This window comes from Henckelia pumila, chromosome 3 (genome assembly GCF_033568475.1).
Source record: "Henckelia pumila isolate YLH828 chromosome 3, ASM3356847v2, whole genome shotgun sequence".
Lineage (NCBI taxonomy): Eukaryota > Viridiplantae > Streptophyta > Magnoliopsida > Lamiales > Gesneriaceae > Henckelia > Henckelia pumila.
Genome location: NC_133122.1, coordinates 168,208,766 through 168,280,854, shown reverse-complemented (window position 1 = coordinate 168,280,854; position 72,089 = coordinate 168,208,766). Strand labels below are relative to the sequence as shown.

The 72,089-nt window shown below is 39.7% G+C and overlaps 1 pseudogene; it reads left to right on the top strand.

The window, feature by feature from the left end:
* The first annotated feature begins 51,276 nt into the window (after positions 1 to 51,276).
* Positions 51,277 to 54,653, top strand: LOC140889923 (phenylacetaldehyde reductase-like; annotated as a pseudogene).
* Positions 54,654 to 72,089: the final 17,436 nt, after the last annotated feature.

Sequence of the window (72,089 nt, the reverse complement as noted above, 5' to 3'; positions counted from 1 at the left end):
TAGAATTTTAGATTTATGGGTTAAATAATTATGTGAAATTATTTGTGCATGTTTTAAGTTATTTTAAGCATTTAACCCATAATTAGTGATTTTCACGATTTATGGAAATTAATTGTTTTTGATCGCGTAGACGGGACCGTGGACGGACGAGATGACAACTTTCTATCCAAATTATTTTATGAGTCTTTTTAGAGCCCAAAAATATTATTTTGAGTTTTATTTCCTCAATATTTTTAGTATTTAATTTTATATAATTTTAGGAGTCCGTTTTTATTCAAAATAAGCCAAAATAGTGACTTTTAATTATTTTTAAAATTCCCTTAATTATATATTTCGGGATTTTAATTTATGTTATCAGATTTTACTTCTTAATTAGAGTTTTTAAGTTATATATTTTACATTTAAAAACCCTTATTAATATTTTAATTATCCTAAAAAAAAAACCTACTTTTAATTAAATTAAAAACCTAAACCTATCCTACCCAAACCCCTCACCCGATCACTCTCACAGCCGCCACCCCCTCTCCTTCATTTCTTCTTCGACCGATCAGCAGCCTCCAAGAAGGCTCCATAGACGTTTTTCTTCGAAGCTTCAAGGTTGTTCGTCGTCCCGTCGTCCCGGATTCGTTCTACACGCTCCTACCTCTTCTTTTAACGGTGCAAGGCATGTTTTCTTTCGTTTTTAATGTGCCATATCAGTGTTTATGTGTGTGTGTGCGTGAGAATCAGATTTCTCCAACAATTTTCAGAAAAACGAGAACAGTGCGGGTTTTATGCGTGTGTTCTTGCGTTTCTTGATCATATTCATGTTTTTCTTAACCATGATTCGTACTACTGCTGGTCAAGGGGATTTAGGATGCGTGAGGGAGGCCTAGACTCGAATGGCTCGAGTGGCTCGAGCCAAACGAGCCCAGGAAACCACCAAGTGCAGATCGACCTCCATGGATGCGCAGCTAGGGTTCGAGGGAAGAGGGGTTCGGGCTTGGTTTAGGGCGTGCATGGGGTTAGGGCTAGGGCCAGGTCAGGACCGCCCAGACGTGGGCTACGTCTGGGCGGCGGGGCTCTGGCCAGGGGCGGCCGGAGCTAGCCGACAGCAGGCCGAGAAGGCCTGCTGCTCTCGGCCGAGAGGAAGCAAAGGAGGGGGGTCACGGGTTTGGGCTAGATTCGGGTCTGGGCCGGGTCTGAGTGGTCCGGGTTGGGGTAGTGGGGTAGTGGGTCAGGTTAAGTTGGTCCGGGTCCGGGTTGGTGGGCCGGGCTCGAGTCTTTTTAATTTTAAAGTATTTTATGATTTAATTGGTTTTTGGGTCAATTAATTAGAAATAAAATGATTTGGGTTCCATTTAATTATTTTGGGTTAAATTAAATTATTTTTGGGCTTAATTAAATTAATTAAGTGAGTCCACTAATTTTTATGGGCCTTGGGGGCCCATGGAGGTTATTGGGCCAGTCTTTGGGCTTTTGGGCCCATTGGGCCAAAATAGGTTGTTATTGGGCCTGAAGTGTTTTAATGGGCTTTAATTAATTAATTGGGCTTAGAAATGTAATGTTGGGCTTAAGTATGTTAATGGGCCAGTCTCAGTGTTAATGGGCCAGATTTAAGTAAATGGGCTTGAGTGTTAGGGCCAGCAGTTCAGTACAATCCATGAGAAATTTGCATGTGTTCTGAATATATATTTAATTATTTTATGCATGGAAGTTATTTTTAATATTTATATGTTAGTATGAAATTAAATTAAATATATATGAAGGACACACATTTTATTTAAGTACATGCATTCATGAAATAATTTTTATGCATGATTTAATGTTTAAGGTTGAGCAAAAGAAAATATTTTATGTTGAAAGTTGAAGTAGTGTGACAATTTAAGGGGGACTCGTCCCCATATGTGAACTATTGAAGGGCAGTTTACTGCCAATTTAAGAGGTGATTCGTCACCGCCACGTACGTTGGTTTTCACGCTGATCAGTATTTGATGTATGATTTAAGGTTACACTATGGATACAACCATGCTATGTTAGAAAATACTTTGCTCAACAATGTAGGTATTATTTATGTTATGATATTTAAGTTAATTTAAGTTATGTGATGTCAATGATATTTTAAGCATGCTCATTCATGTATATGTTATGTATTAGTATTAAAGTGAGTTAAATTATTTTAAACCCTCGTTATGTTAGCATGTTGGGCCTCTAGGCTCACTACACTGGTATGGTGCAGGTGAGTACGTGGAGGAGGATGTAGCTCCTACCGGCGGCGAGGACGTATGAGCAGACTGGCAGTGATCCCCCGTGACCGTTGTTTGAGTCTTTATGCATGTCTCGAGTTTTTAGCATGTTACAATTTAATTATTTTCAGTGGTTGTGATTTGGGATATTTTATTTAAGAAATTTTCAGTGCATGCAAAACTTTAATTTATTTCACTTTTGTCAGTATTTTATTTAACGCATGACTCAGATATTTAAATTATGAAATGTTAAGTTTTCGATTTGTTGCATTATTTTATATTCAAGTTATTTATTTTTTTAAATCTATTTATTCTGTGCATATATGTATGGGCATGTATGTACATATTTTTATTTAGTAAAAAAAAAAAAAAATTCCGCATATTTATTTATTAATTATAGAGTTAGGGTCGTTTCAGTTGGTATCAAAGCACGGTCCTTGGAGGGGTCATTACTGCTATGCGATCTCAGAAATCCACGCTACCGGTCTGTAAGTTTTAAGTGTATATAGTATGATTTACTTTTAAGGATTTAAGTTAGCATTAATTTTAAACCACTTAGTTATGCATGGCGATTTACGTAAAGAAATATGTGGTGGTGCAGAATGCCTCCCAGACCGATGAACAGACGTGGGAGATCTCCACCTACACCTACACCTCCACCTCCACCTCCACCTCCACCTCCGCAGAACCCACTTGCAGCATTGGAGCAGGCCAATGCTACTTTGATGGCAGGAGTTACTGCTCTGTTAGAGCAGCAGGCTTCACGTCCCAGAATGTCCCATGAGGAGGACGTAGCTGAGCGGTTCCAGAAGAAGAGGCCGAAGGAGTTCCTTGGTACCACCGATCCATTGGTGGCTGAGGGGTGGATTCGTTCTTTGGAGTCCATATTTGCATATATGGGGATCACAGATGCGGACAGGGTGAACTGTGCGACGTATATGTTGAGGGGAGACACAGCTCTTTGGTGGGAGGGTGCTGCCAGGGGAGTACATCTCCCTACACTGTCTTGGGCGGAGTTCAGGCGTGTCTTCTACGCCAAGTATTTCACGGTGGATGTGAGGAGTCGCATGATCCGGGAGTTTATGAGTCTCCGGCAGGGGGACAGGTCAGTGGTGGAGTACGTGAGCCAGTTCGAGAGGGGCTGTCATTTTGTGCCTCTGATTGCAGACAGTCCACCGGAGAAGATGAGGCAGTTTGTGGAGGGACTGAGAGCGGATATTAAGCACGACGCACGTATGATGGACGTCGCTACATATGAGGCGGCAGTTAGTAGAGCACTGAGGTCAGAGGAGGGTAGGAGAGAGATGCAGCGAGAGAAGCAGGGGAAGAGACAGTTTCAGTCGAGGTATCAGCGACCATCTTCGCAGCCTCCTGCGAAGAAGCAGTTTACTGGGCCGGCTAAGGGCCCGAATCCGCAGCAGAGGCCGCAGCAGCAGAGGCCACAGCAGCAGAGGGGCGGGGCCCCTAATGCTATAGGTTTTTCTACTTGCCCGAAGTGTCAGAAGATGCATTCGGGACCTTGTCTGTTGGGAGCAGGAGTTTTTTACCACTGCAGAGAGCCAGGGCATCAGAGAGCTAACTGCCCGAGGAAGAAGAACACGGCTGGTAGAGTGTTCGTCATGCAGGCGGAGGAGGCAGACCCAGACACCTCCTTGATCACTGGTATATCTTATCCCTAGAATTTTATAATTTTCCCTTTAGTTAAGAATCTCGTTTTCTTGAGAAATTGTTGTTATTTGGGTTATCTATCTGCATGTTAGAATAAGAAGCATGTTTTACTTGTGATTAGAATTAAGGGTTATTAGTGTCTTGTTGGGGGAAAGTTTAGTAGTGGCATGAAATTGTTGGGATTCTTCTGCGTGCAGGGAGAATTCTAGTTGGAGATAACTCCACGTTTGCGTTGCTAGATTCAGGGGCTACGCATTCGTTTATCTCCTTAGAGTTCATCAGACGGATAGACATCACACCGGAGATTGCCAACAGTGGTTATGATGTCACTATGCCGTCAGAACAGATTATTACTACCTCTAGTGTCATCCGAGAGCTGGAGTTAGAGCTACAGGGACACTCCATTCGCGCAGATGTAGTGGTTTTGCCGTTAAGCGGCTTTGATTTGATATTGGGTATGGACTGGTTGACAGTCAATGGAGCTTCGATTGATTTTTGTCGGAGGTCAGTGTCAGTGAAACCGTCAGGAGGTGACCCGTTTACTTTCCATGCATCTCAGAGCAGTGATTTTCCTCAGGTGATATCTCTTATTCAGGCGAGGAAGTTGTTGAGACGGGGTTGCCAGGGGTTTCTAGCGAGTATTGTCACGGCCTCAGAACCATCTAGCAGATCATTATCAGAGATAGAGGTGGTTCGTGACTTTCCAGATGTCTTTCCGGAGGATGTTGCAGGAATTCCACCAGTGAGAGATGTGGAGTTCAGCATTGACTTAGTGCCAGACACCGTGCCTATCTCTAAGGCACCATACAGACTTGCTCCTACCGAGATGAAAGAGTTGAAGGAGCAGATACAAGAATTATTAGAGAAAGGCTTTGTTCGTCCTAGTTTTCTCCATGGGGAGCTCCGGTGTTATTTGTGAAGAAGAAGGATGGCAGTATGAGATTGTGCATCGATTACCGAGAGCTCAACAGGGTCACAGTGAAGAACAAGTATCCACTGCCGAGGATAGAGGATTTATTTGATCAGTTGCAGGGAGCTTCAATGTTCTCCAAGATCGACCTGCGATCTGGTTATCATCAGCTGCGTGTTAGAGATGCAGATGTGTCCAAGACTGCTTTTCGGACACGGTATGGGCATTACGAGTTCCTAGTGATGCCATTTGGGATGACCAATGCTCCAGCGGTTTTCATGGATATCATGAACCGCGTTTTTCAGCCGTATCTAGATCAGTTCATCATAGTCTTCATTGATGATATCTTGATCTACTCTAGGAGCATTGAGAAGCATAGACAACATCTACAGACAGCCTTGCAGACTTTGAGGGAGCATCGTTTGTATGCCAAGTTCAGCAAGTGCGAGTTTTGGCTCGAGCAGGTGGCATTTCTTGGCCACATTATTTCGAGAGATGGGATTGCAGTTGATCAGTCGAAGGTTGAGGCAGTGCAGAATTGGGGTATTTCGAAGAATGCTTCGGAGATTCGCAGTTTCTTGGGTTTGGCAGGATATTATAGGAAGTTCATCAAGGGTTTTTCCTCTATTGCAGTACCCTTGACTTCCTTAACCAAGAAGAACGCGAAGTTTATCTGGAGTTCAGACTGTCAGAGGAGCTTCGATCAGCTGAAGGAAGCACTCACTACTGCACCGGTGTTAGCGGTGACAGTACCACACGAGGAGCTAGTGGTGTACACCGACGCGTCTAAGCTAGGTTTAGGCGCAGTACTTATGCAGTGTGGCAAGGTTATTGCGTATGCGTCGAGGCAGCTGAAGATTCATGAGCAGAATTACCCGACGCATGACTTGGAGTTAGCAGCAGTGGTTTTCGCTTTGAAAATCTGGAGGCACTATCTGTATGGGGAGAAGTGCAAGATTTTCACTGATCACAAGAGCCTCAAGTACTTCTTCACTCAGAAGGAGTTGAACATGAGGCAACGGAGATGGTTGGAGTTTGTGAAGGATTATGACTGTGACATTAGCTACCATCCGGGTAAAGCTAATGTAGTAGCAGATGCTTTGAGTCGGAAGTCGTCAGTGGTATCATGTTTGACCGTACAGTTACCACTACAGAGCGAGATTCAGAGATTTGACTTGGAGTGTTATTCGAGTGGTCATGCACCGAGCTTGTCAGTGTTGACGGTGCAGCCAGTTCTGCGAGATCGGATCAGGGATGGACAGTCTACTAATGAGGAGTTGCAGCGATGGAGACAGAGAGATGAGGCCAAGGGTAATCTCCTGTATATAGTTGTGGATGGCATTGTTCAGTACCATGGTAGGATGTGGGTACCGAACGTCGATCAGTTGAGAGCTGAGATTTTAGCAGAGGCTCACACATCTCCGTACTCCATTCACCCCGGAAGTACAGAGATTTGCAGCTATTGTATTGGTGGCCCGGGATGAAGAGAGACATCGGGAGAGTGGTGTCAGAGTGCTTGACTTGTCAGCAAGTCAAGGCAGAGCATCAGCGTCCAGCAGGACTTCTTAGACCTCTTCCTATTCCGGAATGGAAATGGGAGAATATTACGATGGACTTTGTGGTTGGTTTACCGAGGAGTGCCAGAGGTTGTACAGTGATTTGGGTGATTGTGGATAGACTCACCAAGTCAGCTCATTTCTTACCGGTGAGGACTACTTACTCATTGACACAGTATGCAGAGCTTTACATCAAGGAGATTGTTAGACTGCATGGCATACCAGTGTCGATTGTGTCAGACAGAGATCCGAGATTCACATCCGCGTTTTGGAAGAGTCTGCACACAGCTTTGGGGACTAGACTTTTGTTCAGTACAGCATTCCATCCCCAGACAGATGGTCAGTCTGAGAGAGTGATCCAGGTTCTCGAGGATCTACTGAGAGCTTGTGTCATCGACTTTCAGGGCTCGTGGGAGACGAGACTGCCATTAGTGGAGTTTACCTATAACAACAGTTTTCAGTCGTCTATAGGTATGGCTCCTTATGCAGCATTGTACGGGAGGAGGTGCAGATCTCCTGTGCATTGGGATGAGGTCGGTGAGAGGATTTTACTTGGACCTGAGATTGTGCAGCAGACAGCTGATATTGTGACACAGATTCGGGATCGGATGAGGACTGCTCAGAGTCGTCAGAAGAGTTATGCAGATACTCGACGACGAGATTTGGAGTTCGCTGTAGGTGATCACGTATTCCTGAAGGTTTCACCTATGAAGGGAGTAGTGCGGTTTGGCCGGAGAGGCAAGCTTAATCCGAGATATATAGGGCCATTCGAGATATTGGAGAGAGTTGGCACGTTGGCCTACCGTTTAGCTCTACCACCAGGGCTAGCGGCAGTGCACAACGTTTTCCATGTATCCATGCTTCGGAGATATGTCTCCAACCCGTCGCATGTGTTGGATTTTGAGCCTCTTCAGTTGACACCGGAGTTAGCATTTGAGGAGAGGCCTATACGGATCTTGGCTAGGGAGGAGCGGAGGCTTAGGACGCGTGTCATACCGATGGTCAGAGTCCAGTGGCTAAATCACTCGGAGGAGGAAGCTACTTGGGAGACCGAGGCAGATATGAGGACTCGCTACCCGGAGTTGTTCGGGTAAGTACTTTAATTTCGAGGACGAAATCCAATTTAAGGGGGGGAGAATTGTAACACCCGGTATTTTAAATACGTAAATTCGCATGCATAATTAGGAATTTTATTTATTTAGAATTTTAGATTTATGGGTTAAATAATTATGTGAAATTATTTGTGCATGTTTTAAGTTATTTTAAGCATTTAACCCATAATTAGTGATTTTCACGATTTATGGAAATTAATTGTTTTTGATCGCGTAGACGGGACCGTGGACGGACGAGATGACAACTTTCTATCCAAATTATTTTATGAGTCTTTTTAGAGCCCAAAAATATTATTTTGAGTTTTATTTTCTCAATATTTTTAGTATTTAATTTTATATAATTTTAGGAGTCCGTTTTTATTCAAAATAAGCCAAAATAGTGACTTTTAATTATTTTTAAAATTCCCTTAATTATATATTTCGGGATTTTAATTTATGTTATCAGATTTTACTTCTTAATTAGAGTTTTTAAGTTATATATTTTACATTTAAAAACCCTTATTAATATTTTAATTATCCTAAAAAAAAAAAACCTACTTTTAATTAAATTAAAAACCTAAACCTATCCTACCCAAACCCCTCACCCGATCACTCTCACAGCCGCCACCCCCTCTCCTTCATTTCTTCTTCGACCGATCAGCAGCCTCCAAGAAGGCTCCATAGACGTTTTTCTTCGAAGCTTCAAGGTTGTTCGTCATCCCGTCGTCCCGGATTCGTTCTACACGCTCCTACCTCTTCTTTTAACGGTGCAAGGCATGTTTTCTTTCGTTTTTAATGTGCCATATCAGTGTTTATGTGTGTGTGTGCGTGAGCATCAGATTTCTCCAACAATTTTCAGAAAAACGAGAACAGTGCGAGTTTTATGCGTGTGTTCTTGCGTTTCTTGATCATATTCATGTTTTTCTTAACCATGATTCGTACTACTGCTGGTCAAGGGGATTTAGGATGCGTGAGGGAGGCCTAGACTCGAATGGCTCGAGTGGCTCGAGCCAAACGAGCCCAGGAAACCACCAAGTGCAGATCGGCCTCCATGGATGCACAGCTAGGGTTCGAGGAAAGAGGGGTTCGGGCTTGGTTTAGGGCGTGCATGGGGTCAGGGCTAGGGCCAGGTCGGGACCGCCCAGACGTGGGCTACGTTTGGGCGGCGGGGCTCCGGCCAGGGGCGGCCGGAGCTTCTCGGCCTGCTGCTCTCGGCCGAGAGGAAGCAAGGGAGGGGGGTCACGGGTTTGGGCTAGATTCGGGTCTGGGCCGGTTCTGAGTGGTCCGGGTCGGGTCAGTAGGGTAGTGGGTCGGGTTAAGTTGGTCCGGGTCCGGGTTGGTGGGCCGGGCTCGAGTCTTTTTAATTTTAAAGTATTTTATGATTTAATTGGTTTTTGGGCCAATTAATTAGAAATAAAATGATTTGGGTTCCATTTAATTATTTTGGGTTAAATTAAATTATTTTTGGGCTTAATTAAATTAATTAAGTGAGTCCACTAATTTTTATGGGCCTTGGGGGCCCATGGAGGTTATTGGGCCAGTCTTTGGAATGGGCCAAAATAGGTTGTTATTGTGCCAGGAGTGTTTTAATGGGCTTTAATTAATTAATTGGGCTTAGAAATGTAATGTTGGGCTTAAGTATGTTAATGGGCCAGTCTCAGTGTTAATGGGCCAGATTTAAGTAAATGGGCTTGAGTGTTAGGGTCAGCAGTTCAGTACAATCAATGAAAAATTTGCATGTGTCCTGAATATATATTTAATTATTTTATGCATGGAAGTTATTTTTAATATTTATATGTTAGTATGAAATTAAATTAAATATATATGAAGGACACACATTTTATTTAAGTACATGCATTCATGAAATAATTTTTATGCATGATTTAATGTTTAAGGTTGAGCAAAAGAAAATATTTTATGTTGGAAGTTGAAGTAGTGTGACAATTTAAGGGGGACTCGTCCCCATATGTGAACTATTGAAGGGCAGTTTACTGCCAATTTAAGAGGTGATTCGTCACCGCCACGTACGTTGGTTTCCACGCTGATCAGTATTTGATGTATGATTTAAGGTTACACTATGGATACAACCATGCGATGTTAGAAAATACTTTGCTCAACAATGTAGGTATTATTTATGTTATGATATTTAAGTTAATTTAAGTTATGTGATGTCAATGATATTTTAAGCATGCTCATTCATGTATATGTTATGTATTAGTATTAAAGTGAGTTAAATTATTTTAAACCCTTGTTATGTTAGCATGTTGGGCCTCTAGGCTCACTACACTGGTATGGTGCAGGTGAGTACGTGGAGGAGGATGTAGCTCCTACCGGCGGCGAGGACGTATGAGCAGACTGGCAGTGATCCCCCGTGACCGTTGTCTGAGTCTTTATGCATGTCTCGAGTTTTTAGCATGTTACATTTTAATTATTTTCAGTGGTTGTGATTTGGGATATTTTATTTAAGAAATTTTCAGTGCATGCAAAACTTTAATTTATTTCACTTTTGTCAGTATTTTAATTAACGCATGACTCAGATATTTAAATTATGAAATGTTAAGTTTTCGATTTGTTGCATTATTTTTTATTCAAGTTATTTATTTTTTTAAATCTATTTATTCTGTGCATATATGTATGGGCATGTATGTACATATTTTTATTTAGTAAAAAAAAAAAAAAATTCCGCATATTTATTTATTAATTATAGAGTTAGGGTCGTTTCACTCCGAAACACCATTCAGCTGAGGTGTCATAGGAGGAGTCCACTGAGAGAGAATCTCATTCTTTTTTAGATAATCCAAGAACTCGGTACTTAAGTATTCTCCACCTCGATCTGATCGAAGTGCTTTAATACTCTTACCTAGTTTGTTTTCTACTTCAGCCTTGAATTCTTTGAACTTTTCAAATGATTCAGACTTATATTTCATCAAATATAAGTACCCATACCTAGAATAATCATCAGTAAAGGTAATGAAGTAGGTGTGACCAAATTTTGTACCAATACTAAATGGTCCGCAGACATCTGTATGGATCAAATCTAATAGATTTTGACTACGCTCTGGCTTTCCTTTGAAAGGAGATTTAGTCATTTTTCCTTTGAGGCAGGACTCACAAGTAGGTAGAGAGTTAATATCAGACATATCAAACATGCCCTCTCCCACTAGCTTGTTCATCCTCCTTGAAGAAATATGACCTAGCCTAGCATGCCAAAGGTTTGCCGGGTTTTGATTATCAATTTTCCTTTTATTTGTTGTTACCGGTTTATCAACATAATTAATTGGAACGTCTTTTAATTTTAAGTTATATAGATCATTTTCAAGTTGTTCACATCTAATTAAACATTCATTCTTGTAAATATTGCAAATCCCATTCACAAAATTGCAAGAAAAACCATCTCTATCAAACATAGAAACAGAAATAATGTTTTTAATCAAGTCTGGAACAAATAAAACATCTCTCAAAAGTAACTTAAAATCGTTCTGCAAAATTAAATAAACGTCTCCCACAGCTTTGGCTTCAACTCTAGAACCATTTCTGAGCCTCAGCTGGGTCTCACCCATCCTAAGCTTGCGACTTCTTGTCATCACCTACAAATCATTGCAAATGTGAGATCCACATCCGGTATCCAATACCCAAGAAGTAGTATTAAGTGAAACATTTATTTCAATATAAAACATACCCTTCGCAGTTCGCAACTGCTCAAGATATTCCTTGCAGTTACGTTTCCAATGACCGGGTTTCTTGCAGTGATGGAAAACATCCTTGGATTTTTCCACGTTTGAAGCCTTTGTCTTGTTCTTCTTCTCGGGTCCGGTTTTCTTGGATGGGGCAGAACGTTTCTTACCCTTTGTACTTGGCCCCTTCTTAGCAGAAGAAGAGGATCCCACCAAGAGAACCGGTTTATCCTTCTTTAAAGTGGCTTCATAAGTTACAAGCATATTGACCATCTCTTCAAGGGAGGCCTCTATCTTGTTCATATTGAAATTCACCACAAAACCGTCAAAAGATGAAGGAAGAGAGAGAAGTAATAAGTCCACATTGAGTTCATGCTCCAATACCAATTCAAGTGTTACCAACTTCTGAATGAGCCAAATCACGCTTACCCATGATCACGGACCGAAGTCCCTTCACGCATGCGACATGTCATTAACTCTTTTACAATAGCGAACCTTTCAGCTCTCGATTGAGCCCCAAAAAGTTCCTTGAGTTGTGCGTGAATGTCAGCAGCATTCACGGTATCCTCAAATCGCCTCTGGATTTCATCAGACATCGAAGCTTGCATATAGCATTTGGCCTTGATATCATGGTCCCACCATTTATCAAGTTTGGCCAACTCTTCCAGACTTATATCAGCTGGTGCTTCCTTCGGAGGAGATTTTTCTAACACGTAGAACATCTTCTCCGAGGTCAAGACAATCTTCAACTTACGGAACCATTTCGTATAGTTTGCGCCAGTCAGTTTGTTTTGTTCGAGAATAGAGAATAGTGGATTGCGCGAATTCATCTTAATGAAATACTGAAAAGAAACAGACAATAATCAGTGATTGTTTAATTAATTTATTAAGACATAAAATAAGGCAAAATTTATTTTATGAATCTCACTTCCACTATTTTAACGATTTCACTACCCTCTAGTGAAAACGAGAAACATTTTCTTTAGTGGGAACATGGAGTCCAATTGACAAATTATAGTCCCGAATAATATCAGCCAACCATAATTTTCAAATGGTAGAGCCAAATTGCTTCCAAAGCAACCTCCATGTTTTTACCTCATGTCGAATAAGGGCCCAATAATATGACGCCGTTTATTGTGACACGTCAAGATGACCCATCAATCTTAAGTTGTGATGGACGGTCTCCATGTGGATCCCCAATAATATGAACCAATCCCATGGGAGTTCCATCCAACTTACAACATGTGTCGATCCAATGTACAGCTTTCCGACGAACGGACCCCCCCAATAATATGAGCCGAACCGTATCCGCGGGTAGCATCTCATACATTGATCGTTGATGGAAGGTAGGAACATTTAAAAAATATTTAAATTTCCTTTATTTATTTTAATATCAATTTTAAATCATATTTAAAATGAGAGATTTTTAATTTTGAAAATTTATCTCATCATTTAAAATTTGTATGCTTGCGGGATTCATACAATTTAGTCTAAACATGCATACAACAATAATATCATATATTATTTTAGGATGATCAATTCCATTACTAATCGACTCGTGGTTGCCAATCACGAGTCTAAGTCCAATCCTAGGTCATATGCAAGTATGCAATGCAATCCTATTACATTGAGCTTCCAATTTACATTTTTTCGGTCTTTATTGTCTGCTGGGCCCACCTTTGTCTTCAAATCTTCATCTCCCACTAAGTCTAAAATTTACAATAAATTTCGATGACAAGCAGGGGATACATATTTAAGGGGTGGGAACGGGCCATAAACCAGGCCCACTTTTATTACATATGATAATTCATATTGGGCCATAAACCAAGCCCATTAATAAATCCAACAACAATAATTAAAACCAAATGTAAACAACCTAACATAAACCTATAACATTGGTCATGGCAATCGATCATCCTTATCCAATAATATTTAATTCAAAAATTAATTTATTGGATATCATGCAATGGCAATAAAATTTAAATAGATCAAATCATATTTCATACATAAAATCTTATTTTATATATAAAATCATATTTTATCTAGTTTATCCATAAAATCATATTTTACATATAAAATCCAATTTTATACATAAAATCATATTTTATTATCAATTGTACCAAAATTAATAATTAAAGATTTAATTTATTGAATTAAATTTATAAATTTCCAAAATTCAAAATTTATCCAAAAATTAATTTTTTTTAAAAAAAATTTTTGCTCAAACAATTTTGACCCATTTCCTCGTGGACCAACTGAAACAATTTTTAATTGGGCCAAAAACCGGGCCCGATAACAATTAACGGGCCGAAATTCAAAATTTCAAAAAAAATAAAATTTTAATTTTTTTGGCTGCCCGGGACGATCCCGGGCAGTCCCCGACATTCGGGCTGGGGGCCCAACCCCGTCGCTGGGCCGCTGGGCGCGGCCCAGCTACGCGTAGGCACCCTAATTTTTTTTTTTCGTTTTATTTTTCTGGAAAATCGAGCCTTGTACAATTGAATAATATTTTAATCGTAAAATCCGAGAACAACCTGGCTCTGATACCACTGTTGGAACACGGTCGTTCTCCGGATCGAAAAAGAAAGTGATACCCGGTGCAGCGGAAATTTTAAAATTTTATATGGAACGATTCCATATGGGTATCAAATTCCTACGATTAAAATTAATAACATAAAATTTAAACAATATAAATTTTACCTTAAAATCTCAAAGCGAGATTATGGACACCAACAGATTAATCTGCTCTTGTTGTATATCCCAGGAACTGATGAACGAACGTTTCTTCAATCAGGTCCACGAACGGAAATTTAATCCCTCTGATAGACTGCACTAGAAAGTCTATCAGAAGTTTATACGAAGAGAAAATTAACAGATTTGATCCGTTAAACCAGACTGCAAATTCGAAATTCACTGGCTGGATTTTTTGAACAGAGAGAGGAGAGGGGGCGGCCACACCTAGAGAGAAAAACTAGGGTTTTCGAAAATTTTGTGACCAGTTGTGTGTAATTTCTGTACTGCAATAACTTATTTATAATGTGGGCTGCTAACAGCTTAGGGCCCATTAGTCATAAGTTCAAGCTTGACAAGCAAAGCCCGCATGTTCAGAAATTAATATAAAACTCATCGTGACTCAGATTGATAAACCAATTTCACCAATGTGCACAGAAACCATTTCAGCATCTTTTAAAGTCAAGATAAATTTTCTGAATCTGAATTCAGTGGTTTCCAAAAATGTCCATCACTATGTCATTTTAGGAAATCTTACTCCCTCTACTTTTAAATATGAAGTCCCACTTCTTTATTCACTAAATTTAACTCTTTAAATTTAATTATCTCAACGGGGATTAAAAATTCATTACTTGTGTGACCCTCAATGGTTCAGGGATACAGCTAGCCGTGGGCTTACAACTCCTTGTGACTCGGAACAACAATTTCTGACTTGCCCATCGAATCATGGTAAGAGCTCCAAGCAACATCGCCCCATGATTCCCTAGGTATCACTGATAGTGCCTGCAAGAACCAATATATTTTGGTTAGCGTACAGTACGGTCCCTTCATCCATATATCCCGATCGAATCAACAACCATTGGTAAATCGAGAGTCGTTCTAGATTCGATAACTATGCAATACATCTTGAAGATCAAATAGTGACATCGCATGTGCTACTAGGAAACCAAGTAACCTAAAACACATCATGTACTCTGGCCAAAGATTCGTCATACTAATATCTCCTCAGATTGCATAGGATATCCACACTCGCAAGTATGTGGTGAATCCTTGACAACAAAGCATCGACTCCTATATGTGTCGTAACTTTACCCAATCCCGACACCTGATGACCCCAATAGAGTCGGTTAACGAGTCAAAGTACAGTACTAGCATATAGAGTCTCAATGATGTTTCAAGTAGTAAGGACTAATGGTGTACAACCAAAACCGCGGACTTTATCCACTCGATAAGTGATAACCACTTGGAAAGTCCGGATAGGGTAGTTCGATCATTCATCATATGAATATCCATTTGCATGCTTTGAACATCTCTATGTTCCATACGAATGAAATGTGGTACTCGGCATCGCAAATGCTAGTCTCAATCTTGAGCGATCCTTATCCTTATTAACCGACGGCTCAATCGACTAGGAACTGTTTAGAATATACAGTGACTATAAGATGTGTTTCATGATAGCCATCCCCATGTACTACCACATCTTACATACACTATAGTATATTCAAGGTCTTCATCTAAACATCTTATAGTATGTCACAACATAATAATATGATAAAAGATAAAGTAAATGTCATTATAAAAGTGTAATTTATATTAAACAAAAGATTGTTTATACATAGAGTCATAAAAGCCCTTAGCCACAAGTTGGCTCACCGGGCACCCACTCTTTCAAATCTTTGCAGTATTATGGCCGATCAAGTGGAGAATCTTTCTGTATTAGGTCCTTCAGGAGTAGGAGATACTCCAGGACAACAGCATGGACATCATCATCACCATCACCATCACCATGAGGGTAGACGCCGCTACACGATTAATAAGTTTCTACAGGTGGGGCCGAAACCCTTGGTGGGAGGCAAAAATCCTGAGGTTGCGGAGGATTGGATGGCCAGAATCAAAAGTATATTCCGAGCTTTCGATTGCACTGAGTAACAGAGGATGGAAGTACTTGAATTTGTTTTGGAAGGCCGTGCACTCAAGTGGCTGGAATCGAAGTCTACTCAGCTTCGTACAGAGAGAGGCCGAGTGACGTGGGAGTACTTTCACCGGCAGTTTCGGAAGTTTTATTTTCCTCCAGCTATATGCCAGGCAAGATCTATGGAATTTCTTACTCTCAAGCAAGGGTCGATGACTATCGACGAATACCAGCAGCAATTCATATATTTTTTGGTCTACTGCCCACACATCAATGCTAGTGACGAATCCAAATATGACATGTTCTTGCAAGGGTTGAACCAGGAGATTTATGCACAGGTGGTGATCTGTGATGAGCCTACATTCTATGAAACCCTGGTTAACCGATGTCGACAGGTAGAAAACATTTTTTGACAGGCAAGGACACTGATGCCAGCAAAGCCCAGCCCAGTGGATCACTTGGACCCCGCTCACAACCATTCCAGAAGCAGGGTTCTACTTCTGTATTTACTTCTACTTCTTTTTCGTGTTCTCGTGGATTCTTCTGGTTTAGGAAGAAGAGGAGGGATGTTGTGATCACTATGGACGACAACACCCGACTGAGGAATGTCGGATGGCATCTAGAGCTTGTTTTATCTGCGGCGAGAAGGAACATCTGCGCCGTGATTGTCCACGACGTCTAGAGGGCACGAGTTTTGGTGGAACTAATGGATCTTAGGCTTCTATCCAGCCATATCAGCCGCCAGCACCTCCGACTACTTCTAGCCTGCGACCACGGACTCAGGAGCAGGTGTTTTCTCTCAGTCAGGATCAGGCTAATGCTGAAAGCGACAAGATTTTAGAAGGTACTTTCTTATTATGTGGCATACCTGCTCTTTTATTGATTGATACTGGTGCATCGCATTCATTCATATTTTGAAATGACCTGATACTACTACTGAAAGTTATATATATATATATATATATATATATATATACTTTAATTTAAAATATTGATGATACATATATGCCCATACATATATGTATTTATACTTAAAATAATTCTTCATAAATTATAATACATAATAAATTTAAAATATTTATACTTAAAAATAGTTTTTCATAAAATATAATATATAATATATATTTGCATGTAATTAAATTAAATACTTAAACATACTAAAAATCCATGCATACGTAAATCTCATGCATACGTTCAAAATCCCAAAACTATGCAAACCATAATAATAAATAATATTCATGTGCGGAATAAAAATAACTATATATCAAAAATTCCATAAAATCGTTGTATCATAAGCGTGCGATGGTCACGGGTGTACTAGCTGCCTGGATACTCATTCACCGCAGTAGGGACCAAATCATCATCAACAGACTCATGCTCACCTGTACCATTTAAATCTACTGAGTTTAGAGGCTCAACACATCTTATCCAGTAATAACAACATGAAACCACATGCAAGCACATCTCGTATAAAATATCATGAATATTTCTTATACATGCACGATCTTAAAAGTATTATATATATATATATATCTTACTCATCATTCATCATCATAGTCATCATACTATTTCGCAAACATCATCGAATACATAATCATATCTTGAGCTTGATTATTATACATAATATCAATATGGCATGTCATAAACTGAAACATTCATATAGGTTGTATCAATGTCATGTAACCTTGACATATTCAATTGATCAATTTAAAAATCAGCGTACGTGGCGGTGGAGTCTCCACCTCTTAAGCCACTTCTCCAGGGCTTGCCCCGGATCCATAGGCGCATAAACATAATCATATGGAAAGGCAATCGAGCCCCAATATCCCGACTCATAGTCCCGTAAGCATATGAAAAGGGCTCTGGGCCTAGGCAATCCTGTAATTGTCACACGCTCACTTCAACTTCCTTAAAAATTTATTTTCTTAACATGCCATTAAATTTTACATTAAAATTTTTTCATGATGCATGATGTGAGGACCTCGGTTCTAAACATCCAATCTCGGGTTAAGCAATAAATAATCATACAAGATCCAAGATTAAAAGCAAATAAAGGAAATTTTTTTTAAGAGAACAGTGCCTCGCTCGATCGATAAAATTCAACCGATCGAGCGAGCAAGTTTTCACACCCTGCTGCCCGCCTCAAGACAAGCTCCGCTCGATCGGTAAAGTTCAACCGATCGAGCGGGAAAGCTTTTTTGAAAAACAGAAAGCGGAATACAACTCCCTCGCTCGATCGGTCAAACTCAACCGATCGAGCGGTGACAGCTGTGAACAAAGAATTCCAAAAAATAAGCTTACCAACCCAACTCTAATCAACATGCATAATCCAATACAAGATAGTTCTAGAGTTATACAATCTCAAACTAGTAGAACATGCTTCAGTCTAGCTTATTCAATGCAATACAATACATATCGAGTTCAAATACAATCCAAGTTCGATTACATATTCGACTTCTAAAACATTAAGTCCTCACTTCTATCAACTTAACCATCTAGCCATGCGATCTTTGACTCGGTCCTGCCTCACCTGTTGCCAAGCACACAAACAAAGATAAGACAACAATCGGATAAATCCGGTGAGAATAATATTCCCAGTAAAAGAGACAAACATGCTAAATCAAATAGGCATCTCAAAATAAAATACATCAACTTCCAGATATTCAACAGGAGAATAAATGAATGCATGACTTCAAAAGTCTAGATTATCAATCCGGATAATCAAAAGATAAAACGGTTGCTTAATTCCTTGGTTGGGATCCTGAGGATGAAATATCAAAACAATCACATCTACTTTCCCTTTTGAGGTGGACGATGTATACTTCAATCCTCTAGACTCTGAGGTATTCAATAGAGAGTTGATCGGCCACTGTAGTAAATCGCCTACCAGTGCCACTCGACTATAATCCCCAGATTGTCTAATTAAAACAAAACAAAACGTTCGACTCAATATGAATGCATATGAAAACTAAAACATTCAATTAAATCAAATAGACATGCAAGTATGTGATTTCTCCAGGACACTCGAATCAATCCGGATTCGATTTAATCGTCCTATGAAAGAGTGGGTGCCCGGTGAGCCAACTTGTGGCTAAGGGCTTTGATGACTCTTTGTATAAACAATCTTTTGTTTAATATAATTTTCACTTTTATTAATGGCAATGACTTTATCTTTCTTCATATTGTTATATTGTGATATACTATTGTTGTTTTGATAAAGACCTTGAATATACTATAGTGTATGTAAGATGTGGTAGAACATGGGGATGTCTATCATGAAACACATTTTATAGTCACTGTATATTCTAAACTGTTCCTAGTCGATTGAGCCGTCCAATAATAAGGATAAGGATCGCTCGAGTTTGAGACTAGCATTTGCGATGAAGAGTACCACGTTTCATTGGTAAGGAACATAGAGATGTTCGAAGCATGCAAATGGATATTCATACGATGAATGATCGAACTACCCTATCCGGACTTTCCAAGTGGTTATCACTTATCGAGTGGATAAAGTCCGCGGTTTTGGTTGTACACCATTAGTCCTTACTACTTGAAACATCATTGAGGCTCTATATGCTAGTACTGTGCTTTGACTCGTTTACCGACTCTATTGGGGTCATCAGGTGTCGGGATTGGGTACAGTTACAACACATATAGGAGTCGATGCTTTGTTGTCAAGGATTCACCACATACTTGCGAGTGTGGATATCCTATGCGATCTGAGGAGATATTAGTATGGCGAATCTCTGGCCAGAGTACATGATGTGTTTTAAGAAATGGTTTCTTAGTAGCACATGCGATGTCACTATTTGATCTTCAAGATGTATTGCATAGTTATCGAATCTCGAACGACTCTCGATTTACCAATGGTTGTTGATTTGATCGGGATATATGGATGAAGGGACCGTACTGTACGCTAACCAAAATCTATTAGTTCTTGTAGGCACTATCAGTGATACCTAGGGAATCATGGGGCGATGTTGCTAGGCGCTCTTACCATGATTTGATGGGCAAGTCGGAAATTGTTGTTCCGAGTCACAAGGAGTTGTGAGCCCACGGCTAGCTGTATCCCTGAACCATTGAGGGTCACACAGAGTAATGGATTTTTAATCTCCGTTGAGATAGTTAAATTTAAAGAGTTAAATTTAATGAACAAAGAAGTTGGACTTCTTATTTAAGAGTAGAGGAGTAAGATTTCCTAAAATGACATAGGGATGGGCATTTTTGGAAATCACTGAATTCGGATTCAGAAAAATTTATCTTGACTTTAAAAGGTTCAAAAATGGTTTCTGTGCACATTGGTGAAATCGGTTTATCAATCGGAGTCATGATGAATTTTATATTAATTTCTGAACATGCGGGCTTTGCTTGTCGGGCTTGAACTTATGACTAATGGGCCCTAAGCTGTTAGCGGCCTACATTATAAATAAGTTATTGCAGTACAGAAATTACACACAACAGAGGCATAATTTTCGAAATTAACTAGGGTTTTGAGACCTAGTGGCCGCCGCCCCCCTCTCCCCTCTCTGCTCGAAAAACCCAGCCTGTGAATTTTGAATTTGCAGTCTGGTTTAACGGATCAAATTCGTTAATTCTCTTCGTAGAAACTTCCGATAGATTTTCTAGTGCAATCTATCAGAGGGATTAAATATCCGTTTGTGGACCTGATTGAAGAACAGTTCGTCCATCAGTTCCAGGGATATACAACAAGAGCAGAGCAATCTGTTGGTATCCATAATCTCGATTCGAGATTGGAGGTAAAAATTTATAATTGTTATTTAATTTTTACACACACAATTTAAACGTTAAGTTTTGATACCCATTATGGAATTGTTTCATATAAAATTTTTAAACTTCCGCTGCACCGGGTATCAATTCTGATTGATCTGATCGCAGTTCTCCAACAGTGGTATCAGAGCCAGGTTGCTCAGATCAAGCGATTAAATTAATCGATTGTACAAAAATTTTTAAGCCTCGGTTTTTGAAACAAAATAAATATTTTAAAAAATAAAAAAATTTTGCCGGGCAAAACCCTGGCAGCGATTGGATCGCTGCCCCGGGCAGCGCACGGCGCTGCCCAGCGCAGCGACGTGATCGCTGCCCAGGGAAGCGCACGGCGCTGCCCAGGGCAGCGATCGTCGCTGCCCTAGGGGCAGCCGGGCTGCCCGGCCCGAGCCCTTTGGGGCGCGGGCAGCCCGGGAATGTCTCGGGCGGCCCGCGAAAAATTAATTTTTTAATTTTAAAATTAAATTTTAATATGTTAAAATTCTATTTTTGGTCCGATCGAAAATTGTTTTTGATTGGTCCACGAGGCGTCGGATCGAATTGTTCGAGTCCGAAAATTTTAAAATTGATTTTTGGATAAATTTGAATTTTTGGAAAATTTATAGATTTTATCTGTTAAATCAGATTTTATGAAATTAATTATTTTTGGTACAATTGATGATAAGATATGATCTTATGGATATATTGAGTAAAATATGAGTTTATTTATAAAATTGGATTTTATAGATAAAATATGATTTTATTTGATAAAAAGATAAAATATGATTTTGTATGTAAAATAAGATTTTATATATGGAATATGATTTTATCCTTTTAAATTTAAATTGCCATTGCATGTTATCCAATAAATTAATTTTGAATTAAATGTTATTGGATAAGGATGATCGATTGCCATGACCAATTTTGTAGGTGTATGTTAGGAATTTACATTTGTTTATATTGTTGTTGGATTTATTAATGGGCCTGGTTTATGACCCAATATGAATTGTCATATGTAATAAAAGTGGGCCTGGTTTATGGCCCGTTCCCACCCCTTGAAATGTATCCCCTACTTGTCATGGTTATTTATTGTAAATACATTAGACTTAGTGGGAGATGAAGATTTGAAGATGGAGGTGGGCCCAGCAGACAATAAAGACAGAAGAAATGTAAATTGGAAGCTCAATGTAGGATTGCATTGCATACTGCATATTACCTAGGATTGGACTAAGACTCGTGATTGGCAACCACAGGTCGATTAGAAATGGAATCGATCATCCTATATAATATGTGATATTATTGTTGTATGCATGTTTTAGACTAAATTGTGTGAATCCGGCAAGCATACAAAATTTTAAAAATGATGAGACAAATTTTCAAAATTAAAATCCATCATTTTAAATATGATTTAAAATTGATATCAAGATAAATAAAGGAAATTTAAATTTGTTTAAATGTTCCTACCTTCCATCAACGATCAATGTATGAGATGCTACCCGCGGATACGGTCCGGCTCATATTATTGGGGGAGCCCGTTCGTCGGAAAGCTGTACATTGGATCGACACATGTTGTAAGTTGGGTGGAACTCCCATGGGATCGACTCATATTATTGGGGGATCCACATGGCGACCGTCCATCACAACTTAATATTGATGGGTCATCTTGACATGTCACAATAAACGGCGTCATATTATTGGGCCCTTATTGGACATGAGGTAAAAATGTGGAGGTTGCTTTGGAAGCAATTGGGCTCTACCTTTTGAAAATTATGGTTGGCTGATATTATTCGGGACCATAGTTTGTTAATTGGACTCCATGTTCTCACTAAGGAAAACAGTTTCCCGTTTTCACTAGAGGGTAGTGAAATCGTTAAAATAGTGGGAGTGAGATTCATAAAATAAATTTCGCCTATTTTATGTCTTAGTAAATTAATTAAACAATCATCGATAATTGTCTGTTTCATCTCAGTAATCCACATGTTTCTATTCTCCAACAAAACAAACTTATTGGCGCAAACAATACAGAATGATTCCATAAGTTAAGATTGTCCTAAGTTCAGAAAAGATTTTCTAAGTGTTAGAAAAGGCTTCTCCGAAAACAGCCCCGGCTGATGTAACTGCCGAAAGGTTGGCCGAACTAGAAAAATGGTTGGACCATGATCTCAAGGCCAAATGTTACATGCAAAATTGGACAAGTCTAAACAAGTTTGCCATCACTGCGGAAACCCGGTCATTGGAAACGTAACTGCAAGGAATACCTCAAGCAGTTGCGAACTGCAAAGGGTATGTTTTACATTAAAATGTTTTTCTTAATACTATTTCTTGGGTATTGGATACCAGATGTAGATCTCATATTTGCAATGAGTTGCAAATGATGACAAGAAGTAATAGGCTTAGAATGGGTGAGACCCAGCTGAGGCTCGGAAATGGTTCCAGAGTTGAAGCTAAAGCTGTGGGAGATATTTATTTAATTTTGCAGAACGGTTTTAAGTTACTTTTGAGAGATGTTTTATTTGTTTCAGATTTGATTAAAAACATTATTTCTATTTCTATGCTTGATAGAGATGGTTATTCTTGCAATTTTGTGAATGGGATTTGCAATATTTACAAGAATGAATGTTTGATTGGAAATGGACAACTTGAAAACGATCTATATAACTTAAAATTAAAAGACGTTCCAATAAATTATGTTAATAAACCGGCAACAACAAACAAAAGGAAAATCGATAGTCAAAACCCGGCAAACCTTTGGCACGCTAGGCTAGGTCATATTTCCTCAAGGAGGATGAACAAGCTAGTGGGAGAGGGCATGTTTGATATGTCTGATATTAACTCTCTACCTACTTGTGAATCCTGCCTGAAAGGAAAAATGACTAAATCTCCTTTTAAGGGGAAACCTGAGCGTAGTCAAAATCTGTTGGATTTGATCCATACAGACGTTTGTGGTCCATTTAGAATTGGTACTCAATATGGACACACCTACTTCATTACCTTTACTGATGATTATTCAAGGTATGGGTATTTATATTAAATGAAATATAAGTCTGAAGCATTTGAAAAGTTCAAAGAATTCAAGGCTGAAGTAGTAAACAAGCTAGGTAAAAGTATTAAAGCACTTCGATCGGATCGAGGTGGAGAATACTTAAGTACCGAGTTTTTGGACTATCTGAAAGAGAATGGGATTCTCTCTCAGTGGACTCCTCCTATGACACCTCAGCTAAATGGTGTATCGGAGCGTCGTAATCGAACTTTGTTGGACATGGTTCGATCCATGATGAGCTTCACTGAGCTTCCACCTTCGTTTTGGGGCTACGCGCTTGAAACAGCGGTATTTTTGTTGAACAACGTCCACACTAAAGCAGTGGACAAAACACCATACGAGTTATGGAATGGCAAAGCTCCTAAGTATTCGTACTTGAGGATTTGGGGATGTCTTGCTTACGTGAAGCAGACAGTGGGAGATAAGTTGGATAGTCGATCCACCTTATGTTATTTTGTAGGGTATCCAAAGAATTCAATCGGATATTATTTCTATCATCCTGTTGAAACAAAGGTGTTTGTTTCGAGGAATGCCACCTTCTTGGAGAAGGAGTTCTTATCGGATAAGAAAGGCGAGATGATGGAACTCGAAGAAATTCGAGAAGAACCCGAAATACAAAATAATGATCCTACACCTCAGGAACCATTGATGGACACGCCTATACCTAGAAGATCCGAGAGGACTTCTAGACCTCCTATTCGATATGGTCTTCTTCTTGAAGGGGATCAAGATGAACCCGATATTGGATGTGATCCAAGAAACTTCAAGGAAGCAATTTCTGATGCGGATTCAAATTTATGGCTTGAAGCTATGCAGTCGGAAATAGATTTGATGCATACAAACCAAGTTTGGTCTTTAGTATATCCTCCCGATGGAATTGTTCCAATAGGGTGTAAATGGATCTACAAGAGAAAGCTTGGGCCTGATGGTAAGGTATTGACCTACAAGGCGCGATTGGTGGCGAAAGGTTATACTCAAAGACAAGGAGTTGACTATGATGAAACCTTTTCACCAGTTGCAATGTTCAAGTCCATAAGAATCCTTATTGCCATAGCTGCTTGGTATGACTATGAGATATGGCAAATGGATGTGAAGACTGCTTTTCTTAATGGAGACATTAAGGAAGAAATCTATATGACGCAGCCTGAGGGGTACACATCCATGGGAAGCGAGCATAAGGTATGCAAGCTTCAGAGATCAATCTATGGTCTAAAACAAGCATCAAGAAGTTGGAACCAGAAATTTGATGAAACAATAAAGGATTTTGGTTTCATCAAGAACCCGGAGGAACCATGCGTGTACAAGAAAGTAGTTAAGGATGCTGTGACATTCTTAGTACTTTATGTTGATGACATCCTACTCATTGGGAATGACGTAGGGATGTTGCAGTCAACAAAGATATGGTTATCAGGTAGATTCTCGATGACGGATTTGGGTGAGGCATCCTATATTCTAGGGATACAGATCTATAGAGATAGATCTAAGAGAATGATAGGACTCACTCAATCAACCTACATCGACACCATATTGAAACGGTTTTCAATGGATGGGTCCAAGAGAGGACATCTACCTATGTGTCATGGAGTTTCTCTATCCAAGTCTATGTGTTCCAAGACTGATGAAGAGATAGAGAAAATGACACATGTACCATATGCGTCAGCCATAGGTAGTATCATGTATGGGATGATATCTACTAGACCGGATGTAGCATTTGCTCTGAGTGTCACGAGCAGATATCAAGCTAATCCCGGTCAAATGCATTGGAAAGCCGTGAAGGAAATTCTTAAGTACTTACGAAGGACTAAGAATATGTTCATGGTATATGGAGGAAGAGAACTAAAATTGGAAGGCTATACCGACTCTAGCTTCCAAAGTGACGTGGATGACTCGAAGTCAACCTCTGGATTTGTGTTCATGCTCAATGGCGGTGTTGTCTCTTGGAAGAGTTCCAAGTAGGACACCACAGCGGATTCCATCACTGAGGCAGAATACATTGCAGCATCAGCTGCTGCTAAAGAGGCCGTTTGGATGAGGAATTTCGTCCAAGAGTTGGGCGTCATTCCTGAAGTTGTTGGTCCAGTCCCGGTGTACTGTGACAACACGGGTGCCATTGCTCAGGCAAAGGAACCAAGGTCTCATCAAAGATCCAAACAAGTAATGAGGAAATACCACATCATCCGGGAGATTGTGGAAAGAGGAGACATCAATGTCGAAAGAGTGGCCTCTGCAGACAATATCGCTGATCCACTTACTAAGCCCTTGCCAGGTCCATTATTTGACAAACATCGCGAAGCAATGGGTCTACGTAGTATGACTAGTTGGCTTTAGGGCAAGTGGGAGATTGAAAGAGTGGGTGTCCGGTGAGCCAACTTGTGGCTAAGGGCTTTGATGACTCTTTGTATAAACAATCTTTTGTTTAATATAATTTACACTTTTATTAATGGCAATGACTTTATCTTTCTTCATATTGTTATATTGTGATATACTATTGTTGTTTTGATAAAGACCTTGAATATACTATAGTGTATGTAAGATGTGGTAGAACATGGGGATGTCTATCATGAAACACATCTTATAGTCACTGTATATTCTAAACTGTTCCTAGTCGATTGAGCCGTCCGATAATAAGGATAAGGATCGCTCGAGTTTGAGACTAGCATTTGCGATGCAGAGTACCACGTTTCATTGGTAAGGAACATAGAGATGTTCGAAGCATGCAAATGGATATTCATATGATGAATGATCGAACTACCCTATCCGGACTTTCCAAGTGGTTATCACTTATCGAGTGGATAAAGTCTGCGGTTTTGGTTGTACACCATTAGTCCTTACTACTTGAAACATCATTGAGGCTCTATATGCTAGTACTGTGCTTTGACTCGTTTACCGACTCTATTGGGGTCATCAGGTGACGGGATTGGGTAAAGTTACAACACATATAGGAGTCGATGCTTTGTTGTCAAGGATTCACCACATACTTGCGAGTGTGGATATCCTATGCGATCTGAGGAGATATTAGTGTGACGAATCTCTGGCCAGAGTACATGATGTGTTTTAAGAAATGGTTTCTTAGTAGCACATGCGATGTCACTATTTGATCTTCAAGATGTATTGCATAGTTATTGAATCTCAAACGACTCTCGATTTACCAATGGTTGTTGATTCGATCGGGATATATGGATGAAGGGACCGTACTGTATGCTAACCAAAATCTATTGGTTCTTGTAGGCACTATCAGTGATACCTAGGGAATCATGGGGCGATGTTGCTAGGCGCTCTTACCATGATTCGATGGGCAAGTCGGAAATTGTTGTTCCGAGTCACAAGGAGTTGTGAGCCCACGGCTAGCTGTATCCCTGAACCATTGAGATTCACACAGAGTAATGGATTTTTAATCCCCGTTGAGATAGTTAAATTTAAAGAGTTAAATTTAATGAACAAAGAAGTTGGACTTCTTATTTAAGAGTAGAGGAGTAAGATTTCCTAAAATGACATAGGGATGGGCATTTTTGGAAATCACTGAATTCGGATTCAGAAAAATTTATCTTGACTTTAAAAGGTGCAGAAATGGTTTCTGTGCACATTGGTGAAATCGGTTTATCAATCGGAGTCATGATGAATTTTATATTAATTTCTGAACATGCGGGCTTTGCTTGTCGGGCTTGAACTTATGACTAATGGGCCCTAAGCTGTTAGCGGCCTACATTATAAATAAGTTATTGCAGTACAGAAATTACACACAACAGAGGCATAATTTTTGAAATTAACTAGGGTTTTGAGACCTAGTGGCCGCCGCCCCCCTCTCCCCTCTCTGCTCGAAAAACCCAGCCTGTGAATTTTGAATTTGCAGTCTGGTTTAACGGATCAAATTCGTTAACTCTCTTCGTAGAAACTTCTGATAGATTTTCTAGTGCAATCTATCAGAGGGATTAAATATCCGTTCGTGGACCTGATTGAAGAACAGTTCGTCCATCAGTTCCAGGGATATACAACAAGAGCAGAGCAATCTGTTGGTGTCCATAATCTCGATTCGAGATTTGAGGTAAAAATTTATAATTGTTATTTAATTTTTACACACACAATTTAATCGTTAAGTTTTGATACCCATTATGGAATCGTTCCATATAAAATTTTTAAACTTCCGCTGCACCGGGTATCAATTCTGATTGATCTGATCGCAGTTCTCCAACATCCTATTCCATCCAATGTCGTCTTATATCTTTCTTTGATCGCAAGTTCCAATCCTGAGCAATCAAAAGATGATTCGATTCAAAAGCTATTCGAATACAATCAAAAGTTAAGGAGTACAATACACTACCGTCTTCAAAATCAATTCAACAACTCAATTCGAATACGATACAACAACACAATCGATCGATAATTTCAAAACTCAAACCGGCGGCATAACGACTATATTTTGATCAAAGCGGAAATGTAGACAATAGTATAATATCGATACCAACTCAAATCAATATCAAATCATCAATAAAGACTCAAACCCATAAAATCTCAAAACTCCAACTTTCAAAAATCACAAGAAAATTCATAACAAATCCGAACGACGTTTTTTTCCAATTCCGACTGAGAATATACGATAAGATCTAACTCAAGAACATCATACCCGAAAAAAATTGAATTCCAACTTCATCTAAAAAATAAAATGTATCTGATCAAAGAAAAACTTACGAGCTCTCGTAGTCGGGATCGCGAATCTTCCCTCAGAAATAAATTCTAACGGACGGATCGAGCAAAAACCGAAATCACAAAGCTTGAAAAACTTGGGAGGCGCCTCTAATGGAGAGAAACGAGTTGGAGGGGATGAAGAGGAAGAGGAAGAAACAAGACTTGGTCAAATGAATTCCAAGACCAAATAATATAACAAATCCCAATTTTGCATTTTAGTCCCTGAAAAATCCGAAAATTGCAAAATAGTCCCTGATCAAAATCAAGTCGACTCCTGAATTCTGTAATCTCCGATTATCTCAAATAAACTCAATTAAGATAAATTTAGGTCGTTACAATTTTTCCCCTCTAAGAAGAGATTTCGTCTTCGAAATCAATAAGAATCAATCACATAAGATAGAATAAAGGACAAAGACAGCAAGAAGAACTCAAGTCATCCGAATAACTCTGGAAATCGCTGCCTCATATCAGATCTGTCTCCAAAGTCGCTTCCTTGACTCCGTGAGGACTCCACTGAACCTTCACTAATGGAATCGACTTGGTCCTAAGTTGATTTTCCTTTCGATCAAGAATATGAATAGGTTTCTCGAAGTAGCTCAGCGACTCGTCAAGCTCGGCTTCTTCAGGTTGAAGAATATGAGAAGGATCAAGGTGATATTTCCGCAACATAGAGACGTGAAAAATGTCGTGAATACCAGATAAAGAAGGAGAAAGAGCTAATCTGTAGGCAAGATTGCCTATCTTCTCCAGAATCTCGTATGGTCCAATGAACCTCGAAGACAACTTCCCTCGCTTCTCGAATCGAACAGTGCCTCTAAAAAGAGAAATCTTCAGAAATACTCGATCTCCCTGATCAAAAGATAGAGGTCTGCGTCTGATATTCGCATACTTCACCTGTCTGTCTTTTGTCGTCTTCATTCTCAATCGAATCATCTTTACCTGCTCAGACATGTCACGAATCATATCTAGTCCCAAGTCAGGCGACTCAAAAATCTCATCCCAGTACAAAGGAGATCTGCACTTCTTCACGTACAACGCTTCGAAAGGTGTCATACCAATACTCGTCTGAAAGCTGTTGTTGTACGAAAATTCGACCAAAGGCAACGAATCCTGTCAACTGGCGCCAAAATCAAGCACCACGGCTCGTAGCATGTCCTCAAGAGCCTGAATTGTCCACTCAGACTGACCGTCGGTCTGAGGATGATATGTTGTACTTAGATGCAATCGAGTACCAAGAGCCTCTTGAATACTGTGCCAGAAATGAGAAGTAAACCGAGGATCTCGATCAGAAACAATCGACTTCGGCACACCGTGCAATCTAAAAATCTCCTTGACATACAACTCGGCCATCTGATCATGACAATAAGTCATCCTGTACAGAATAAAACAGGAAGATTTCGTCAGTCGGTCAATCACTACCCAGATAGCATCACATCCACGGACTGATCGCGGTAGCTTCGTGACAAAATCCATCGAAATGTGATCTCACTTCCACTCTGGAATGGATAAACTGTGCAACAGACCACCAGGCCGCTTCCTCTCTACTTTCACCTGCTCACAGTTCAAATGTCGGGATACAAACTTTGTGAAATTGCTCTTCATATTCTTCCACCATAACCGACTCTTTAGATCGTTATACATCTTCCGGCCACCAGGATGAACACTAAATCGACTGCAATGTGCCTCTCGAAGAATAAGCTGTCTCAACTCAGGAATATCAAGCACAACAATGCGATTATTCACAAACAAGATATCATCCCTGACCTGAAACTCAGAATGATGTCCCGATCTGACTTTCTCTATCGAATTCTGGATGCTCGAATCGGATTTCTGTGCTTCTTTGATCAACACAAATAACTCTGGCTCGGCTTGAATAGCAAACACTCTGATAGACCTCCTATCTGATTCAAACTCCAAACCAGAAGTGCAACAGTCTTCGATCAACTGAGAAACACCGATAGTATAAAAAGATAAAGAAAGTTTTTGGCTCAAATCATCAGCAGCAGCATTCGACTTCCCCGGATAATACTTGATTTCACAGTCGAAGTCCTTCAACAAATCTAGCCATCTCCTCTGTCTCATATTCAGTTCGGACTGTGAAAACAAATATTTCAGGCTATTATGGTCAGAAAAGATCTCGAATGACTCACCATAAAGATAGTGACGCCAAATCTTCAACGCAAACACAATCGCAGCGAGCTCAAGATCATGAATCAAATATCGAGGCTCATGTGGCTTCAATTGCCTCGATGGATACGCTATCACATGCTTCATCTGCATAAGAACACATCAAAGACCTAGAAGAGAAGCATCGCAATAAATGGTAAAACCTCCAGTACCTGAAGGAATAGAAAGAATCGGAGCACTGGTCAATCTCTTCTTCAGCTCAACAAAACTAGTCTCGCACTCTTCAGTCCAAACAAAAGGTGCATTCTTTTGAGTCAGCTTGTTAATTTTCTTTTCAATAGAAGAGAAACCCTGGATGAATCTACGATAGTAACCCGCTAAACCCATGAAACTTCGGATCTCAGGCACAGAAGTCGGCCTACGCCAGTTCATAACCGCTTTGATCTTGCTGGGATCAACAGAAATCCCATCTCCAGAGATCATGTGACCGAGAAAGACGACTCGGTCCAACCATAATTCCCACTTTGACAACTTGGAATACAACTGCTTCGTCCTCAAAACCTGTAAGACGATCCTCAAGTGCTCTGCATGGTCAGTACGGCTCTTTGAATACATAAGGATATCATCAATGAAAATAATAACAAACTCATCCAAATAACACTGAAAGATACGGTTCATCAAACCCATAAATACTGCTGGAGCGTTTGTCAAACCGAACGGCATGAAAATGAACTCAAAGTGGCCATACCTTGATCTAAACGCAGTATTAGGAACGTCTTCATTACGAACCCTCAGCTGATGATATCCGGACCTCAAATCAATCTTCGAATAAACACAAGAACCCTGCAGTTGATCAAAGAGGTCATCTATTCGAGGTAAAGGATACCTGTTCTTTACCGTCGCTTGATTCAGTTGGCGGTAGTCGATGCAGAGTCTCATAGAACCATCTTTCTTTCGAACGAAAAGTACCGGAGCACCCCAAGGCGATACACTAGGTCGAATGTATCCCTTGGCAATCAAATCCTCCAACTGCTCCTTCAATTCCTTCAATTCGATTGGAGCCATTCGATATGGAGCCTTGGAAATCGGTTGAGTACCTGACAACAGTTCTATATTGAATTCTACCTCACGAATAGACAGTAATCCAGGAATCTCATCCGAAAATATGTCAGGAAACTCTCTAACCACTGGTATGTCAGTCAACCCAGGGCTAGACTTCAAAATATCCATTGCATAAATCAGAAATCCCTCTGCTCCTCTCTGTAACAGTCGAGTCATAGACAAAACAGATATCAAAAGAATTTTGGATCGAGAACCCTTACCAAAGAATTTCCACTCCTCTGCCCTCTTCGATCTGAACCTGACTACCTTCTGGAAACAATCGACTGTAGCCCTGTACTTGGTCAAAACATCTATACCAACAATGTAATCGAAATCGGATAACCCAAGTACAATACAATCAAAATCATTCACATTCCCATCAAAAAGTAGTTCACAGTTCCTGACTAACATCACAGAAAAAATTCCTCCACCCAAAGTTGAAGTAATAGAAACTACAGTAGGAAAAGGCTCGCAAGGCAAGTCATGCATCAAAACAAATTTTTCAGAAATAAAAGAGTGAGATGCACCCAAACATGAACAGGATAACCAAATATTGAACAGTTACCTGCTATAACGTCATCAGGTGCTTCCTGAGCCTGATCCTCATTCAAAGCAAAAACTCTAGCCTGCAGTCTAGGAGGCTGACTTGGGTTCTGTCCACCTCCCTGTCAACTCTACTGTTGTGGCTGAAAGGAATGTACAGCAGATGCCTGCATCTCAGGCTGAGCTGTGGTATCGACAAACTTCCACCCTGTGATCTCTCAGGAACACGCTGAGGACAGAATCTCGCGTAGTGTCCAGACTGCTGAAAGATATAACAACTCCTAGACACACCCCTACACTGATCACTGGAGTGGCGACCTCCACACTTGTTACAAACCGCTCCAGAAAATCCTGAACTCTGTCTTGAACTATACTGCTTCGAGCCACCTGAACTTGAAGAACTGCTCCCAGAATTCTTAAACTGCTTTCCCTTGGGACAAAAGTAATCATTCCTATTGCCTCCAATGTTACCACCCTCAGATCTTGGTGGTGGGTTCTGATAGTGAGACGGTTGTGCTTGAAACTGTCTCTGATGTTTCTAAGGTGCAAACTGATTCCCCCTCTGCCTCATCAGTCCTGCCTCAGCACCCTTGGCCAGATCCATTGCATCCGCAAAGTTATTGGGCCTCCCAGTATTCACAAGAGTAAATATATCAAGATTCAAGTCGTTGATGAATTGATCGGCTTTAGCTTCTTCGTTGTCGGCAATGTGAGGTGCAAACCTCATTAAGCTGTCAAACTTGGCAACATAATCCTCGATATTCAATTTCTCTTGTTTCAGATTAGCGAACTCGGCACCCTTATCCTTTCGGTACGAAACTGGAAAGAACCGCTTATAAAACTCAAATTTGAAAAGATTCCAGTTAATAGCTGTACCCCGATTTTCAATAGCTCTCTTAGTCGAGATCCATCAGTTCTTAGCAACACCCCGTAGCTGATGAATAACCAACCTGGTTCTGCGGTCAACAGAATAGTCCAGAGAATCAAAAAGCTGATCTATGTCGTCCAACCAACTCTCGCAGTCAACTGGATTCTCCGTACCCTTCAGAAGCGGGGGTCGAAAAGATTGAAACTCTTCAGTAAGGTTTCCATAGGCGTAGCTGTGGCATCCATCTGATCTATCACTCTACTTCCCTGTTCATTCGGAGGAGTGACTGCAGGCGGATCCTCATTCGGAGGAACAACTGGCGGTGGGTTCCTATTTAACACTCTTCGAGGACCCATAATCTGATAATCAAGAGTTAGGACACAGATAATCCAATTCCATCGATTCCATTTGGTGCCCAATACCTCTTTCTCAAATGATTCCACCATCTCGAGAAGATTCGAAATAGATCCAGGAATCCAAGCAATTGATATCTCAAGTAAATCATGCTTTATAAACTTAAATCACATAATCATGTAATTCAAATAATTCTCAATTAATAAAGCATGCTTGCATGGTATTTAATGAAACAATTAAATAACTCAAACACATGTGAGAGATTAGTTCAAGAAGACTCAATCTACCCCGCTCACTCTAATTCAGTCCAAGAATCTTATCGCTCTGATACCACTTAATGTGAGGACCTCGGTTCTAAACATCCAATCTTTGGTTAAACAATAACTAAGCATACAAGATCCAAGATTAAAAGCAAATAAAGGAAATTTTTTTTAAGAGAACAGTGTCTCGCTCGATCGATAAAATTCAACCGATCAAGCGAGCAAGTTTTCACACCCTGCTTCCTGCCTCAAGAAAAGCTCCGCTCGATCGGTAAAGTTCAACCGATCGAGCGGGCAAGATTTTTGAAAAACAGAAAGCGGAATAAACTCTCTCGCTCGATCGGTCAAACTCAACAGATCGAGCGGTGACAGCTCTGAACAAAGAATTCCAAAAAATAAGCTTACCAACTCAACTCCAATCAACATGCATAATCCAATACAAGATAGTTCTAGAGTTATACAATCTCAAACTAGTAGAACATGCTTCAGTCTAGCTTATTCAATGCAATACAATACTTATCGAGTTCGAATACAATCCAAGTTCGATTACATATTCGACTTCTAAAACACCAAGTCCTCACTTCTATCAACTCAACCATCTAGTCATGCGATCTCTGACTCGGTCCTGCCCCACCTGTTGCCAAGCACACATACAAAGATAAGACAACAGCCGAATAAATCCGGTGAGAATAATATTCACTACAACAAAAATGATCATTGACAACAGTTGAAAGACAACGCTTTTTACAAAAAGCGTTGTTAAAAAAAGAAACACAACGCTTTTATGAGAAAGTGTTGTCTTTGTTTTTTTAATATATAAAAGACAACATTTTTTTTGTCATCCACAACGCTTTTTAAAAAGCGTTGTGGATGAGCGTTTTTTTTATTTCTTTTACAACACTTTATTCAAAAATGTTGTGGATGTGCGTTTTTTTATTTCTTTTTTTATTTCTTTTACAACGCTTTTTATACTACAACTCTTTATTTTGTTTAAAATCTAAAGAAATAAATATAATTAAATATACTACAGCTATCCGGCTCTCAAAGAAATCGATTGAACCCTAGATCCCCATCAAAGCTCTCACCTTCTTCGCGATATTCGCCCGCGTCACATCCCCCTCGATCTTCAATTCGTCTGCTGCTCCGCGAAAAATTACCAGAAAAAGCAAATAATTGGTAAGCCTTCTGAAATACTCTCCATGTTCGAGTTCCATCCTGAATGAGTCAAGAAGACGACCGGGATTATGAGTGCCGATTTGTTTTCGAGAATGGTTGGGGAAGTTTTGACGGGTCACAGAGCTTTCCACTGTTGTGAGCATCCACCAAGCCGTGCCAAAATATGCCAAGAAGGTAACCAATGTTCCCGAAAACTTTTATTATTCTCCAACTTTTATTATTCACGAACAAGTTGCGATTGCTTTGACTAGGGTGGGTTTTGATTTCCACTACATTAGCTAATTTTACATCTGTTATTGGGCTTAGTTGTTGTGGGCTGCCATTTCGCATGAGCACAAATCTGTGCAGGGCGTGATCTGTGTTTCTTTGATATTGCTTTCTGCTAGAACATAGGTTTTGGTGGTCTTTTAGAGTCTTGTTGTCACGCCCCGAGACCGAGACGTGCCACCGGCGTTGTTTCAAATTCACAAAAATTATAAAACAACCAGCCTCGTAGTACAGTATAAACCAAACCAGTTTATTATCATAAATAAACTCCAAAACATTGTCTTTACAACTCGATAAATCCAAAATAACAAAACAAATGCGGAAGCGTCTAAAAACTTAATAATAAAACATTAATGCTAAAAATCCCAAAAATAAACATAGCGAAATTTAGTCTTATTGGTCATCTATCACCATCCCCAAAACATATCTTGCTCAACTTCTACATCATCATCTTCATAATCTGGGAGGGAAAAGTAAGGGGTGAGTGTTTTGGGAAACACTCAACAAGTGGGGGCCGATCGATCATACCAAAATATATACATATATATATATATATTTATTTCAAAAACTCATGAATTAATTTAAATCATAAACATTTCATATCATGTCTCAACATAGCATAGCATAGCATAAATAACATCATAACATATTTGACATGACATAACATAATCTTTGACAAGACACTGAAATTCCTCTCATTATTCGTGGCTAACTGATCAGTCCCCTATATGTAATCCCTTTAAGGGGTGAGGTCATAGAACGGTTATTATACCCACCGTATCAGGGCCATAACATAACATGGTTCAGAAATTCCCTTTCCACTCCTAATTCGATTCATAACAGTGTCAAAACATTTTTTTCAGCAAATCATTATCATGAACAATATTAAATAGCAAAATTCCAACGATTAACATGAGCGATCAAATTTTAAATCATACATATAATTTTAAAGCATAAGCCCACTTACCGTCACACGTGCGAAATCGGATAACTTGAATTGGCGAGGCTTGAACCCAAAACTGGGAAATCACAATTCGAAAAGTTCAGACTTGAAAGTCTCGAAAGGTTAGGAAACTTCTTTGGACTATCTCTTGAGCACTCTCTTTCAAATTCCTAGACCACCACTTCGAAGCTAAGGGAAAAATATACATATTAAAACTCTAAATTGCTAGTCTTTATTTTTGAAATTAATAAAATAGAGTGGACCCACCTTCAAAATAAAAGATGCAAGAATTCTGCACACTCCAACCCACTTGCAGCTTTGTACTAACGTGAATAAGGGAAAAGAAGTGGACAGGCTTCAACTTTGCAGCATGGTTCAGAACTCGAGGCTGTGAGGATTTTTGGAGGTGTGTTGCCGAAGAATTTGCACGAGAGTGATAGTGGTGAAGGGAGACGGTTCTTGTACTTAAATAGGAGGCCAATAATCGGCCAAAAAGGAGGAAGAAAATCTCCTTGATTTAAATTTTTGAAATTACCTTGATTTGTGTCCAAATTATCGATCATCAGATCTTGAAAAAAAAGGTAATATTATACTCTGCATAATTTGAGAGACCCTTCCATATTGATGCATACTTGCAGGCCAAGTTTTGGGTGTTCACATTCCTCCCTCCTTATGAGAAGTTTTGTCCTCGAAACTTGAGTTAACTTGCTCTTCAAATAAATAGGGATACTTCTCCTGCATCTTTTCTTTCAACTCCCAAGTAGCTTCTCTTTCAGTGTGTTTTGACCATTGTACTTTGACATAAGGAATTGTCCTTCGCCTAAGGACTTGGTCCATGGTATCCACTATTCGAATAGGGACTTCTTCATATTTCAGCTCTTCATTCAGATTTCCATCAGTCACTAGTGGCTCTGCGTCCAAAATATGACTTGAGTTGGGAACATATTTTCTTAGCTGCGACACATGGAACACATTGTGAACTCTTGACATAGCAGGTGGTAAAGCTAGTCGATATGCTAATGTTCCTACTTTTTCGAGGATCTCAAATGGTCCCACATATCTTGGGTTCAATTTTCCAGCTTTGCAAAATTTCACGACTCCTTTCATAGGTGAAAGTTTGACGTAAGCCTTTTCGCCTACTTCAAATTCCAAGGGTCTCCTTTTTAAGTCCGCCCAACTTTTCTGGCGATCTTTTGCAGCTTTAAGTTTCTCCTTGATTATTGCAACCTTTCCCACTGTCTCTTGAATAATTTCGGGTTCGATAACAGCCTTCTCCCCGACTTCATCCCAATAAAGAGGTGAACGACATTTTCTCCCATACAGTGCTTCATACGGAGCCATTCCAATGCTGCTATGGTAGCTGTTGTTGTAAGCAAACTCAATTAAAGGTAAATGTTCGCTTCAATTTTTGCTGAAATCCAGGGCACATGCCCGCAACATATCTTCAAGGGTTTGGATTGTCCTCTCAGTTTGGCCATCAGTTTGAGGGTGATAAGCCGTACTGAGTGTAACTTTACTCCCCATAGCTTGCTGAAAGCTCTTCCAAAAGCACGATACATATCTTGGATCTCTGTCAGACAAGATACTAACTGGAACCCCATGTAGCCGTACTATATTATCCATATATAGCGTAGCTAATTTGTCCAAACTATACTTCATGCGTACTGGTAGGAAATGCGCAGATTTTGTGAGTCTATCTACGATCACCCAAATACCATCATGCCTCTGCTTTGATTCAGGGAGTCCCACTACAAAATCCATGGAAATGTGCTCCCATTTCCATTCCGGGATTTTTAATGGTTGGAGTAACTATCCAGGTCGCTGATGTTCGGCTTTAACCTGTTGGCATACTTGACACTTAGAGACAAATTCTGCGACATCCTTCTTCATTCCATTCCACCAAAAATTCCTTTTTAGGTCTCTATACATTTTTGTACTCCCCGGATGAACTGAGAACTTCAATTTGTGTGCTTCAGACAGGACTTCATTCCGAAGGTCACTGGCGTCTGGTACCCACAGTCGTCCTTTCATCCATAGAATTCCTTTATCATCCACTTGAAAGTCTGGTAACTTACCCTCCTTGATTTGCTCCTTGAACTTAACCAACGACGGATCTAGGTCTTGGATGAACTTGACTGTTTCACAAAGACACGGTTGAGCTGTTAATGAAGCTAGAATATTCTTGCTCATGTTCTTTTGACTCAAGGCGTCAGCCACTTTATTGGCCTTACCTGGATGGTAGCTTATGATTAGATTGTAATCTTTTAAGAGTTCGATCCATCTTCTTTGTCTCATATTCAGCTCCTTTTGCGTGAATAAATACTTGAGACTTTGGTGATCAGTGAAAATTTCACACTTTGCACCGTAGAGGTAATGTCTCCAAATTTTCAGTGCGAACACCACTGCTGCTAACTCAAGATCATGAGTGGGGTAGTTTTGCTCATGAGGTTTCAGCTGTCTAGATGCGTAGGCGATCACTCTCCCTTCTTGCATTAGCACGCATCCCAAACCTTCCTTTGATGCATCACTATAAATTGCAAATTCTTTTCCTCCCTCGGGTAGCACTAGTACTGGTGTAGATACTAACCTTTCCTTCAGGACTCCGAAACTCTTTTCACAGTCATGATTGAAGAGGTATAGCTATTGAAGAAAATGTTGTAGAACGCGGCGATCAGATCAATCATGATTGATACCCGGTGCAGCGGAAGTTTAAAAATTTTATATGGAACGATTCCATAATGGGTATCAACCTTACGATTAAATTGTGTGTGTAAAAATTAAATAACGATTATAAAATTTTTACCTCCAATCTCAAAGCGAGATTATGGACACCAACAGATTGCTCTGCTCTTGTTGTATATCCCTGGAACTGATGGACGAACTGTTCTTCAATCAGGTCCACGAACGGATATTTAATCCCTCTGATAGATTGCACTAGAAAATCTATCAGAAGTTTCTACGAAGAGAATAACGAATTTGATCCGTTAAACCAGACTGCAATTCAAAATTCACAGACTGAATTTTCCGAGCAGATGGGAGAAGGGGGACGGCCACTACTGAGAAAAAGACTAGGGTTTTTCGAAAATTTTTTGACCTGTTGTGTGTAATTTCTGTACTGCAATAACTTATTTATAATGTAGGCCACTAACAGCTTAGGGCCCATTAGTCATAAGTTCAAGCCCGACAAGCAAAGCCCGCATGTTCAGAAATTAATATAAAATTCATCGTGACTCCGATTGATAAACCGATTTCACCAATGTGCACAGAAACCATTTCTGCACCTTTTAAAGTCAAGATAAATTTTTCTGAATCCGAATTCAGTGATTTCCAAAAATGCCCATCCCTATGTCATTTTAGGAAATCTTACTCCTCTACTCATAATTAAGAAGTCCAACTTCTTTGTTCATTAAATTTAACTCTTTAAATTTAACTATCTCAACGGGGATTAAAAATCCATTACTCTGTGTGACCCTCAATGGTTCAGGGATACAGCTAGCCGTGGGCTCACAACTCCTTGTGACTCGGAACAACAATTTCCGACTTGCCCATCGAATCATGGTAAGAGCGCCTAGCAACATCGCCCCATGATTCCCTAGGTATCACTGATAGTTCCTGCAAGAACCAATAGATTTTGGTTAGCGTACAGTACGGTCCCTTCATCCATATATCCCGATCGAATCAACAACCATTAGTATATCGAGAGTCGTTCGAGATTCGATAACTATGCAATACATCTTGAAGATCAAATAGTGACATCGCATGTGTTACTAAGAAACCATTTCTTAAAACACATCATGTACTCTGGCCAGAGATTCGTCACACTAATATCTCCTCAGATCGCATAGGATATCCACACTCGCAAGTATGTGGTGAATCCTTGACAACAAAGCATCGACTCCTATATGTGTTGTAACTGTACCCAATCCCGACACCTGATGACCCCAATAGAGTCGGTAAACGAGTCAAAGCACAGTACTAGCATATAGAGTCTCAATGATGTTTCAAGTAGTAAGGACTAATGGTGTACAACCAAAACCGCGGACTTTATCCACTCGATAAGTGATAACCACTTGGAAAGTCCGGATAGGGTAGTTCGATCATTCATCATATGAATATACATTTTCATGCTTCGAACATCTCTATGTTCCTTACCAATGAAACGTGGTACTCTGCATCGCAAATGCTAGTCTCAAACTCGAGCGATCCTTATCCTTATTATCGGACGGCTCAATCGACTAGGAATAGTTTAGAATATACAGTGACTATAAGATGTGTTTCATGATAGACATCTCCATGTTCTACCACATCTTACATACACTATAGTATATTCAAGGTCTTTATCAAAACAACAATAGTATATCACAATATAACAATATGAAGAAAGATAAAGTCATTGCCATTAATAAAAGTGTAAATTATATTAAACAAAAGATTGTTTATACAAAGAGTCATCAAAGCCCTTAGCCACAAGTTGGCTCACCGGGCACCCACTCTTTCAATCTCCCACTTGCCCTAAAGCCAACTAGTCATACTACTTAGACCCATTGCTTCGCGATGTTTGTCAAATAATGGTCCTGGCAAGGGCTTAGCAAGTGGATCAGCGATATTGTCTGCAGAGGCCACTCTTTCGACAGTGATGTCTCCTCTTTCCACAATCTCCCGGATGTGGTATTTCCTCAGTACGTGTTTGGATCTTTGATGAGACCTTGGTTCCTTTGCCTGAGCAACGGCACCCGTGTTGTCACAGTACACCGGGACTGGACCAACAACTTCAGGAATAACGCCCAACTCTTGGACGAAATTCCTCATCCAAACGGCCTCTTTAGCAGCAGCTGATGCTGCAATGTATTCTGCCTCAGTGGTGGAATCCGCTGTGGTGTCCTGCTTGGAACTCTTCCAAGAGACAGCACCGCCATTGAGCATGAACACAAATCCAGAGGTTGACTTCGAGTCATCCACGTCACTTTGGAAGCTAGAGTCGGTATAGCCTTCCAATTTTAGTTCTCTTCCTCCATATACCATGAACATATTCTTAGTCCTTCGTAAGTACTTAAGAATGTCCTTCACGGCTTTCCAATGCATTTGACCGGGATTAGCTTGATATCTGCTCGTGACACTCAGAGCAAATGCTACATCCGGTCTAGTAGATATCATCCCATACATGATACTACCTATGGCTGACGCATATGGTACATGTGTCATTTTCTCTATCTCTTCATCAGTCTTGGGACACATAGACTTGGATAGAGAAACTCCATGACACATGGGTAGATGTCCTCTCTTGGACCCATCCATTGAAAACCGTTTCAATATGGTGTCGATGTAGGTTGATTGAGTGAGTCCTATCATTCTCTTAGATCTATCTCTATAGATCTGTATCCCTAGAATGTAGGATGCCTCACCCAAATCCTTCATCGAGAATCTACCTGATAACCATATCTTTGTTGACTGCAACATCCGTTTCAATATGGTGTCGATGTAGGTTGATTGAGTGAGTCCTATCATTCTCTTAGATCTATCTCTATAGATCTGTATCCCTAGAATATAGGATGCCTCACCCAAATCCTTCATCGAGAATCTACCTGATAACCATATCTTTGTTGACTGCAACATCCCTACGTCATTCCCAATGAGTAGGATGTCATCAACATAAAGTACTAAGAATGTCACAGCATCCTTAACTACTTTTTTGTACACGCATGGTTCCTCCGGGTTCTTGATGAAACCAAAATCCTTTATTGTTTCATCAAATTTCTGGTTCCAACTTCTTGATGCTTGTTTTAGACCATAAATTGATCTCTGAAGCCTGCATACCTTATGCTCGCTTCCCATGGATGTGTAACCCTCAGGCTGATTCATATAGATTTCTTCCTTAATATCTCCATTAAGAAAAGCAGTCTTCACATCCATTTGCCATATCTCATAGTCATACCAAGCAGCTATGGCAATAAGGATTCTTATGGACTTGAACATTGCAACTGGTGAAAAGGTTTCATCATAGTCAACTCCTTGTCTTTGAGTATAACCTTTCACCACCAATCGCGCCTTGTAGGTCAATACCTTACCATCAGGCCCTAGCTTTCTCTTGTAGATCCATTTACACCCTATTGGAACAATTCCATCGGGAGGATCTACTAAAGACCAAACTTGGTTTGTATGCATCGAATCTATTTCCGACTGCATAGCTTCAAGCCATAAATTTGAATCCGCATCAGAAATTGCTTCCTTGAAGTTTCTTGGATCACATCCAACATCGGGTTCATCTTGATCCCCTTCAAGAAGAAGACCATATCGAATAGGAGGTCTAGAAGTCCTCTCGGATCTTCTAGGTACAGGCGTGTCTATCAATGGTTCCTGAGGTGTAGGATCGTTATTTTGTATTTCTGGTTCTTCTCGAATTTCTTCGAGTTCCATCATCTCGCCTTTCTTATCCAATAAGAACTCCTTCTCCAAGAAGGTGGCATTCCTTGAAACAAACACCTTTGTTTCAGCAGGATAATAGAAATAATATCCGATTGAATTCTTCGGATACCCTAAAAAATAACATAAGCTGGATCGACTATCCAACTTATCTCCCACTGTCCGCTTCACGTAAGCAGGACATCCCCAAATCCTCAAGTACGAATACTTAGGAGCTTTGCCATTCCATAACTCGTATGGTGTTTTGTCCACTGCTTTAGTGTGGACGTTGTTCAACAACAATACCGCCGTTTCAAGCGCATAGCCCCAAAACGAAGGTGGAAGCTCAGTGAAGCTCATCATGGATCGAACCATGTCCAACAAAGTTCGATTACGACGCTCCGATACATCATTCAGCTGTGGTGTCATAGGAGGAGTCCACTGAGAGAGAATCCCATTCTCTTTTAGATAGTCCAAAAACTCGGTACTTAAGTATTCTCCACCTCGATCCGATCGAAGTGCTTTAATACTTTTACCTAGCTTGTTTTCTACTTCAGCCTTGAACTCTTTGAACTTTTCAAATGCTTCAGACTTATATTTCATTAAATATAAATACCCATACCTAGAATAATCATCAGTAAAGATAATGAAGTAGGTGTGGCCATATTGAGTACCAACTCTAAATGAACCACAAACATCTGTATGGATAAAATCCAACAGATTTTGACTACGCTCAGGTTTCCCCTTAAAAGGAGATTTAGTCATTTTTCTTTTCCGGCAGGATTCACAAGTAGGTAGAGAGTTAATATCAGACATATCAAACATGCCCTCTCCCACTAGCTTGTTCATCCTCCTTGAGGAAATATGACCTAGCCTAGCATGCCAAAGGTTTGCCGGGTTTTGACTATCGATTTTCCTTTTGTTTGTTGTTGCCGGTTTATCAACATAATTTATTGGAACGTCTTTTAGTTTTAAGTTATATAGATCGTTTTCAAGTTGTCCATATCCAATCAAACATTCATTCTTGTAAATATTGCAAATCCCATTCACAAAATTGCAAGAATAACCATCTCTATCAAGCATAGAAACAGAAATAATGTTTTCAATCAAATCCGGAACAAATAAAACATCTCTCAAAAGTAACTTAAAACCGTTCTGCAAAATTAAATAAATATCTCCCACAGCTTTAACTTCAACTCTGGAACCATTTCCGAGCCTCAGCTGGGTCTCACCCATTCTAAGCCTGCGACTTCTTGTCATCACCTGCAAATCATTGCAAATGTGAGATCCACATCCGGTATCCAATACCCAAGAAGTAGTATTAAGTGAAACATTTATTTCAATATAGAACATACCCTTCGCAGTTCGCAACTGCTCTAGATATTCCTTGCAGTTACGCTTCCAATGACCGGGCTTCTTGCAGTAATGGCAAACATCCTTGGATTTTTCCATGTTTGAAGCCTTTGTCTTGTACTTCTTCTCGGGTTCGATTTTCTTAGGTGGGGCAGAACGTTTCTTACCCTTTGTACTTGGCCCCTTCTTAGCAGAAGAAGAGGAGCCCACCAAGAAAGCCGGTTTATCCTTCTTTAATGTGGATTCATATGTCACAAGCATATTGACCATCTCTTCAAGGGAGGCCTCTATCTTGTTCATATTAAAATTCACCACAAATCCGTCAAACGAAGAAGGAAGAGACAGAAGTAGTAAGTCCACGTTGAGTTCATGCTCCAACACCAAATCAAGGGTTACCAACTTCTGTATGAGCCAAATCACTCGTACCCCATGATCACGGACCGAAATCCCTTCACGCATGCGACACGTCATTAGCTCCTTTATAGTAGCGAACCTTTCAGCCCTCGATTAAGCCCCAAAAAGTTCCTTGAGTTGTACGTGAATGTCAGCAGCATTCACGGTGTCCTCAAATCGCCTCTGGAGTTCATCAGACATCGAGGCTTGCATATAGCATTTGGCCTTGATATCATGGTCCCACCATGTATCAAGTTTGGCTAACTCTTCCGGACTTATGTCAGCTGGTGCTTCCTTCGGAGGAGATTTTTCTAACACGTAGAGCATCTTCTCCGAAGTCAAGACAATCTTCAACTTACGGAACCATTCCGTATAGTTTGCGCCAGTCAACTTATTTTGTTCGAGGATCGAGAAAAGTTGATTACGCGAATTCATCTTTATGAAATACTGAAAAGAAACAGACAAATATCAGTGATTGTTTAAGTAATTTACTAAGACATAAAATAGGCGAAATTTATTTTATGAATCTCACTCCCACTATTTTAACGATTTCACTACCCTCTAGTGAAAATGGGAAACTGTTTTCCTTAGTGAGAACATGGAGTCCAATTGACAAACTATGGTCCCGAATAATATCAGCCAACCATAATTTTCAAAAGGTAGAGCCCAATTGCTTCCAAAGCAACCTCCACGTGTTTACCTCATGTCCAATAAGGGCCCAATAATATGACGCCGATTATTGTGACATGTCAAGATGACCCATCAATATTAAGTTGTGATGGACGGTCGCCATGTGGATCCCCCAATAATATGAGCCGATCCCATGGGAGTTCCACCCAACTTACAACATGTGTCGATCCAATGTACAACTTTCCGACGAACGGGCCCCCCAATAATATGAGCCGGACCGTATCCGCGGGTAGCATCTCATACATTGATCGTTGATGGAAGGTAGGAACATTTAAACAAATTTAAATTTCCTTTATTTATCTTGATATCAATTTTAAATCATATTTAAAATGAGGGATTTTAATTATGAAAATTTGTCTCATCATTTTTAAAATTTTTTGTATGCTTGCCGGATTCACACAATTTTGTCTAAAACATGCATACAACAATAATATCACATATTATATAGGATGATCGATTCCATTTCTAATCGACCCGTGGTTGCCAATCACGAGTCTTAGTCCAATCCTAGGTAATATGCAGTATGCAATGCAATCCTATTACATTGAGCTTCCAATTTACATTTCTTCTGTCTTTATTATCTGCTGGGCCCACCTCCATCTTCAAATCTTCATCTCCCACTAAATCTAATGTATTTACAATAAATAACAATGACAAGTAGGGGATACATTTTAAAGGGGTGGGAACGGGCCATAAACCAAGCCCACTTTTATTACATATGACAATTCATATTGGGCCATAAACCAGGCCCATTAATAAATCCAACAACAATAAAAACAAATGTAAATTCCTAACATACATCTAAAAAATTGGTCATGGCAATCGATCATCCTTATCCAATAACATTTAATTCAAAATAAATTTATTGGATAACATGCAATGGCAATTTAAATTTAAAAGGATAAAATCATATTTCATACATAAAATCTTATTTTACATACAAAATCATATTTTATCTTTTTATCAAATAAAATAATATTTTATCTATAAAATCCAATTTTATACATAAAATCATATTTTACTCAATATATTCATAAGATCATATCTTATCATCAATTGTACCAAAAATAATTAATTTCAAAATTCAATTTAAGGATAAAATATTAAAATTTTTCAAAAATTCAAATTTATCCAAAAATCAATTTTAAAATTTTCGGACTCGAACAATTCGATCCGACGCCTCGTGGACCAATCAAAAACAATTTTTGATCGGACCAAAAATAGAATTTTAACATATTAAAATTTAATTTAAAAATTAAAAAAAAATTAATTTTTCCCGCGGGCCGCCCGGGACATTCCCGGGCTGCCCGCGCCCTAATGGGGTCGGGCCGGGCAGCCCGGCTGCCCCTAGGGCAGCGACGATCGCTGCCCTGGGCAGCGCCGTGCGATGCCCTGGGCAGCGATCACATCGCTGCCCGGGTTTTTGCCCGAAATTTTTTTTTTTTTTTTTAAAATATTTATTTTGTTTCAAAAACAGAGGCTTAAAAAAATTTTTGTACAATCGATTAATTTAATCGCTTGATCTGAGCAACCCGGCTCTGATACCACTGTTGTAGAACGCGGCGATCAGATCAATCATGATTGATACCCGGTGCAGCGGAAGTTTAAAAATTTTATATGGAACGATTCCATAATTGGTATCAACCTTACGATTAAATTGTGTGTGTAAAAATTAAGTAACGATTATAAAATTTTTACCTCCAATCTCGAAGCGAGATTATGGACACCAACATATTGCTCTGCTCTTGTTGTATATCCCTGGAACTGATGGACGAACTGTTCTTCAATCAGGTCCACGAACGGATATTTAATCCCTCTGATAGATTGCACTAAAAAATCTATCAGAAGTTTCTACGAAGAGATTAACGAATTTGATCCGTTAAACCAGACTGCAATTCAAAATTCACAGACTGGATTTTCCGAGCAGATGGGAGAAGGGGGACGGCCACTACTGAGAAAAAGACTAGGGTTTTTCAAAAATTTTGTGACCTGTTGTGTGTAATTTCTGTACTGCAATAACTTATTTATAATGTAGGCCACTAACAGCTTAGGGCCCATTAGTCATAAGTTCAAGCCCGACAAGCAAAGCCCGCATGTTCAGAAATTAATATAAAATTCATCGTGACTCCGATTGATAAACCGATTTCACCAATGTGCACAGAAACCATTTCTGCACCTTTTAAAGTTAAGATAAATTTTTCTGAATTTGAATTCAGTGATTTCCAAAAATGCCCATCCCTATGTCATTTTAGGAAATCTTACTCCTCTACTCATAATTAAGAAGTCCAACTTCTTTGTTCATTAAATTTAACTCTTTAAATTTAACTATCTCAACGGGGATTAAAAATCCATTACTCTGTGTGACCCTCAATGGTTCAGGGATACAGCTAGCCGTGGGCTCACAACTCCTTGTGACTCGGAACAACAATTTCCGACTTTCCCATCGAATCATGGTAAGAGCGCCTAGCAACATCGCCCCATGATTCCCTAGGTATCACTGATAGTTCCTGCAAGAACCAATAGATTTTGGTTAGCGTACAGTACGGTCCCTTCATCCATATATCCCGATCGAATCAACAACCATTGGTATATCGAGAGTCGTTCGAGATTCGATAACTATGCAATACATCTTGAAGATCAAATAGTGACATCGCATGTGTTACTAAGAAACCATTTCTTAAAACACATCATGTACTCTGGCTAGAGATTCGTCACACTAATATCTCCTCAGATCGCATAGGATATCCACACTCGCAAGTATGTGGTGAATCCTTGACAACAAAGCATCGACTCCTATATGTGTTGTAACTGTACCCAATCCCGACACCTGATGACCCCAATAGAGTCGGTAAACGAGTCAAAGCACAGTACTAGCATATAGAGTCTCAATGATGTTTCAAGTAGTAAGGACTAATGGTGTACAACCAAAACCGCGGACTTTATCCACTCGATAAGTGATAACCACTTGGAAAGTCCGGATAGGGTAGTTCGATCATTCATCATATGAATATCCATTTGCATGCTTCGGACATCTCTATGTTCCTTACCAATGAAACGTGGTACTCTGCATCGCAAATGCTAGTCTCAAACTCGAGCGATCCTTATCCTTATTATCGGACGGCTCAATCGACTAGGAACAGTTTAGAATATACAGTGACTATAAGATGTGTTTCATGATAGACATCTCTATGTTCTACCACATCTTACATACACTATAGTATATTCAAGGTCTTTATCAAAACAACAATAGTATATCACAATATAACAATATGAAGAAAGATAAAGTCATTGCCATTAATAAAAGTGTAAATTATATTAAACAAAAGATTGTTTATACAAAGAGTCATCAAAGCCCTTAGCCACAAGTTGGCTCACCGGGCACCCACTCTTTCAGAAAATCCTTCAACAAATTTTCGATAATAGCCAGCCAACCCCAGGAAGCTTCGAATTTCGGTCACTGACTTGGGTCTGAGCCAGTCTGTTATTGCTTCAACTTTCTTGGGATCCACCGAGACTCCGGCTGCTGAGATAATGTGTCCCAAGAATGCCACGCTCCTTAACCAAAATTCACACTTCTTGAATTTGGCATAGAGTTTATTCTCCCTTAAGGTTTGTAGTGTAATACGGAGATGTTATTTGTGATCCTCTTCGCTAGGTGAGTATACTAGGATATCATCAATAAAAACCACCACGAACCTATCAAGAAACTGTTTGAAAACTCGGTTCATGAGGTCCATAAATGCTGCAGGGGCATTTGTCAAGCCGAACGGCATTACTAAAAATTCGTAGTGCCCATATCTTGTTCGGAAAGCCGTCTTTGGAATATCTTCTGTCTTGACCTTCAACTGGTGATAGCCCGATCGCAGATCTAGTTTGGAGAAAACAGTAGCTCCTTTAAGTTGATCGAATAAGTCATCTATCCTTGGAAGAGGATACTTGTTCTTGATTGTGGTCTTGTTAAGCTCTCTGTAATCTATACACATTCTCATGCTTCCATCCTTTTTCTTGACAAATAAGACTGGGGCTCCCCACGGAGATGCACTCGGTCTAATTTGCTTCTTGTACAGCAACTCTTGCAGTTGTTCTTTCAATTCCTTGAGTTCCGCTGGTGCCATTCGGTAAGGAGCTTTCGAAATCGGAGCAGCTCCAGGTTCTAGCTGAATCTCAAATTCAACCTCTCGGTCTGGAACCATTCCGGGTAGTTCCTCCGGAAAGACATCCAGAAACTCTCGTACAATCGGAAGGTCTTCTAGTTTGAGCTCTGGCTCTTCCTTTACCTCGCTCACCATAGCTAGGTAAACTTCTTTGCGACCTTTTATCGCCTTCCATGCTTGGGAGGCCGACAAGAGGGGTTTTCGCGTCTTGGTCTTTCCTTGAAATGTAATTTCTTTGAGGTTTGGGGTTTGAAGTTTAAAATTCTTATTCCGACAGTTAACCACTGCATGATTTCTAGACAACCAATCCATCCCAAGGATAACATCAAATTCTACCATGTTGAGTTCAATCAAATCAACATCAAAGATTTGTTCACAGACACACATCTTATAATTCCTATGTATCTTGAGTGTCTCAATTATCTTGTTAGTAGGGGTTGCTACTCTCAGTGGTTCAGTTAGATTCTCAGAGATAAGCCCTATCTTTTTAGTGAATCTCTTAGATATAAACAAATGAGTGGCACCACAATCAAATAAAACATATGCAGGCTTAGTATTGATTAAAATGGTACCTTCCACGACTTCATTCGCTTCATCAGCCTCTTCTTGTGTGATAGCAAACACACGGGCGTTGGGCTTTGTCTCTTTAGGTTGGGCCTGCGCAGTACTAGTATTTGGCCCGGTCCTTGGCTTCACTGGTTCAGGACAATCAGTCATTCGGTGCCCCAACTTCCCACAATTGAAACAGGCGCCAGTTTTTCGATGACATTCCCCTTCGTGATGGAAGTTGCAGGTAGGACACGGTTTGATCAATGGTCGACTTGGAGCAGAGTAAGTTCCTTTGGATGGTCCAACAGTTTGGTTCGGGTGCTTGGGTTTTGGCCCGATTGCTGTAGATTGACCAGACAGAGGTCGTTTATTCTTGAAGTCGTCTTCCCGATGCTTGATATCCGATTCAGCTCGGATAGCTGCTCCCATCAAGTCTGCAAAGTTGGCAGGCTAAAAAACTGCTAATGCCGACTGGATTCGGCTATTCAACCCCTTTTTGAAACGATGCAGTTTCAGATCATCATCTCCCATAATGGTAGGGTCATAAGACCCAAGCTCATTGAATTTAGAAGTGTACTCCACCACTGACATATCTGAAGTTTGCGTGAGGTTTTCAAATTCACTTAGCTTCTGAATTCGAACCTCAACTGGAAAATATTGCTTCAGGAATGCAGTGCAAAACTGTTGCCATGTGATTGCTCCAGCAGCTAACATAGCAGGCGAGACAGCTTCCTACCATTTCCTTGCTTTATCCTCCAAAAAAGGAATTGTTACCTCTACTTTAAGTGCTTCAGGGACTTCAAGTAAATGCAATTGGTCCTCCATTTTCTTCATCCAATTTCTTCCCACCTCTGGGTCAGCATATCCCTAAACATTTCAGTTCGGTTCTTACGGAGCGATTCATAATGGAATTTTACTCCGTTCTGAGCAGGTGGGGGAGGTGACGGATTGCCGTTGCCATTGGTATTTCCCATCCCTTGGAGGGTCGTTGCTACAATTGCTGCGATAGCCGCAAGATCTTCTCGGCTTAGATTGATTCCTGGAGGTGGATTCGCATTATCCCCACGATTGTTGTTGCATGTTCTTGGGAGTTCTCCGGCCATTTCCTACAGTAAGGGAGTTCTAAGAGTTTGTCGAAACATGATACTTAAAAAGAAAGGAAATAGCAGAATAAAATGAATCAATAAATAATCCCAAGAATAAAAGTTATTTTATTGATTCTCAAAATGTAATGAAGATAAATGAAGCAAAACAAACCAAATCTCAAAACATTAAGGTATCATGCTGAATCAAACAAAAACAATGCTGAATAAAAGGACTAAGCTAGATGAAAGCCTAATCTATGATTTCTCCATTGCCCGAGGCTTCATCTTCTGCAGGAGCATCTTCGGGGTTCTCTTCTGCCACCATGTCTACTTGTTGTAGGTGATTGATATGCTCGAGCAGGGCTGCGTTCACTTCATCACGACCTTGCACAGCGTTTTGCAATACTTGCACTTGGTGTTGGAGTTCTAACATTTCCATCATTCTTTGGTTGCGTAGGTCCTCGAGGAAAGTGATGGTAGCTAGGGACGACTCCAACTTCTTTTTCGTCTCCTCATGTTCCTTCTCTTCCTTATCAAGATAATATGCAAGCCTTTCGACGTCGCCTTCGAGGTGGTCCCGATGCTCCTCCATCTCACTCTTGTTCGCCTTTAGCTTCTTCATGTCTTCCATCATCTCCTCTTTCTCGTATTGCTCCACATATAGTGAAGTCCTCAATGACTCGATAACTTGATCCTTGCTTCGCACTACGTTTTTACGAGCCTTGACTTTGGTGCAAGCCATCTTCCTAGAATAAATAGGAATGGATTCAGGTCAGAATTCACATTGATGAATACTTCAGACATAATTGATATAGGACAAGATTTTCGGGCAATATTTCCAAAAATGGAAAATTTTGAGATTTCTTTATGGGCAGAAACTACAAGTTGAGGGTGTCGTGGGACAATTCGCGGAATTGGATTTCAAATTTTCTAGGTGAAGTTATAAGCATCCGAAAACTTTCCTAAAACGGCAAAAACGCAATTTCGGAGGCTTAAACGATTGAATTCGGGCTAAAAGAGTCATTAGTCATACCAAGTATGAGTTTAACTCAGAAGATCGTTTCGGGTCAGGATACGCAGGGCTTTGGTCAAAATTTGACAACGTCAAATTTTTTGGTACGGAATCCCATCCGGATTTATGAACCTGGCGGCTCTGATACCACTAAAATGTCACGCCCCGAGACCGAGACGTGCCACCGGCGTTGTTTCAAATTCACAAAAATTATAAAACAACCAGCCTCGTAGTACAGTATAAATCAAACCAGTTTATTATCATAAATAAACTCCAAAACATTGTCTTTACAACTCGATAAATCCAAAATAACAAAACAAATGCGGAAGCGTCTAAAAACTTAATAATAAAACATTAATGCTAAAAATCCCAAAAATAAACATAGCGAAATTTAGTCTTATTAGTCATCTATCACCATCCCCAAAACATATCTTGCTCACGAACTTCTACATCATCAATTTCATAATCTGGGAGGGAAAAGTAAGGGGTGAGTGTTTTGGGAAACACTCAGCAAGTGGGGGCCGATCGATCATACCAAAATATATACATATATATATATATTTATTTCAAAAACTCATGAATTAATTTAAATCATAAACATTTCATATCATGTCTCAACATAGCATAGCATAGCATAAATAACATCATAACATATTTGACATGACATAACATAATCTTTGATAAGACACTGAAATTTCTCTCATTATTCGTGGCTAACTGATCAGTCCCCTATATGTAATCCCTCTAAGGGATGAGGTCATAGAACGGTTATTATACCCACCGTATCAGGGCCATAACATAACATGGTTCGAAAATTCCCTTTCCACTCCTAATTCGATTCATAACAATGTCAAAACATTTTTTTTCAGCAAAGCATTATCATGAACAATATTAAATAGCAAAATTCCAACGATTAACATGAGCGATCGAATTTTAAATCATACATATAATTTTAAAGCATAAGCCCACTTACCATCACACGTGCGAAATCGGATAACTTGAATTGGCGAGGCTTGAACCCAAAACTGGGAAATCACAATTCAAAAAGTTCAGACTTGAAAGTCTCGAAAGGTTAGGAAACTTCTTTGGACTATCTCTTGAGCACTCTCTTTCAAATTCCTAGACCACCACTTCGAAGCTAAGGGAAAAATATACATATTAAAACTCTAAATTGCTAGTATTGATTTTTGAAATTAATAAAATAGAGTGGACCCACCGTCAAAATAAAAGATGCAAGAATTCTGCACACTCCAACCCACTTGCAGCTTTGTACTAACGTGAATAAGGGAAAAGAAGTGGACAGGCTTCAACTTTGCAGCATGGTTCAGAACTCGAGGCTGTGAGGATTTTTGGAGGTGTGTTGCCAAAGAATTTGCACAAGAGTGATAGTGGTGAAGGGAGGCGGTTCTTGTACTTAAATAGGAGGCCAATAATCGGCCAAAAAGGAGGAAGAAAATCTCCTTGATTTAAATTTCTGAAATTACCTTGATTTTTGTCCAAATTATCGATCATCAGATCTTGAAAAAAAAAGGTAATATTATACTCTGCATAATTTGAGAGACCTTTCCATATTGATGCATACTTGCAGGCCAAGTTTCGGGTGTTCACACTTGTGGTGGTGTTTTTACATTTGTTTGTGGTAGATTTCTTCCTTACACTGTTGATGCTGCATGGGTCACTTACTTCTGCCCGCAAGGTGTTTGGTTTTATGATTCTTACAGTGTACTCGACATCTCGAAAAAATACGCAGGGGAGCCTAACAAAGTTGCGCACCTAAAAGCACTGGAAGGAGCCAAAGAGAGACTGCAGCTGTTCGAAGCCGACTTGATAAAAGAAGGGTCTTTCGATTCAATCGTACATGATTGCATAGGTGTGTTTCACACTGCATCTCCCATCTTGTATTCCATTACTGATCCACATGTTCGTTCTTGCATATATATATATATATATATATATATATATATATATATGTTCTTGTTTGTTTTTGTTTTCGTTGCCAGTCGTTAGCTAGCTAGTATATATTTCAAGTCGTGGCACAAATTTTTCAGGAACAACTGATTGAACCAGAGGTGAACGGGACGCTTAGCTTGCTCAAGTCATGCGCCAAATTGTCGTCTATCAAACGAGTTGTGGTGACATCTTCTATAGCTGTAGTGACACTCAACAGAAATCCCCGTGACCCGGGTACTGTAATGGATGAGACCTGGTTTTCGGACATCGAATTATGCAAAGAAACAAAGGTTTTTTTGTATATATATATATATATATCTGAATTTTATATATATATATATATATATTTGGTGAAAAATTATCAGTTTTTATGAGTGCCTTTATTTTATTTCTTTCAGCAATGGTATTGGCTTGCCAAGACATTAGCAGAGCAAAGTGCGGTGAAGTATGCAGAGCAGAATGGGATTGACTTGGTGGTGATGAATCCGGGGTTCGTGATCGGTCCCCTCCTTCAGCCAACTCTCAATAATTCGTCTCGCTTTATCTTGGACCTCTTAAAAGGTACTGCATATATATATATAAGCTTCAATAATAGTAACAACTAACAAAGTATCTATATGCGGTTATCTTATTTGAATGAATTTGCAGGAAAAAATGTATTTCCCGACTATTAATTTGTTGATGTTAGGGATGTGGCGACTGCGCATGTTTTGGCTTTTGAGAATTCATCAGCTAATGGAAGATACATTTTAGTCGAATCGTCGGTGAGCCATGACGAGGCTGTGAAGATTTTACATGAGCTAATTAGCCCTTCACGGGACATTAATCGTCATAAGAAGTACTATATATATTTCTACAACTTTGTATTCATGTTTTAAATATATATATATATACATATATATATATATATATGATACGATAAGATATGGTGTTGTTTATTTATAACTTGTTAAATTTGATTGTGATTGCAGTAGTACCGTTGCTGGGAATATGACCTTTAAGGTGTGCAAGAAGAAAGCAGAGAGTTTGGGGTTGAATTTTATGCCTGTGGAGGTAAGCTTCAGGGACATGATCGATAGTTTGAATCATAACAACTTCCTCAAGATAATTTAGAAGAGCCAGAGCTTATTGTGTTGCTGATTTTAAATGGGAAACTTGAATATGTTATTTTTTGCTCTCTATTGGTTAAAAATGATATATTATTTGACGTTATATCAAATGTTGTACTTGTTGTTAAGTTAACGATATAATACAAGCCTATTCTATTCATCTTCTTTTGAATCTTCAAATTTCAATGAATCATTTTTTTTCAAAAAAAAAAATAGACATGATCTATTTTATTCCCTACTATAGTGTTACTTGGAATAAGTATGTATTTTTTTTAGTAGTTATTTTCCAAGTGATTATATCAATTGCAAATAATTCCCAAAGAAGCAGGTCAATTCACAAGAATAATTATATTGCGTGTTTTTGATAAAGTATATTGTGTGTTAACCATATCTTTGATAACCTTTTTAAGAATAACTCAGTCTGAAGTTTTTTTTTAGATTGGATTTCCAATTATGGCTAATATGATATTTACGAGGCACATTATTTGAAACAAATTTTCATAATGCATGTTCATGGAACAAGTATGTATTTTAGTATTTGTGGGGTTTGAACTGATATAACATCACATCCACACAATACTAATAGAATGAATCATCTATCATCAAAGAGTAAAGAATCTGCTGCACTATTATTTTTACAGTTTATCTTATATCCTATTCACAAGCTTATAATCCCTGTTGAAATGAGTTCAATTTGATGTGGATATCTTGACAAAGTTTTTCACAACTGTTTATATTCTTTCAGCCTTCAATTTATCCTACACTGCTGCTGCACTGGTAGCCTACTTCTGCCCGCAAGGTGTTTGGTTTCATGCTTCTTACAGTGTACTCGACATCTCCATTGCTGCTCATAGATCCACTGACCTTATGCCATCTTCGCAAATCAATTTTAAATCTTTATATCCTCCGCGCAAATAAGCTAATAATGAACATGTAACGACCCTCACTACTAGGCTATCAGACTATAATTAAAATAAAGGAAAATTACGGATTTTTAAAAATTTTGCCATGACCTATTTGTAAAACAAATAAGCCATCAAGACTCAAACAGCAATTTAAATAAGGAAAAAAAATTGAGTTCAAAACTTAAGTGCGTTAAACATAAACATGCAATCCTAGTAACCACCTCCCGGTTACAGCATAAAGTAAACTAAAGCATTTAAAATTAATTCCAGCGATAATCATAAACTTGCAAAAGCGGAAAACGTACTTCAAAACATAAGTTGTAGCACAGGGAATGCACATCCTGGCTATGAATACTACAAGATCTCAAATAATACTTCATTATTACAAATTTGATAACTGTGCGGAAAAAACATAAACTAAAAGGAAGCAACGGTCACTGGGCCTCGCACTACCGATGGCCTCATCCCAGTAGATCACGACCCTCCGTCTCCTCCACAAAATCCTCACCTGCAAACATTCAAGCATAGTGAGTCTAAAGACTCAACAAACATAACTAGGATAATAACAAGGGTTTAAAATACGTGATGCAAAAACTCAACTTAAACTGTAATATGCATGAAACTAGAAAGATATAGAAATCATGCATTAATGAACTCACACTATGATAAACTTTAACTTTCATAACATTCAACTTAGACTCATGCATAACTGAAAGACTGACATCAATGCAAAACGAGTCAACTAAAATTGTGAAACTTTAACTTTTAAACTTTTCTTTACTTTTTCCTCTTAGAAATCCGATCCCTGATTTGTGACCCTCTGTTTCGATCATGATCATGGCTGCAGTGCACTATGCCGGCAAGACGACGAGATTTCTCCCGACGAACTTAACCCCTCTATGGCAAGGAGACCGAGATGCCTCCCGATCCCACATTGCCCCTCTGTGACAAGGGTAAACAAGATGTCTCTTGCTCCTTGCCTAACCTCTATAACCTCTTGGTGAGTAGACCGAGGCATCCCCCGGCCTAGCAACACCCCTCTCGTCACAAACAGATCACTTCATTCAAAAATATTTGCTTTCTTTTCCCTTTTCATTTATAAAGACTCAACTCATACATTAAATGACATGCGAACAAGTAAGCTTCCTTTTTCTTTATTAAACTCAAGAACACGTCAAATGCACACGAATAAGCAATCTTTAAGACATGAGACTCGACTCGAAAATGTGAGTTTAAGGTGGATGAGTGGCTGCCCCTAAGTCCAAAGAAGACAACTTACCCAACAAAATTCTCAAACTTGACTTAACTCGAGCAAGTAAACCGAAAAACCCTTAACTTTGTCATATCTTAACCAAAACCCGTCCCGCTTGAACCGACACCTCATAAACACTCCAAATTACCCCTAGGACCAGAAAGTAACCTCCAAGGATCACCCGAACATTACAAACCAAAAACATTCCCGGACAGCCCCTTATACTCTAAAAAAATTCTGCACTTACACCACAAACTTAAAAGACTCATAACTTACTCAATACTTATCCGATTCGGGCCCATTTTATATCGACGCGACCACAACATCATGAACTTTACCATGGAATAGCCTAACCCTGCACAGACCTCAGCCACGACACTGCCCTGCCCCGTGAACAGTGCTGCCCTGCACACTCACAACATCCAACTTACCTCTAACTCAAGAATTCAACCCCATAACTCTCCTTCCTCAAATTTTCTCCATACCAAACAACCAAACACCTCAAATAACCTCTCTTAGGACTTTTTCCAAACACTTGGGCTACACTCAATCCACACTTGCACAACACATATCAAGAACATCAATAATTAACCATCAAAACTCCAAAATGTTGAACAATCAATCAAGACCAATGCAAGACCAATAAATACTTCAACATCAATTAAATTTCAGCCCCTACACATGCAAAATTTCGAAATTTAGGTCCTTATACATTCTGAAAATTCGAATTTTGGCAAGAACAACCATATAATTCCATGTCAATGCACATATACTCAACATTAAATCACATAAACCCAACCCCATAACCCATTTAGCAAAAATCAGCCCCTTAAATGCCCAAATTCGAAACCCTAACATCACAACATCATGCATTTTCGAAATTATTGCAAAAAATTTTAAGGGTGGGGGTAGATATTGCTTGAATGAGTGCCCAAAAAAAAAGTTACACTTGCCTTCAACTTTTACCAACAAAAATTCGAAAATAAGGGGAGATGGAGGGTGGAACTTCAACCAAACACCAAGCTAAGCACCTAGGGGAGCTTCTCCGGTGGCTGGGACGGCGGCAGGCGGCGGCGGACGGCGGCTGGGCGGCGGGAGGAGTTGGCCGAAGTGAAGTCTTCAAGGAGAAGGGGGGGCGGCTCTTGAGTCCAAAAAGGGGCTAGGGTTTTGACTTAGGTTGTAAATATATATTTTAGAGGGAAATAAATGAGAGTGTAAATTAAAAGTGTAGTGTATTGTGTGTAGTGTTTTAAAAATTTCACTTGTACTAGCAAAAGTACTACTTGTACTATTAAAACTTTTTACCTCAACTTTTTGCTATTTCCAAACTTCTAAATTTAAAATTTCAACTCTCAACATTTTAATTGAAATTCCACTAACCCGGATTTAATAAAATCCTATTTTATGGAAAATTTAGGAAATAACCCAAGAAAATAATAAAATTGCTTTTTGACCCATAAAAATTTAAAATTTGCATTTTTGGCCAAAACCCCTCTTTTACCTCTAACTTAAAATCTTAAAATTAAAAATCTTGAAAATAAACCACCGAAGCCCACCGTCGTCGCCTGCCGGGACAGAAACTTACTAGACCAAACAATTCAAGGCATTTAATCCAAATAAATCAAGCAAGGCTAACTTTAACTTAAACTTAAACAATTAAATTCAAGAAATTTAAAGATATAAATACTGAAAATAATTTTAGGCATGATTTTAGAATTTTAGAAGTTCTTGGTGCTACAATTCCTCCCTCCCTAATAAGAAATTTCGTCCTCGAAATTAAAACTTACCAAAAAGCTCCGGATATCGAACCCTGATATCTGCTTCTGCTTCCCAAGTGGCCTCTTCATCCGAATGGTTCTGCCATCTCACCTTGATCATTGGAATCGACTTGTTACGGAGTCTTCTCTCCTGTCTATCCAAAATCCGGATGGGCTTCTCCTCATAGGTCAAGTGAGGAGATAGCTGAAGCGGTTCCGAACTAAGCACATGGGATGGGTTCGAGATGTACTTCCTCAACATCGACACATGGAAGACATTATGGATCTTATCAAGGTTAGGCGGCAAGGCCACTCTATAAGCCAGTACCCCTACCCTATCCAAAATCTCGAAGGGCCCTATGAACCTCGGTGCCAACTTCCCTTTCTTTCCAAACCTCATCATACCCTTCATGGGTGCAATACGGATAAAAACATGATCACCCACCGAGAACTCCAAGTCTCTCCTCCGGTGATCAGCATAACTCTTCTGCCTACTCTGGGCAGTCCTCATCCTGTCACGGATCTTAGCCACTACCTCGGTGGTCAACTGAACAATCTCCGGACCAAAGTCTGATCTCTCACCTATCTCATCCCACAACACTGGATATCTACACTTCCTCCCATAAAGTGCCTCGTAGGGAGCCATGCCAATAGTGGACTGGAAGCTGTTATTATACGCGAATTCCACTAGTGGTAGTCTCGACTCCCAACTACCTTGAAAATCAATAGCACATGCCTTCAAAAGATCCTCCAAAATCTGAATCACCCTCTCTGACTGGCCATCAGTCTGCGGGTGGAAGGCGGTGCTAAAAAGTAGCTTCGTACCCATAGCGGAATGAAGACTCTTCCAAAAAGACGAAGTAAACCGTGGATCTCTATCAGACACTATGGAGACTGGAATACCATGTAGTCTGAATATCTCCCGGACATACAACTCCGCGAACTGAGTCATCGTGAAAGTCATCTTCACCGGTAAAAAGTGAGCCGACTTAGTGAGACGGTCTACAATAACCCAAATAGCATTTGAACCTCTCACTGTCTTTGGCAATCCCACAACAAAGTCCATGGTGATATTCTCCCATTTCCACTCAGGAATAGGGAGAGGCTTAAGCAATCCGGCCGGTCTCTGATGCTCCGCCTTAACCTGCTGGCATGTCAGGCATTCTGACACGAATCGGGCAATGTCACTTTTCATGCCTGGCCACCAATAAAGCTGCTGAAGATCCCGATACATCTTCGTACTACCAGGGTGGATTGAGTACGGCGACGTATGTGCCTCTGCCATGATAGTAACTCGCAGAGAATCACCTGCGGGAACCCAAAATCTACCTCTGTACCTCACAATCCCATCTACCACAGTATACAAACCGCTGCCTTTCTCTTCGTCCCTCTGTCTCCACTTCCTGATCTGCTCATCAACTGACTGCGCTGCACGGATATGATCAAAAAGTGTAGTCTGCACGCTTAGGGAAGACAAACGTGGAGCCCTACCACTCGCATAAAACTCAAGACCGTACCTCTGAATCTCAACCTGCAACGGTCTAGACACTGACAAGGAGGTAAGCACTGCGGTCTTCCTACTCAAAGCATCTGCAACCACATTAGCTTTACCAGGGTGGTAGCTAATATTGCAGTCATAGTCCTTCACCAACTCTAACCACCTACGCTGCCTCATATTCAACTCCTTCTGGGTGAAGAAGTACTTGAGGCTTTTGTGGTCTGTGAAGATCTGACTCTTCTCTCCGTAAAGATAGTGTCTCCAAATCTTAAGAGCAAACACTACCGCTGTCAACTCTAAGTCATGAGTAGGGTAGTTTTTCTCGTGCTCCTTCAATTGCCTAGAAGCATAGGCAATAACTCTGTCTCGCTGCATCAAAACTGCTCCCAATCCCAACTTGGAAGCATCAGTATACACCACAAAATCACCTTGCCCGGATGGCATGGTCAACACTGGCGCTGTCGTAAGAGCTTCCTTCAAAGTATCAAAGCTCCTTTGACACTCGGCACTCCAAACAAACTTGGCGTTCTTCTTAGTCAACGCTGTCATCGGCACAGCAATGGAGGAAAAACCCTTGATAAATTTTCGGTAATAACCGGCTAATCCAAGAAAACTGCGGATCTCAGACGCGCTTCTCGGTATAGACCACTCCTTCACTGCTTGAACCTTTGAAGGGTCTACTTCCACACCGCTCTTAGAAATAATATGACCCAAGAAAGCAACTTTCTCCAACCAGAATTCACACTTATCAAACTTGGCCAACAACTTGTGCTCTCGAAGCACCTCAAGAACGGTTCTCAAATGCTGTTCATGCTCCACTCTATCCTTCGAATAAATGAGGATGTCATCGATGAAAACAATGACAAAGCGGTCCAAGTAAGGCTGAAACACGCGGTTCATAAGATTCATGAAAACCGCGGGCGCGTTCGTCATCCCAAACGGCATCACAAGGAACTCGTAATGACCGTAACGAGTCCTAAAAGCTGTCTTCGCCACATCTGACTCCTTCACCTTCAACTGGTGATAACCTGAGCGAAGATCAATCTTCGAAAAGACGGATGCACCTTGCAATTGATCGAAGAGGTCCTCGATCCTAGGTAATGGGTACTTGTTCTTCACAGTCACTCCGTTCAAACCTCGGTAGTCTATGCACAATCTTAGACTACCGTCCTTCTTCTTAACAAAGAGGACTGGTGCGCCCCAAGGGGAGAAACTAGGGCGAATGAATCCCTTGTCAAGCAACTCTTGAATCTGCTCTTTTAACTCCTTCATTTTGGTAGGAGCCAATCTGTACGGTGCCTTGGAGATAGGCACAGTACCGGGAATCAAATCTATAGAGAACTCCACTTCTCTATCGGGCGGAATTCCCACAACATCGCTAGGGAACACATCCTCAAACTCCCTGACGATAGCCACATCAGAAATAACTGGTCGCTCTGGCAGCTCTGTCAAAGATAAACTGGCTAGAAATGACTCACACCCACTAAGTACAAGCCCCTGAGCTTGCAAAGTAGAAATGACTCGGGTCTTCCTCAAGCTCTTAGCAGCCTCAAACCAAAACGGTTCCTCGCCCTCAGGCCTGACTAGTACTGACCTCTGCTGAAAATCTATCATCACCGCATTCTTCGTCATCCAATCCATCCCAAGAATCAGGTCAAACTCTGGCAAAGGTAGCACTATGAGGTCTGCTACCACTGACTGACCCTGCAAAAGCAGTACAAGGTCTCTCACCAAGCTCCTGGTGGATAGCTCTTCTCCTGAGGGGATAGTAACTGAGAATCCAACCTCCAATTCCTCGCTCTGAATGCCCCTCTCAAGGGCAAAAGACTCCGATATAAAGGAATGGGTAGCCCCTGAATCTAATAAGGCTCTCGTGGCTACGCCTGCCACAACAATCCTACCTGCATAGCAGTAGTTACAACGACAAAAGGTTGAAGTTAAAACCACGAGTTCTACTTAGGCTCATTCTAATTCAACAATTCCCAAACAAGATACTATTCATGCTAAACAGTCAAAGGTCCTAAGACATGCAACAAGTTACTAGAGTAAAACCTCAAACAAGCAAAGACTTAGAGTTGCATGCATCAACGAACCTTTAACTGCTCTAACCCAAAAGTTAAGATATTACCTGTGAGAAGAGTAGTGTCTGGGTCGGCCTGCTCGGCCTCCATCACGAACACTCTGCCCTGCACGGGCCTCCTCAGCTCTGGACAATGGGTAGACATATGTCCTGGCTTCTTGCACTTGAAGCAAACTCCAGCATCCTTCAAACACTTCCCAAAATGCGGACGATGGCAAAACTGACAAATAGGCTTCTCCCCAGCCTTGGGAGGAACCTGTCTCTGGGCCTGACGCCCCTGTGGTGCCTGCTGTCCCTGTTGTCTCGAGGGTCCATGATACGGCTTCTTGCCGTGCTGCTGCTGCTGAGAGTGGCCCTGATGAGGGAAGGGCCTCTTGCCATGCGCCTCCGCGCTAATATCTCTCAGCGTCTGCTCGGACCTCAAGGCACGCCTCAGTGCTGAAGCATAATCAGGTGGCTCAGCCATCAGCACATCCCTACGGATGGTAGGTCGAAGCCCTACAAGAAAGTGCTCCAGCTTCTCTTTCTCATCATCTCCAATCAACGGCACGAAATGGCAGCCTCTCTCAAACTTCACCACAAACTGTGCCACCGACAAGTCTCCCTGTCTCAAGCTCATAAACTCCGTCTTCAAACGGCCTCTCACATCAGCAGTAAAATACTTCTCAAAGAACAGCTTCTTGAACTCAGTCCAAGGTAGAGTAGCTGGGTCCACAATCTTCTCCATTCCCTCCCACCAGAGGGCGGCATCATCCTGGAGGAGAAACACAGCACACCTCACTCTATCTGGATCTCCCATCTGCATGTAGCGAAAGATCACCTCAAGGGAGCGGATCCAACCCTCCGCTATCAACGGATCAGTGGTGCCAGCGAAGTCCTTCGGATTCATCTTCCGGAACTGCTCATAAACAGTCCCCATCCCCGCTCTAGGAGCATCCGCATGGCGCTCGAGAATGCGGGCCAATCCCGCTAGCACCTGTCCTCCGACATCCTCCTGCGGCGGCGGTGGAGGCGTAACTGCACGCGGATCATGACGACGAGCCATCTAAACGCATTGAGAAAATCCAACATTCAAATTTCATGCCTTAGAAAAAAAATATATATTTTTACTTCAAATTTAAACTTCTCAATAACTCAAGAAACTAATACATCAAAACTTAAACAGATAGAGACATTAAACTTAAATCTTACAGACTTTGAGGCGAGATCCCCTGAGTTTCAGCAACCGGCAGTAGGCTCAGCCCAAACCAAGACCGTGCTCTGATACCAACTGTAACGACCCTCACTACTAGGCTATCAGACTATAATTAAAATAAAGGAAAATTACGGATTTTTAAAAATTTTGCCATGACCTATTTGTAAAAAAAATAAGCCATCAAGACTCAAACAGCAATTTAAATAAGGAAAAAAAATTGAGTTCAAAACTTAAGTGCGTTAAACATAAACATGCAATCCTAGTAACCACCTCCCGGTTACAGCATAAAGTAAACTAAAGCATTTAAAATTAATTCCAACGATAATCATAAACTTGCAAAAGCGGAAAACGTACTTCAAAACATAAGCTGTAGCACAGGGAATGCACATCCTGGCTATAAATACTACAAGATCTCAAATAATACTTCATTATTACAAATTTGATAACTGTGCGGAAAAAACATAAACTAAAAGGAAGCAACGGTCACTGGGCCTCGCACTACCGATGGCCTCATCCCAGTAGATCACGACCCTCCGTCTCCTCCACAAAATCCTCACCTGCAAACATTCAAGCATAGTGAGTCTAAAGACTCAACAAACATAACTAGGATAATAACAAGGGTTTAAAATACGTGATGCAAAAACTCAACTTAAACTGTAATATGCATGAAACTAGAAAGATATAGAAATCATGCATTAATGAACTCACACTATGATAAACTTTAACTTTCATAACATTCAACTTAGACTCATGCATAACTGAAAGACTGACATCAATGCAAAACGAGTCAACTAAAATTGTGAAACTTTAACTTTTAAACTTTTCTTTACTTTTTCCTCTTAGAAATCCGATCCCTGATTTGTGACCCTCTGTTTCGATCATGATCATGGCTGCAGTGCACTATGCCGGCAAGACGACGAGATTTCTCCCGACGAACTTAACCCCTCTATGGCAAGGAGACCGAGATGCCTCCCGATCCCACATTGCCCCTCTGTGACAAGGGTAAACAAGATGTCTCTTGCTCCTTGCCTAACCTCTATAACCTCTTGGTGAGTAGACCGAGGCATCCCCCGGCCTAGCAACACCCCTCTTGTCACAAACAGATCACTTCATTCAAAAATATTTGCTTTCTTTTCCCTTTTCATTTATAAAGACTCAACTCATACATTAAATGACATGCGAACAAGTAAGCTTCCTTTTTCTTTATTAAACTCAAGAACACGCCAAATGCACACGAATAAGCAATCTTTAAGACATGAGACTCGACTCGAAAATGTGAGTTTAAGGTGGATGAGTGGCTGCCCCTAAGTCCAAAGAAGACAACTTACCCAACAAAATTCTCAAACTTGACTTAACTCGAGCAAGTAAACCGAAAAACCCTTAACTTTGTCATATCTTAACCAAAACCCGTCCCGCTTGAACCGACACCTCATAAACACTCCAAATTACCCCTAGGACCAGAAAGTAACCTCCAAGGATCACCCGAACATTACAAACCAAAAACATTCCCGGACAGCCCCTTATACTCTAAAAAATTCTGCACTTACACCACAAACTTAAAAGACTCATAACTTACTCAATACTTATCCGATTCGGGCCCATTTTATATCGACGCGACCACAACATCATGAACTTTACCATGGAATAGCCTAACCCTGCACAGACCTCAGCCACGACACTGCCCTGCCCCGTGAACAGTGCTGCCCTGCACACTCACAACATCCAACTTACCTCTAACTCAAGAATTCAACCCCATAACTCTCCTTCCTCAAATTTTCTCCATACCAAACAACCAAACACCTCAAATAACCTCTCTTAGGACTTTTTCCAAACACTTGGGCTACACTCAATCCACACTTGCACAACACATATCAAGAACATCAATAATTAACCATCAAAACTCCAAAATGTTGAACAATCAATCAAGACCAATGCAAGACCAATAAATACTTCAACATCAATTAAATTTCAGCCCCTACACATGCAAAATTTCGAAATTTAGGTCCTTATACATTCTGAAAATTCGAATTTTGGCAAGAACAACCATATAATTCCATGTCAATGCACATATACTCAACATTAAATCACATAAACCCAACCCCATAACCCATTTAGCAAAAATCAGCCCCTTAAATGCCCAAATTCGAAACCCTAACATCACAACATCATGCATTTTCGAAATTATTGCAAAAAATTTTAAGGGTGGGGGTAGATATTGCTTGAATGAGTGCCCAAAAAAAAAGTTACACTTGCCTTCAACTTTTACCAACAAAAATTCGAAAATAAGGGGAGATGGAGGGTGGAACTTCAACCAAACACCAAGCTAAGCACCTAGGGGAGCTTCTCCGGTGGCTGGGACGGCGGCAGGCGGCGGCGGACGGCGGCTGGGCGGCGGCAGGAGGAGTTGGCCGAAGTGAAGTCTTCAAGGAGAAGGGGGGGCGGCTCTTGAGTCCAAAAAGGGGCTAGGGTTTTGACTTAGGTTGTAAATATATATTTTAGAGGGAAATAAATGAGAGTGTAAATTAAAAGTGTAGTGTATTGTGTGTAGTGTTTTAAAAATTTCACTTGTACTAGCAAAAGTACTACTTGTACTATTAAAACTTTTTACCTCAACTTTTTGCTATTTCCAAACTTCTAAATTTAAAATTTCAACTCTCAACATTTTAATTGAAATTCCACTAACCCGGATTTAATAAAATCCTATTTTATGGAAAATTTAGGAAATAACCCAAGAAAATAATAAAATTGCTTTTTGACCCATAAAAATTTAAAATTTGCATTTTTGGCCAAAACCCCTCTTTTACCTCTAACTTAAAATCTTAAAATTAAAAATCTTGAAAATAAACCACCGAAGCCCACCGTCGTCGCCTGCCGGGACAGAAACTTACTAGACCAAACAATTCAAGGCATTTAATCCAAATAAATCAAGCAAGGCTAACTTTAACTTAAACTTAAACAATTAAATTCAAGAAATTTAAAGATATAAATACTGAAAATAATTTTAGGCATGATTTTAGAATTTTAGAAGTTCTTGGTGCTACAGAACATGCCAAAACGACACTTTGACTCTTGATATCAATATTGTATGACATGGCATGGAAGTACGTTCTCTGACCATGCATGGAGCTGATAGAATACAGTTTCAGCCACCTAGGATTGATTTACTATGGGTTTGGCTTTTTGTGTTGTAAATGTAAATAGTTTGTACTTGTAGATAAATAATGAAGTAGACTATCTACATGGTAGTATAGTTTATTTCCTTATGCCTTATGCTATATTTACCCTGACATTTAGTTATGTTGATTGAAAGAGCAGTGATTTAGGTCTAGGAAGCTTCCAAAGAGAATACTTACAGACTGACTATGCTGTTAATGAGGTAAATATGTGTTTAAATGGATCTTTTGATAATTCAAATCGCTTACTGATAATTTCGTAGTTCATTTGATAATTCCAATCTCTTAGTGATAATTTCATTATTCGTAGTTCATGTTCTTTTAATGATAAATATGTGTTAAGTTTACTTTTCATTTTAATCTATTCATATTTGTTTTATGTTTGTTTTTATTTTTAATAATTTACAGTATTAAGATACAAATTAAAGGAAAAGAGATTATTGCGGCTTTTATGAAAGCTCGGGATGCTAACATGTGCTGAAGTGAGAAATCAAAGTTTTTCAAGATTAATGCATATTTTTGTCCTAGTGTTCATTAATTTAGAATTCGATTATTTTTTATATTTGAATTATATATAACATTGGAAGATTGTACATTAAATTTTATTTTAGAAAATTTTGAATTTTGAGTGATTTATAATATTAAAAATTTGTGATTTAATTTTTTTTTTTGTTTTTTATTTAAAAAAAGACAACGCTTTTTTAAGCGTTGTCTTTTCCGAATACCACAACGCTTTTTCAGCGTTGTATTTTTCGTATACCACAACTCTTTTTAAGCGTTGTCTTTTTCGAATACCACAACGCTTTTAAAGCATTGTCTTTTCTAAATACCACAACGCTTATTCGAATACCACAACGCTTTTAAAACATTGTCTTTTTTAAATACCACAATGTTTTTTCCGCGTTGTCTTTGACCGCGGTCTTTTACAATACTGCCTACGACAACTCTTTTTCTGGGACAACAACAACGCGGAAAAAGCGTTGTGGTTTGCCTTTTTTCTTGTAGTGATTCTCAGTAAAAGAGACAAACATGCTAAATCAAATAGGCATCTCAAAATGAAATACAACAACTTCAAGATATTCAAAAGGATAATAAATGAATGCATGACTTCAAAAGTCTAGATTATCAATCCGGATAATCAAAAGATAAAAAGGTTCCTTAATTCCTTGGTTGGGATCCCAAGGATGAAATATCACAACAATCACACCTACATTCCCTTTCTAGGTGGACGATGTATACTTCAATCCTCTAGACTCTAAGGCATTTAATAGAGAGTTGATCGACCACTGTAGTAAATCGCCTACCAGTGCCACTCGACTATAATCCCCAGATCATCTAATTCAAACGAAATGAAACGTTCGGCTCAATATGAATGCATATGAAAACTAAAGCATTCAATTAAATCAAATAGACATGCAAATATGTGATTTCTCCAGGACACTCGAATCAATCCGGATTCGAGTTAATCGTCCTATCCCATCCAATGTCGTCTTATACCTTTCTTTGATCGCAAGTTCCAATCCTGAACAATCAAAAGATGATTCAATTCTAAAGCTATTCGAATACAATCAAAAGTTAAGAAGTACAATACACTACCGTCTTCAATCTCTCGAGATTCAAACTCTGTAAATCCAAGCTATCATACTTACAACCAATCTGTACGGAGATGTAAACGAATCAAAATCATTCGACAACTCAATTCGAATACGATACAACAATATAATCGATCGATAATTCCAAAATTCAAACCGGCGGCATAACGGATATATTCTGATCAAACCGAAAACGCAGACAACAGTATAATATCGATACCAACTCAAATAAATATCAAATCATCAATAAAGACTCAAACCCATCAAATCTCAAAACTCCAAATTTCAAAAATCACAAGAAAATTCATGACAAATCCGAACAACGTTCTTTTCCAATTCCGACTGAGAATATACGATAAAAACTAACTCAAGAACATCATACCCGAAAAGAATCGAATTCCAACTACATCCAAAAAATAAAATGTATCTGATCGAAGAAAAAATTGCAATAAAATAAAGCTCTCAGAGCCGGGATCGCGAATCTGCCCTCAGAAATAAATTCTAACGGACGGATCGAGCAGAAACCGAAATCACAAAGCTTGAAGAACTTGGGAGGCGCCTCTGATGGATAGAAACGAGTTGGAGGGGATGAAGAGGAAGAAACAAAACTTGGTCAAATTAATTCCAAGACCAAATAATATAACAAATCCCAATTTTGCCTTTTAGTCCATGAAAAATTCAAAAATTGCAAAATAGCCCCTGATCAAAATCAAGTCGACTCTTGAATTCTGTAATATCTGATTATCTCAAATAAACTCAATTAAGATAAATTTGGGGCGTTGCACATGAACTTAAATATTCTTCATAATTTATTTATTTTATTAAAATTCACTCGTAAATATATATTTAATTTATTTTCATAAAAATCATACTTATATATAATAAAAATATATGCATGAATTAAATATATATTTACGGACCTCTTATTTTCTCCAAGGACTTGTTCAAGCTGTTGTTCCTTACTTAAGCCCACAAATTTCTAGACTGACCTAGTAACATCTTAACCCAACATACATAGCCCATTAACCACTTGGAGTGACCCATACACTTAAAATTAGCCCATCAACTTAAAATAGCCCGTTAAATCTTAAGCTAGCCCAATATCACTTACTCTGGCCCATTAATCACTTAGCCCAACATGACTTGACCCAATAATTATCATGGATACTAGGCCCATGAAAAACTAATGGACTCACTTAAATCTTTATTTAAGCCCAATTAATTAATAAACCAACCAAGCACATTAATTCTTAAATTAAACTCTTAATAAATTAACTAAAATACCCAAACCCGAACTAAAATAACTCGGACCCGGGCCCACCTAATTTGACCCATAAAATATCCTTATCGGATCCGGATCCATACCCGAGCCCTTGACCTGACTTGACCCACATCACAAACCCTAGCCTCTCCTTACTACCTCTCGCATGGAAGCCGCCATCTTGCCCTTCGGCCGCCTAGCTCCGACCACCCCTGGCCAAAACCCTGTCGGCAGGACCTCCCCAGTGTCCTGCCGGTCACCATGGACCAGCCCCTAACCCCCGACAAGACCCTTGATGAAGTGTCCGAACCCATCTTTCCCATACAATTTTTTTGCGCGTCAAGCCCTGTATGGCTCACGTTCAGCCTTCCTCCAGCCACTTCCAGAGACAAACCACCACTCAAAACTGACCCTAAGGACCCTAGATATGACCCCAAAACTTGGAACAGCAGCCTTGAATTAGTACATGGCAGAAACACATCATAACTTGAGCCATATGCATAAAAAAACGTGGGAAACATGGATGCTCCATGAAAATTTTCATTCTAAACCACATATACATGCAACATCAAATGTTTCATGCATAAATCAATGTAATATGACTAAAATGGTTAGAAATAAGGGATTAAAAATGTTCCTTTGCATTAGATACGCTCGAAAACACTATACTATCGCGTAGATCGTTGTCTGGGACGAACGGGGCGTCGAATCTTCAATATTTCTTCAAGGTTCACGTGAAAAGTGTGTGAGAGTGTGAGGGAGGCGGCTGGAATCTGATTTGAGGCTGCTAGATAGACGTGATAATGGTGAGGGAATAATGAGGGCCAAAATAGATTATTTATTTGTATAGGCAAATGGGCTAGGCTTTAGGAATTATATATATATACATATACATTAAAACTCTTATTTTCTGAAAATAAAATCTTAAAATAATAATTTATGACCCTTGGAAACCGTAGTCAAAGTTTTCAATGAAAGACTTCTATCTCGTTCGTCCACGGTCTCATCTATGCGATCAAAATAACCTTTCTTAAAATATTCATAATTTTCAAGATAATGGGATAAATGTCATAATTAACATGCATACTCGTCACATAATTCACACAATAACACATAAAATCATTTAACCCCTTTTAACTTATTTTTAAATCATTAAATTTCTTAATTATGCATCTGGGTTTACGTAAACGAATTTCCTGGAGTTACATATCTAGTCGGTTTGTCAAGAAATACCAGTTACCCTATGTATCCCTAGATCTGAACTTAGTGGTGTCTACTCCTATGGGTCGGGAAATTACAACTAAGTGTCTAGTGATGGGATGTGTGCTAGAATCTGAGGGTCATTTCTTGATAGCTAATTTGATGATATTAGCGATGTCTGACTTTGATTGCATCTTGAGAATTGATATGCTGACGTTATATCATGCTACTGTTGATTGTTACCAAAGGCTGGTCCAGTTTCATCCAAATGAGGGTGACAGTTGGTGTAACGCCCCAAATTTAATTAATTGAGTTTATTTGAGATAATTGGAGATTACAGAGTTCAAGAGGCGACTTGATTTTTATCAGGGTCTATTTTGGAATTTTTGGAAATTTCAGGGACTAAAACGCAAAAAGTGTAATTGTTATATTATTAGACTTGACTAAGTCTTCTCCTTTTCACCACTTCATCCCCTCCATCGTTTCTCTCCATAAGAGTTGCACCCCAAGTTCTTCAAGCTTTCAGATCCCGGTTTTCGGTCGATCCGTCCGTTAGAATTTAATTTCGAAGGCAGTTTTGCGATCCTGGCAGCGAGAGCTTCGTTCTATAGTAAGTATTTCTCCGATCAGTTATAATTCATTTTGCGGATGTTGTTAGAATTGACTGAGTTTCGGATATGTTGTTCTTGAGCTAGTTCTTATCGTTTATTCTCAGTCGGTTTTGAAATAGAGAGTCGTTCGGAATTGTTATGATTTTTGGAATCTTATTTCAAAAAATGGATTTTGAGATTCGTTGGATTTGAGTTGTTATTGTTGTTTAGCATTGGTTTGGGTTGTTTACAATGTTGTACTGCTGTCTGTGTTTCCGGTTTGATCAGTTTATAGCCGTTATGCCGCCGGTTTGAGTTTTTGAACTTTTGAACCGTTTGAATTGTTGAAATTTTGGCTATTGGGTTTGTTCATCGTTCTGATCTTCATTTGCCTCCGTACAGATTCGTTTGAAGTCTGTTGTGCCCAAAGGTAGCAGAAGTCGATTCTCGAAGAGTTGGACGAAGAGCGGTAAAGAGTTTATCTTGAGCGTTGTTGTTGTTTAGATTGTATAGATTTTGATATAACCTCTTATTGTAGTTTATCCAGAGTTGGAGCTATTCGAATCAAAATGTACAAGCAGACATCGTTGTAGCGGGATAGCACACTCAAGACAGTTGGTTCTTGAGTTTCCCTTAAAATCACATACTTGCATCAATACTTGTTCTAAAATGGGGAACTTGTATTTTGTGTTTGAATTCTTGTTATTATGTGAATTATGTTTTAATGCAATTGGTATTTATTTTTGCATTCATCTTGAGCCAAATCTTTGAATTCAGAAGGCAGAACGACCCTTTTTGTTTAGATGATTTGGAGGCTATAATCGAGTGGCCTGGGTGTAGAAGTTCACCTAGTGTCAGCATACTCCTTGTAGTCGCACCAAAGTCTAGAGGATGGAGATACATGGCACCACCTCGATCGGGAGAGTTGGTGATTTGTTACGTGATCTCATTCTCGGGATCCCAAAAGCATAGCAGCAATCCCTTTTTTATCAGAGTTTAT